Source organism: Nicotiana tabacum, chromosome 22, assembly GCF_000715075.1.
Source record: "Nicotiana tabacum cultivar K326 chromosome 22, ASM71507v2, whole genome shotgun sequence".
NCBI classification, from domain to species: domain Eukaryota; kingdom Viridiplantae; phylum Streptophyta; class Magnoliopsida; order Solanales; family Solanaceae; genus Nicotiana; species Nicotiana tabacum.
In genome coordinates, this window is record NC_134101.1 from 8,128,386 (window position 1) to 8,200,474 (window position 72,089).

Below are 72,089 nucleotides of genomic sequence, written 5' to 3' on the forward strand. Positions count from 1 at the left end.
GGTGTCGTTGGCTGAGCTTGCCCCAGAATTTTGAGGATTCTCCTTAAAATTCTACCCCAGTTTTTGATTGTGGGGAAAATGAGAATTTTATTGAATTGTGACCGAACCCACAGGGCTGCCTACGTATCTCCTCTTAAAAAGGAATCAGGTCAAGCGTAGTTCAATTACATCAGATGAAGAAATGCGAACATTCTAAACATAATATCTTTTGACTGCGTCTGAATTTATAGGCTTTGGCCAAGCCTCTCCGTCCATTTCTGTGATTCTGAGTGATCCTCCTGTTAGTACTCGGTGAATCATGTAGGGCCCTTGCCAATTGGGCAAAAATTTCCCTTTGGCTTCATCTTGATGCGGGAAGATCCGCTTCAGTACGAGCTGCCCCGGTGCGAACTGTCTAGGTTTGACCCTTTTGTTGAAAGCTCTGGACATACTATTCTGATAGAGTTGACCATGACACACTGCATTCATTCTTTTCCCATCAATGAGAGCTAATTGTTCATAGCGTCTTATTATCCATTCTGCATCACTGAGTTCAGCTTCTTGTATAATTCTTAAAGAAGGAATTTCAACCTTGGTAGGAATGACAGCTTCGGTACTGTTGACCAAAAAATAGGGAGTTGCCCCGGTTGATGTGCGGACTGTGGTCCAGTACCCTAATAAGGCAAATGGTAACCTCTCGTGCCATTGCTTGTGATTGTCTACCATCTTCCTCAGTATTTTCTTGATATTCTTGTTTGCGGCTTCCACGGCTCCATTCATTTGAGGCCCGTATGCTGTGGAATTCTTGTGCTTGATTTTGAAGGTCTCACACATAGTTTTCATTAGGTCACTGTTGATATTGGCTGCGTTGTCAATGATGACGGACTATGGAACCCCGAATCGGCAAACAATATGATCTCTGACAAAATCTGTGACGACTTTCTTTTTTACAGCTTTGTAGGATGCAACTTCGACCCATTTTGTGAAGTAGTCTATGACCACTAAAATGAACATGTGCCTGTTTGAAGCGGCAGGCTCGATTGGTCCAATGATGTCCATTCCCCAAGCGACAAAAGGCCAAGGTGCACTCGTTGCATTGAGTTCATTTGGCAGCACCCGTATCATATCTGCGTGTATTTTGCACTAATGACATTTCTGGACATACCTGATGCAGTCTATTTCCATAGTCATCCAAAAATAACCTGCCCTCAGTATCTTCTTGGCTAAAACGAAATCATTCATGTGTGGTCCGCAAGTTCCAGAGTGTATCTCTTCGAGCAGTTTGGAAGCTTCCTTGGCGTCAACACACCATAATAATCTTAAGTCTAGAGTCCTTCTGTACATGATTCCTCCACTTTGGAAGAAATGGTTGGACAATCTTCGGAGCGTACATTTTTTAGAATGATTTGCATGCTCCGGGTACTCTCCTTTTGCCAAGTACTCCTTGATATCATGGAACCATGGATTCCCGTATGCTTCTTCTTCAACATGAGCGCAGTAAATTGGCTGATTATGAATCCTTACCGGAATGGGGTCGATGAGATTCTTGTCTGAATGCTGTATCATGGAGGACAAAGTGGCCAATGCATTTGCGAACTCATTCTGGATTCTCGGGACATGTCTAAACTCTATCTTCGTGAACCTCATCATCATCTCTTGCACATGATATAGATATGGCAATATCTTGGTATTCTTTGTAGCCCATTCTCCCTGCACCTGATGTACCTGAAGATCTGAATCACCAATTACTAGTAATTCCTGGATATTCATGTCAACGGCCAAATTGAGCCCCAATATGCAAGCCTCATATTCTGCCATATTATTGGTGCACGAAAATATGAGTTTCGCGGATACCGGATAATGTTGACCTATTTCTGACACTAAAATGGCTCCAATACCCACTCCTTTGAAGTTTGTTGCTCCATCGAAAAACATTCTCCACCCGTCGTAGGCTTCGGCGATATCTTCTCCTACAAATGATACTTTTTCAACAGGAAAATACATTTTTAGTTGTTCGTATTCTCCTCCTACAGGATTTTCCGCAAGATGATCCGCTAATGCTTGTCCCTTAACCGCCTTCTGAGTCACACAGACGATGTTGAATTCACTCAACAATATCTGCCATTTTGCCAGCTTCCCTATGGGTATGGGTTTCTGGAAGATGTACTTCAGAGGATCCATCCTTGATATGAGATATGTGGTATAGGCACAGAAGTAGTGCCTCAGTTTCTGGGCTATCCAGGTCAAAGCACAGCAGGTGCATTCCAACAAAGAATACCGTGCTTCGTAGGGTGTGAACTTCTTACTCAGATAGTATATGGCATGTTCTTTCCTTCCCGTCTCGTCATGTTGTCCCAAGACACAACCGAAAGCCCCATCTAATACGAAAATATAGAGTAGCAGTGGTCTACCAGGTTCTGGCGGGACCAGGACTGGCGGTGTGGACAAATATTCTTTGATTCTGTCAAAAGCGTCCGCCGGTATATGTATGTTGGGTAACAGGAAATCATTTTTGGGACTTGCTTTGTTTAGGACCCGATAATCGACGCATACTCTGACTTTCCCATCCTTCTTCGGAAGTGGCACGATGTTAGCCAACCAAGTTGGATATTCAACGACTTTGAGAACCTTAGCTTTGATCTGCTTAGTGACTTCTTCTTTGATTTTCAAACTCATATCCGGCTTGAACCTTTTGAGCTTCTGCTTTACCGGCGGACACATTGGGTTGGTAGGTAGTTTATGAGCCACTATGGACGTGCTCAAACCGGTCATATCATCATAGGACCATGAAAAGATATCCTCATATTCCTTCAGGAAACGAGTGTATTCTTCTTTCTCTGATGGTGACAGGTGAATGCTTACACGTGTTTCTTTGACTGTTTCGGAGTCTCCTAGATTAACTATTTCAGTCTCATCCAGATTGGACTTCGGCTTGTTTTCAAAGTTTTTCACTTCTCTGACAATTTCCTCGGGTATTATATCCTCTTTCAGATCCTCTGAATCATTATCCTTATGTTGCATTATTTCATTACATGTCACAGTCGTAAGTTCATCGGGATAGGTAATAATAATGTTGTAGAGAAAAAATGTAAAGAATAATGATAAATACTAAAAAACAATGCATTTAGGTAAATCTTGAAAACGTCAAACAGGTACGACTCGATGACCCGAGCAATTATTTCAAAACAAAACATGCTTAAAACAAAATACTAAAAATGTCTTAAATGCTCATAAAAATTGATTTTAAAATAAATGATGCTAATTGCTAGGCTACCCAGGAACTCGATGGGCCCTTGATGGTACAGCAGTCCAGTTCTTGAGAACATCTCCCTTCTCCACGGTCTGGATAATGAGGCCTTCCTCCTCCTCCTCCTCAACTATCGCACTGCAATCCATGTCATCATCATCCAGAAATAGATTCCTTATACCGGCTAGAACTTCATCTTCTTTAGACTCCCACATCATGTCAGCTTGATGAAATGTCTGGCTCAAATGTGGTGTTGGTTTCTCTAGAGGGTAATAAGGACCACGCCATGGTGGCGACCAATTCTAATACTCGTGCCAGGTGTATTCATACCCAAGCCCAAAAGTTGTGCCGTGACGCTTTAGCTATATTGGTTTGGTGATCCCCTGGAGATTCTTACCGAGACCTTTGCCAGGCTTATACCCTGTCCATGCCAATATTCCTTCTATCTTACTGCTCCACCATTTGTCCTTTTCAATTGCGTTGACGCGCTGGATGTGATGGTATGTTTCTCCACCCAACTTCCTTCTATTCTCGATGACCGGAATAGTTTGACTAGTGTAAATGGGATTACTTTCGTCCCTATGGATGATCACTTCCTGATGGTTCTACTCAAACTTCACGACCTGATGTAGAGTAGAAGCTACGGCCCCAACGGCATGTATCCAAGGTCGTCCCAACAATAGGTTGTAGGTAGCAGATATGTCAAACACTTGAAACTCAATATTAAACCAGGTTGGGCCTCTCTGTAGGCTGAGGTTGGTTTCCTTAATTGTGGCCCTTTGAGACCCATCAAATGATTTCACATTCATACTTCCTGCTCGTATCTCGTGCAGGCCTTTACCCAATTTTTTAAGAGTAGTTAGTGGACATATGTTAAGACTCAAACCCCCATCTATCAGGACTCTGACAATGAACTTATCCTTAAACTGCACTGTGATATGCAGTGCCCTATTGTGACTTAGTCCTTCTGGTGGTAGCTCGTCTTTATGAAAAGTGATCTTGTGGCTTTTCAACACTTGTCCTTTTATATTGGCCATCTCTCCACTGGTAATGTTGTTGGGTACATAAGCCTCATTCAACACTTTCATCAACGCATTCCTGTGTGCCTCAGAATTCTGCAGTAGTGATAGAATGGATATCTGAGCAGGGGTTTTGTTCAAATGATCAACCACAGAATACTCCCTTGCTTGCACCTTTCTCCAAAGATCATCCGGGGCGGTTTCAATGATGGGATGCCTGGAAGCGGCTTCTTTACTTATTCCCCCCAAATGCTCGAGCGTGTAAACCCTACCAGTTCTAGTCATACCTTGTGCTGCACCAGTTTCTTCCATTTTCACTTTTCCTTTCCTTCTTGCTTCTGTAGCATAATCTCGTGGTATAACATTAGATTTATAAGACGGTGTAGGTGTTACCATCACGGTGAAGGGTGTTGTTACTTCAACCTCAAACGGAGTTGGTGCAACTACCTCAACTTCAATTGGTGCCTGAGTTTGTACCGTGATAGGTGTGAGAGTGACTGGAGATGTTTCAGGATTATCCCCTTCTCGAATGAGTCCAATTGACCCCTCTAAGTCCCATTTTTCATCGGTCTCTATCATGTTTACCCCTCTGCCCATGTGATCCGGGAGAGGATTGTTACTGACATTGGGTGCAGCCTCCTTTGTCTGTATGACTTTGGTGTCAATTAGTGTCTGAATCTTATTATTCAGAGTACGATACTCATCAATAGTATGACCTTTCATGCCTGAGTGATAGGTACATGTCTTATTTGGATTGACCCATTGAGAGGAAATTTCCATGGCGACAGTGGGAATGGGAGTGATATAACCAGCAACCTTCAGTCTCTCGTACTGTTGGTCTATAGGTTCAGCAATTAGGGTGTATTGTCTAGGTGGTCTGCGGTCAAATTTTGGTCTAGGTTTTTGGTAGTTTTGGCGGGCTGGTGGTGAGTGGTAGTATACGGGTTGGGTGTTATAGGTATGGTAAGTGGTGGCAAGTTGTTGGTATCTGGGAAGTGAAAGCTGATATATGGGTGAAGGTGTTTGGTATGTGAGAGGAGACTTCAGACCTTGGGCTACCATTATTGCACCTACTTCTTTCTTCTTGGAGATACCTCCTGACTGCAGGGACTTATTTGTGGCTTGGAGTGCTTCAAAATTTGTCACTATTCTGCTTTTGATCCCTTCTTCTATTCTCTCTCCCAACTTGATGATATTAGAAAATTTATGGTTTTCAATAACCATCAATCTTTCGTAGTATTGCGGATCCTGAGCTTTGATGAAGAACGTATTCATCTGTTCTTCTTCCAACGATGGTCTTACTTTTGCAGCTTCAGACCTCCACCAAGTAGCATACTCATGGAAAGTTTCCGTTGGCTTCTTCTTGAGATTTTGAATGTAGAAAATGTCTGGTGCATTTTCTGTGTTAAACCTGAACAACTTCATGCGGATTCTTTCATCCCTACCAACTCCTACAAGTTTGTCACAATATGTTCTCAAGTGTACCTTCGGATCACCAGTTTCGTCGAACATTTCGAACATAGGAGGTTTGTAACCCTCTGGCAGTTCTACATCTGGCTGAATACACAAATCTTCATTATTCAAACCCTCAACGCCTTTGCCCCCTTCGATATTTTGAACACTACCGGTAAGTTTCTAGAGTTCCTCTGCCATGTTCTTGATAAGCAGGTCCTTCTCGGCGGATTAGGGTATGTATAGGGTCTGTTGTGGGGTATGGGGTAAGGTTTCTACATATATGGGATTGCTTTGGTGGACTCCGGGAATCTGGGCGTAATGGTGGTCATTGGTTGAGTTTTGCGGGTCAGGAGTAGGCTGTGGTACATTCTGAGGAGTGTGGTATGTGGTAGTTTGTGGGTACTGGGTTGGATGATGATGATGTTGTGGAGGAGTTGGTGCTGGTGGAGGATTAGGATTCTGGGAAGGCGTGGCATATTGATGAGGTGCGGGAGGATTTTGCGGGTGCTGGTTTTGTGTGTTTAGAGGAGGTGTTGAGTTTTGGGTATTTTGTTGGTTGATGTCGGGAACACTCAGGGTAAGGGAAAGGTTTGCCAAATTACGGACCTGCTCAAGTTCCCCTTGTAACTCCAGTATCTTTTGCTCTAATCGCAAAACCAAGTCGTTCTGTGCCGGAGTACTCCGACCATCCGAAGTCTCAACATTCTCTGCATGTGTAACGTTGTCTTTCCTGATACCGCTCAGATCATCCATCTTAACCTTTCCTTTATTCTTAGGATCACTTGGAGGAGGAGGAGGTGGAGGACCTCTAGATCTGGTATGATATGCCGATGATGCCAGTATGCACAAACCAACCTTAAGGGATGGGAATAAACAAAGAAAATAAGAAAAACAAAAGGTAAACAAGTCAGTAAAGAGTATTAAAAGAATAATTATGATATTTAAACACGTATTGTGGAATTCGCATCCTAATTTGGGGACCTCATCGGGCCCGAGGTAGGCCTAGCGACATATAGCTTTGGAGAAAACTCAATGCCGATAACTGCATCATTTCATTAATATGATAAATAGACCAAATCTCTACTAAAACGATAATAATTATAAAGAGTCACTAGTGGCATTTGCCTTACTACAATCAAATTCTAAAACGAATCTAGAAAGCATCACCCCTAATCTACTTGGTCCCAGAGGGACCTTCTCCAAGCTTGGCTTTCTTAGCCCCGTCAATCAGATTCCCCAGGTCGCGCATGTCCAATAGCAGATACGTCCTTTCCAGATGTCCTCCTTCATTGCCCTCTGCGTTCTGATAATCCGAGACCCTTTTCCTCATCTTTCCCTTAAGTTCCATCAAACCTTGCTCCAAATACTCCAACCTTTCTATTGATTTAGTAGTGATTCCCCTCCATTCATTGATTGCTTCCATGTACACTTTATGCTATTCCAAATGCCTGGACTCAGATTCAAAGAACCTTTTGCGCAACCTCCTGTATTTGACTTGTGCTTCAGCAGCGTCATCTATGACCCTATTTCTCAAATCAACCCCTGGCTTGACCTGACCTGCTATGTCATCGACCAACCATGATGGGTAGAAGTACACATGGCCGACATGATACCTATCTGGCTCGATGGTATCTTTCTCCACAATAATCTTTTGATTCCACATGTGTTGTGCCTCGAACTTGAATGGAATGACATTCCCTTGGAAATCTGCTTTGTAATGAACCATTTTGGAAACTCGTGGTATAACCTGTTTTCTCCCAGCTTGCCTCATGACTTTGATAGGAGCATAAGGATAGATTCCCCTTAATCCGATTAGCACTAGATGAGGAACATCTCTCGACCTGATGATGAATTCACTGCTAGGGAACCACTTAAACATCCAATGTATCTTGTCATCAGTCAAATTGCTAAAGAAATGTACCCAGCTCACAGCGTTTCCCGGTTGTGCAAACCTATCTGGGATAAAAGTCATTCTTTTCGGATTGTGATAAGCTATGTGGTCATTCCATGGTCGTCGTGGAAATTCTTGATGGTATTGTCCTCTCTGAAGGTGTTCCAACAACCACATTTACAGCAATAGATTGCAACCCTCAAAATGCCTATATCCCTTTTTGCAACGGTCTAAGGCTCGATACATCTCAGCCACGATCATTGGGACAATAGTGTAAGTTTGCCCCTCAATTCCTTCTATTAGGGTCTTAGTGACCATAGCTAGGTGAGTGTGGATCCTTTCTCCTTGTATCGGGAATATCAGCATCCCTAGAAAACAGACAATGAATACAAAAACCCGGCGGTGAGTCCAACCCAAAGAAGTGATGGCAAATTCATCATGGTAAAGGTGATATGACTTGCTATGACCATAAAGCTCGTAAAGGAAGTCGAATGGTATGTAAGATTTCTTCAGACAGACTAACTCATCATTTTTCCTGAAACCCATCAATTTTAGGAAACCTCGAAAATTACGGTTTTCTGGTACCAACAAGCCAGGGCTATCCCATGGGAGCCCAGAGAAGCCTCCTATTTCCTCTAGAAGGGGAGCCATTTCTATATCACCAAAATGGAAGACGGCCCTCTTCTCATCCCAGAACATGGTGGCAACCTCAATTAACACATTGTTCGGCTGAATATCTAACAAATAAGGTAAATTCCTGAGAACTCTTTTCACATGGTTTTTGTCGCTCGGTGAGAGATTTTCCCACCAATCTAACAACAAAGGTGGGATACTTCGAACCATACCGAACCTGGGGACTTCGTGCCTCATTTCTGCAAAACAAATAAAGTTAGCCATTTCCCCTCCGGATTCGACTATTTACACATTAATGATTAGCATATCGGCACGTTTTCTCCAAATAATGTACATATCATGATCGTACCCATTGAGATTTAAGGAAATCCCGGCGGGCTTTGGACAAGGCTTGCCTTAAAGAGTTATTACGCGGACAACGTTCTAACACATACTAGGTTTAGACATGATGAATGCACAATTAATATAAGAGTGGGGGTTTCTAGAAGAGTCTAGACCGGTACCCTCAAGTACACAACTTGAGAAGGGAAGGCACAGAACCGTCAATTGCGCCGCTGATCGACTAGTTTTACCGCAAATAAGCCTTTTCAAATTTAAAAGGGTGATTTAGGAAGAGCACGGACACTCATCAAGTGCCGCTATGGTATTAATTACGCACGAGTGTAATATGATGTGGAGCATGCTTTATGTAAAGATAAAATAACACGTTGTCAAGTATTTTGCATGATGAAGACAATAAACGCAGTATTAAATAGAGCGTAAAGACATAAAAAGAAAGGAAAACAAGGAAGAAGTTAGTTCGCCCAATGTGAAAGAATTTCAATAAAGCAACAAAAGGGTAGGGATGGGGAAAGACATGATATAGCAAAATTTTAAAAAAAGATTCGGAGCAAGTGAACATAACTAGAAAATAAAGGGAAAACGCATATTGTAACCAAATTAGGCAAAGATTTGCATATTAATATGAATTCACATAAAGGGAAAATAGGAAAAAGGATGTGCATGTAGCAATAAAAGGGAAACGAGAGCGGGATATTCTTGTAACAATAAAGAACAACGAAACGCATTCATCAAAGAAGACTAATTCATATAGACCAAGTTCGCTATGGTAAGAGCCTAAAAATCTCCCCAGCAGAGTCGCCATGGTGTCGTGTCCCTTTTTCTCGTGAAATAGGGTTTCGACATGTGACAACTCTTTTAAGAAAGGGTGTTAAAAGAGAGAGTCAACACCTAACGGATTTAAGGTGCGTTAGGGCACCTATTTGCAGATAACTCTGGTTTAACCAGTTTGCGTCACCAAAGATCGGGTAAGGGCTCAAATTACCTCGAGGAGAAAGTGTTAGGCACTTCTCGAGGTCCACAATGGTGGGTCCCAACCGAACTCGAATTATATGAATTAGTCTAAGCAAAAGAGAAAAGACAAAATTGGGCAAATAAATAAAATGATTGATTTTCAAACAAAAGAGGGGTCCTAAGTTTTTTAGCCTAAAGGATCACCCCGTGAAACATAAATAATACTTCGTAACTCTCTCGAAATGGGGTGTTACTCATATTATTCAGCGAGCACAGACTATCATCTCCTGCTACCCGATTACTATTTTTAAGTTGTTTAGCTAAAGCGAACTAGTTAATTCTAAATCGTATCCTATGCGTACACTACCCGTCCCGTGCCTATGGTCCAGGAGGCATTTGGACCTCTATCTCGGGTGGTTCTAGATGTAACTTAGGTTGCTCAAAATTGAGAAAAACTAGGCGACATACAAAACAATTTGGACTTTCATGTATAAGCAAATAAGGGCTCAAGTTGGCCTCCGCATTTCGACAACAAATGCACGCAAACTAATTGCCACTGACAGTTGCATATTTTAAATAAGTTAAGGTTGCAGAATCCTATAGGCATGATCTCTATGTGATTCTGAATTTTAATAAGCAGGCAGTTCGTATATTAAAAGCCACTTCCCTTAATATGATTTCTGAAGCCTACATAGTTTCATACTGATTACAAATATAAGAGATTAAAACATATAGGCATCATGTCTAGGTGATTCACGCAGTAACTAACAATGGCAATCACAGGAATATGTTCAAAATTGCTTAATCGAGTCATATAGGCATGGTTCCTAATAATGATAATTAGCACAGTGTTGAAAACTCTTAAAAGAAACGAGCAGGACAATAATTAAGACTGATTTTAGACCCTATAGGCAGAATTTCTATAGTCATAATTGAAACTGATTTTAGATCCTATAGGCATGGCATCTAAATTTGTAGATTAGGCAGTGTGTAAACAGAATCCTATGCGCACATTGAGATATTAATCATTCAATATCCTATAGGCATTGTTTCTAACAGGTAAAAACAGAGCACATTTGAACCAAATAGAGAACCTATCGGCAGGATTACTGATACATAATAATTGAACATGTTTGAGCATAATAACACATTTAAGTAAAATAGGATACCTATAGGAAGGATTTCTAACACATAATAACTTAATATGTTTGAGCATAATGACACATTTATGAGTAAAATAGAATACCTATAGGCAGGAATTCTACCCATTTCAATGCAAATCCCCTTTCCCAATTTTACTAATACCCCAATTGTTATTACAACAATTATTAAAGACCCAAAATGAATGGAATAAATTACAGAAATAAATGACTATAGGGAGCCTACACCAGGCCCAAAGATACACCCGGCCAGGCCAGGCCTTCATTCCCATGGTTCACAATAGCCCAGAAATGACATCTTCATTGACATAAGGCAGTCAGAAATCAATTGATTCACCTACTAGGTATAAAACATATAGAACCAAGACCCTAGTGTGTCAGAGTTCCCAAGGGCTTCAAGAACCCAGGGCAGTGCTCATACTAGGGAGGTTAATGGGAGACATGCAGAGGATAACTAGGGGACCAAGTCCCGGTGTGTCAGAGTTCACAAGGATCTCAATTGGACCCTGAGCAGTGCTCACACTAAGGAGGTCAAAGAGCAAAACCTAAGTAGCCTTGGCTTTCGACTGGCTAAGGAATAAGAACTCAAAGAGACCAAGTAGTAATGGAATAGAATGAGGTTAAGGGACAACACTGAAGGACAGAATCAAATTGAGCACGTAAAAAAATAGGTTACAAAACATGATTAGATTTAAGACAGACTTAACCAAGTTTCAGAAAATGAGTTCAATCACATAATGCACATATTAACAAGACAAGTTGCAAGACAGACTTATAGTAAGAAGAAAAAGAGATTTCAGATTATCCTAAGTGCAGAAGGCTAGTGTCACAAGAAGGAATCATATCAATAGGCAATAGAACCTAACATGCTGAGAACTAATTAGGGCATTTACTGGAGAAGTCAAGACATGATAAAAACAGGATCAAAATAGGCTACATTGCAGCAATTCAGAAATAGACTTGTTATTTACTTAATGAATACACTCATACTTAATTAATTAATCCATAGAAGGAGATAGGATAGCATGTTCCAGTAGCAATTTTAAACAGTAGAGGGGTGGTTATCAATAACACATAGGCTAGGCAGAATTAAAAGAAATTAATCAACTCAAAAACGTAATGGCATTCAGATTAGCAAAGCCTAAAATTGAAGTAACACATGGAATAAAAATCTTCAGAAGTGAAAACTCATATTAATGACAGTAAATCAGAATGAAATGACAAAGGTTTGGTAACTCACCAGGAATCAATGTGCAGAACAAGATTGTTAAAGAGCAAAGAGCGCACACCTTTAATTTTTAGTAATGTTCGTAATGATTCCAGAGTCGTTTCAAAGGGGAGTGGGGGGAGGTTTATATAGTGGAGAAATCGAACACATAAACATGGAAAAACATCAGCCAAACACTTAGAAAGGAAAGCAATCGAAATCAGTGAGGAAAAGAGAAAATTTCAAAACCCTAATTTTAGGTAAAGTACACAAATCGACAGAAATTTAAAATAAATAAAAGGTAAAAATTACATGTTGCATAGAATAAGATGAACATAGACAGAAATACCTTTTTAAAATCAAAGAATCGAATCAGATTTGGTTCGATTTAAAAGAATATGAAACCCTAATTTTAGGGTGAGTAGGAATCACAGAAATACATAGAGATTCATACCATAGAAGAACAAGAATGAACATAGATGGAAATAGCGCTTAAAATCAATGAATCGAACCAGATTTGGTTCGATCTAAAAGAGATCTGAAACCCTAATTCTAGGGTAAGTAAGAATCACAGAGGTTTATAGAGATTCATACCATAAAAGAACAAGCACGAACATAGACGAAAAAGGTCAAGGAACTGAACCAGCTTTGGTTCGAAGTTGATGAGATCCGCTTGCCGTGTTTAGGCAAGTGGTATATAGAAGGTTCCGATACCAGGGGGAAGTAGAATATGGCAAGAAACAACTATGTAATCCCATGTTCGGTGGGATTAGGAGAGAAAATTGGGGGATACGGCTAGGGTTTGGGCAGAGAGATGAGAGAATCCAAAGGCGGCGGATGGTGGAGAATAGTTTAGGGTTTAGGGGAGTTTGGTTAATTAAAAGGGTATGAGTAATATGGGTCGTTAATCTCAGAGATCAACGATCACGATTAGTTGGGGGTTCTGGGTCTGGTTAGTTTAATTGGTTGGGCTGGGGGTTATTTAGTTTGGGCTCAGGGTATTGGTTGGTGTAAGGGTGTTGGGTTAAATCCGAAAATAGGGGATTTTAGGGCTAGATTTTAAATACCCACTTTCTAACAAATAAATAATTTATAAAATAATTAATAAATAAAATAAATATCATTTGTGCATGAAAATAATTAAAAATAATTACTTAACATTATAAAAATATAAAAAGTCATTTTTTGTATGAATAATATAATTATATATGCATATGGGCTATTATTGCAAAATATGCAATTTGGCCCTAAAAATACAAATGTAATTATGATAAATGCACTGAAAATATTTAAAATCTCATATTGGTATAAATGATAAGTTTAGATGATTAAATCATCATAAAAATAATTTGTAGGGTAATTATTGGATATTTATATAATAAAAATACATAAATAAATTGATTTAAAGTCTTTAAGAATTATGGAAAATTATGAAAAAATACTCGTGTTGCTTCTATTTTGTTCTTCCATTTATTCTCTTATCGACACTCCTCCTTTTGTGATGTAGCGGTTCCCTAGATGCCCGGAGCGGTTCCCGATCTCAAGAACTGGGTACGGGCTCTGGTTTCGACCTCCACATACGCCGAGCGCTCATGGTGTGATTTGTCAAAGGGTCGATGGGAGGCCAAAAATCATGGTAAGCCTCTTTCTCGTATCTTTGATAGTCCGAACGAAGTGTTTTCCATATACTTAATCAATTTTCTTGTTTGTAGGCCTGGGCAAAGATGCGGTTTTGAGGCCCCCGTCTAGCAAGGAAGAGGCTTCGACCTTTGTTCCAAAACCAGTGAAGGATAGTAAGAGAAAAAGGGTCTCTACTTCCGAAGATCCAAAACCGAAGACGAGGACGACTCATAAGCCGAGGAAGAAAACCATCCCTTTGACCGAAGAATCAGTTCGGCATCTAAGGGAGGAAGACGAGGAAGAAGAAGATGACGGGTCCGTACTGGTGGCCCGAGTGAAGAAAACCATTGATGCCTCAAAGACATTTGGATCGATGGTGGTTTATGTATCTCCGCCTCGAACTGAGGTGGTATCGGAGAAGGATTTGGGCAAAGTCCCCGAGTTAATGGAGGTCGAGGATGCCTCCCACCGAAGTCGACAACCGGTGGGTATATCCGAAAGGGCCGATCCTGAAGCTCTCTAAACCGAGGAGAACGGCCCAAGCGACTCGCTTGGGTAAATAGTAATCGGAGACTCGCCTACTCTCCCCGCCTTTTCCGAAGGGGAGATTCGAGATGCCCAAGCTTTGGGGGCCCTCGAGGTAGACGGTCCTCATGAGGGAGAGGACCCTTTTCATGATCTGTTTACCAGTATCGAGGATACTGCCATCCCTTGTGATGCATTGGGTCTTTTCCACGAAGTGCAGCAGGCTGTGAATCGGGTAAGCCTTAAGTCACATCGTTGGTACCACCTTCATGTTTGTTTTTCTTTTCTAACGTCTTTTCTTCTTTCTTCGCAGGCCGCAGTGGTTCATCGAGAAGTATGTTCTCAATCTCGAGCTGAGCTGCGCCGGTACGAAGCAGACCTCTGACGGGTCACGGAAGAGATGAACGCCCTTAGACTCCTCTTCGGTCAAAGGGAAGAAGAAATCAAGGACCTCCGAACTGAGTTGGCCAAGGCTTATCAAGACCAGACTGACCTGACCGAGCAGGTAATGATAATCTTAAAAACCCATGGGCTCGCTTATGGAACGGTGGCTAATATTTTGATCTCACAGTTGCAGCAGAAGCTTGAGCTGATTGGGAAGCTTCATGAGGAGGTCTATATGATAAGGGCGGAGACCTTAAGATGGAAAGATGTTATGGACCGTCTAGCCGCAGAAAAAGAAACTGCTCGAGCCCAATTATCATCGGCCGAATACCAACTTCAAGACATGAAGGAGAAGATCTCAGTTAAAGCAAGATAAATAGAGAAGCTCGAGGCTCGGTTGGTTTCCGAACTTGCCAACGCCAAAACTGACGCTGAAAAAGCAAAGGCCAATGCGGATGCATTCGTGGCCGTCTATCAGGCCGACGCTGAAGCCGCTCAGGTACAAGCAAGAGAGGCAGCCAAGACCACTCAAACTCGAGCACATTGGGCTGCTGAACTTGCCAAATGCCAATCTCAGAGGGAGACCCTCGAGGAGATCCATAGTCGAGGTTTTGATCTCACCGAAGAGATAAAAAGGGCTAAAGAGCTCGAAGCCGATGCTGAAGCCTTGGCTTCCGATGATGACGATGATGATGATGGGTGTAAGAGTGGGCCTGAGAGCGAGGAGGAGCCCGATGGAGAAGAGACCGCCTCCGGAGATAACCAGGAGACTTAGGGTTTTTTCTATTTTTTGTGTAGGGTCTTGTTCGGACGTTGTAAACACTCTTGAATATATATAAAGATCTTTTTCTTTCCCAACTTGTTTCTGTTTTATTTTCTACCTTGTGAAGATCTTGTTTCATTCATGCCTTATGAAAATTTTCATAAGTTTGAGGCTTTAGGAAATTTGATCAAATTCGGACCTTTATTGCCTTTATAACCGAGTGGGTGTTTGCTTAAACTTGAAGCGGTGTAGCCCGTAGGCTTTATGGTCGAGTTAGTGCTTCGCTCCAACTTGAAGTAATAGTTAGTTCGTAGGCTTTTATTGGTCGAATGAGTGCTTTGCTCAAACTCGAAGTATGGTAGCCTGGAGGCTTAATAGTCGAGTGAGTGTTTTTCTCGAACTCGGAATAATTGTTAGCCCTTAGGCTTAGTAGTCGAGTGAGTGATTGCTCGAACTCAAGATAATTGTTAGCCCTTAGGCTTAGTAGTCGAGTGAGTGATTGCTCGAACTCAAAGTAAGAGTAGTCCTTAGGCTTAATAGTCGAGTGGGTGATTGCTCGAACTCGAAGTATGAGTAGCCCTTAGACTTCTATTGGTCGAGTGAGTGCTTTGTTCGAACTCGAAGTAAGGTAGCCTGTAGGCTTAGTAATCGAGTGAGTGATTTCTCGAACTCGAAATAATAGTTAGCCCGTAGTCTTAGTAGTCGAGTAAGTGATTGCTCAAACTCGAGATAATTGTTAGCCCTTAGGCTAAGTAGTCGAGTGAGTGATTGCTCGAACTCGAAGTAAGAGTAGTCCTTAGGCTTAAATAGTCGAGTGAGTGATTGCTCGAACTCGAAGTATGAGTAGCCCTTAGGCCTCCATTGGTCGAGTGAGTGCTTTGCTCGAACTCAAAGTAAGGTAACCCATAGGCTTAGTAATCGAGTGAGTGATTGATCGAACTCGAATTATGAGTAGCCCTTAGGCTTCTATTGGTTGAGTGAGTGCTTTGCTCGAGTTCGAAGTAAGAGTAGCCCTTAGGCTTAATAGTTGAGTGAGTGATTGCTCGAACTCGAAGTATGAGTAGCCCATAGGCTTCTATTGGTCGAGTGAGTGCTTTGCTCGAACTCGAAGTAAGGTAGCCCATAGGCTTAGTAATCGAGTGAGTGATTGCCCGAACTCAAAATAATAGTTAGCCCGTAGGATTTGTAGTCGAGTAAGTGATTGCTCGAACTCGAAATAATAGTTAGCCCGTAGGCTTAGTGTGGGTCTTCGCCTCATTGATTTTTCGGTTGGCTGTCCCAATTTATAAGGTAGTGGTCGGCCCTTAAGCCTATTTGCGTAATAGATCATGAAATAGCGGATGGGTTCTGAGACGTGAGATATTGGCAAAGAAGAAATTTCTCTTTATATCGTTATACATGTGTTCATGTTTTGTACCAGGGATTGAGCAAACTACATGAGCATGGTTCGTTTTGACCATTTGGCTCTTACAAATTTTTCTATCGAAACCTGTTGTTATGAAGTAACCTACTTGTATCGAACTTGACATATGAACTAGATATATTTGAGGGTAATGCCCCCCCAGTATTCGAGGTTGATTGTAAAGAGGCCTCGGATACTGTTGAATTGCTCTAAGTTATCACGATCAATGGTTGCCTCATTAAAAACCTTGCCGAAAAACCCATCTGGGATAAAACCGGTCTAAGGGAAAAAGAGTGCAACGCGTGCTTTCGGACCTAAGGCTTTGTGCTGAATAACCCATTCCCATTCTTGGTCGAGCTCCTGCAAGGGTTAGTTTTGAAATATAAACAAACATGAGAGGGTCATACCTTAGCAATAGTATCATTTTAGGTGCGACACATTCCAATTGCTTGGTAGTTGTTTGCCGTTTATAACACCGAGCTTGTAGCATCCTTTACCGACGATTTCGAGTACCCGATACGGTCCTTCCCAGTTTGGACCCAGTTTTCCTTCATTTGAATTTTTAAATCCTTATAATCTATACACATTCTAAGTTTGTTCTCTTTTTTAGGAACTACAACTACATTGGCTAACCATTCGGGATATTTCACCTCCCGAATGGACCCTATTTTGAGAAGTTTAGTTACCTCATCCTTTATGAATGCGTGCTTTATCTCGGACTGGGTCTCCTCTTTAGCTTCACCGGTTTGAACCCGGGGTCTAAGCTCAGCCGATGTGTACTTATCTCCGGTGGGATCCCTATCATGTCTAAATGGGACCAAGCAAAACAATCTATGTTATCAATAATAAATTGGATAAGCCTTTTCTTGATTTTGTGGGTTAATCCTGTTCCCAGGTATACCTTTCGCTCGGACAGGTACTCGGTCAATATAACTTGTTCCAGGTCTTCGGCCGTTGATTTGGTGGCGTCGAAACCTTCGGTAACAATAATAGTTCGAGGGGTCAGAAAATCCTCCTCTTTTTCTTCTATCTCCTGCTTCCCCGATTTGGTCGAGGCTGATGGCTGTGATTGATATTTGACTTGCTCTTTACCTTTGATGCTCGACCTTTGCGAGGTTGATAGTGTCGATATCGGTGTTGCCTCATCGACTGCAAACATTTCCTTTGCAGCATGCTACTCCCTGTATACTGTTTTTACACCGTCCGACGTCGGGAATTTCATCACTTGGTGGAAGATCGAAGGGACTGCCCTCATACTATGGATCCAAGGCCTTACGAGCAGGGCATTGTACCTCATGTCACCCTCGATTACGTGGAACTTGGTATCTTGAATTTTTTGAGCCACGTTCACCGGTAGAATAATCTCCCCTTTAGTTGTTTCACTGGCCATATTGAAGCCGTTTAAAACCCAAGTTGTGGGCATGATTTGATTCTGTAGGCCAAGCTGTTCCATGACCCTTGATCGGATGATATTCGCCAAACTACCTGGATCCACTAAAACACGCTTAACTTAAACTTTATTTAATAAGATAGAAATTACCAGAGCGTCGTTGTGGCGCTGAGAAATGCCTTCTGCTTCTTCATTGCTGAATGACAAAGTGCCTTCGGGCACATAACCTCTTACACGTGTGCCATAAAGGGTAACGATTTAGAAGATGATGAAATCGAACCTGTGCTGTTGAAAAGATTCGGAGAGACCCTTTCGAAGGGAGCAATGATTTAGTATCACAACCTGCTACCAAATTCCATCGACTCATTCGCCATGTTAGCAAATTCTTTCGTAAAGGCACACGCAGGGGCCATAAAGGCCACAATAAGGAAATCAGACCTTTTTAAGGTAGGACAAAGGGATAATGAAATGCTGAGGGAGTTCGTGTGCCGGTTTCAAATAGAACGCATGGAATTGCCACCGGTCACAGATGGTTGGGCCATTCAAGCTTTCACCCAAGGGTTGAACAAGCGGAGTTTGATAGCATCACGTCAGTTGAAACAAAGTCTGATCGAATATCCAATCGTGACCTGGGTAGATGTGCACAATCGATATCAATCGAAGATCAAGGTCGAGGACGACCAACTAAGAGCCCCCTCCGGTTCAGTACATCCAAACAGGTCGGTAGTTAAGAACCATAGGGACATCGACAGGGATCAAAGGTCAAACAGAGACCGATATCAACCATATACCGTAGATCGAAGGAACAATGGTTCAGGATGCAATTCTGCCCGGAATAATCAAAGAAGTGATCGGGGACAGAGTTCTCAGGGACTTATGAGAAAAAGTGGTTTTGACAAGTATGCCGATCCCACAGAGGCACCTCGGTTATCGGAATATAACTTTAGTATCGATGCATCGGGCATTGTATCGGCAATCAGAAGGATCAAAGATACTAGGTGGCCCAGACCCATACAGACCGATCCTTCCCAAAGAAACCCAAATTTGATGTGCAAGTATCATGGAACGCATGGTCACAAGACCGAGGATTGTAGACAATTAATGGAGGAGGTAGCCCGTCTATTCAATGAGGGCCACCTTCGAGAGTTCCTCAGCGATCAAGCCAAGAATCATTTCAGAGAAAGGGACGCCAACAGAAAAAATGAACAGGATGAACCACAACATGTCATTCATATGATCGTCGGTGAGGTCGACATTCCACAGGGACCCATGTTCAAATACAGTAAGGTATCAACCACTAGGGAAAAACGAACCCGAGATTATGTGCCCGAAGGCACCTTGTCATTCAACAACGAAGAACCAGAAGGCATTTCTTAGCCCCACAACGACGCTCTGGTAATTTTTATCTTATTAAATAATGTTCAAGTTAAGCGTATTTTAGTGGATCTAGGTAGTTCGGAGAATATCATCCGATCAAGGGGCATGGAGCAGCTCGGCCTACAGAATCAAATCGTGCCCGCAGCTCGGGTTTTAAACGGCTTCAATATGGCCAGTGAAACAACTAAAGGGGATATTATTCTAACGGTGAACGTGGCTAGAACAATTTAAGATACCAAGTTCCACGTAATCGAGGGGGACATGAGTTACAATGCCCTGCTCGAAAGGCTTTGGATCCACAGTATGAGGGTTGTCCCTTTAACCTTCCACCAAGTGATGAAATTCCTAACGTCGGACGGTGTAAAAACAATATACGGGGAGCAGCATGCTGCAATGGAAATATTTGTAGTCGATGAGGAAACACTGATATTGATACTATCAACCTCGGAAAGGTCGAGCATCAAAGGTAAAGAGGAAGTCAAATAGCAATCACAGCCATCAACCTCGACCGAATCGGGGAAGCAGGAGATAGAAGAAGAGGAAGAAGAAGAAGAGGAGAAGGAGGAGGATTTCTCTAACTCCTCGAACTTTTATTATTCCCGAAGGTTCTGACGCCACCAAATCAACGGTCGAAGAGCTGGAACATGTTATATTGACCGAGTTCCTGCCCAAGAGAAAGGTATACCTAGGAATGGGATTAACCCCCGAACTCAGGAAAAGGCTTATCTAATTTCTTATTGATAACATAGATTGTTTTGCTTGGTCCCATTTAGACATGACTGGTATCCCACCGGAGATAACGACGCATCTGCTGAGCCTGGACCCTGGGTTCAAACTGGTGAAGCAAAAGAGGAGACCCCAGTCCGAGATAAAGCACGCATTCATAAAGGATGAGGTAATTAAACTTCTCAAAATAGGGTCCATTCGGGAGGTGAAATATCCCGAATGGTTAGCCAATGTAGTTGTAGTTCCTAAAAAGGGAACAAACTTAGAATGTGTATAGATTATAAGGATTTAAACAAGGCCTGCCCCAAAGATTCTTTTCCACTGCCTAACATCGATCGCATGATCGATGCCACGACCGGCCACGAGATCCTTACTTTTCTCGATGCCTATTCTGGGTACAACCAAATCCAAATGAACCCGGAAGACCGAGAAAAGACTTCATTTATCACCAAGTATGGAACTTATTGTTATAATGTAATACCCTTCGGGTTAAAAAATGCAGGAGCTACTCACCAACGCCTAGTAAATAAAATGTTTGAAGAACAAATAGGTAAATCAATGGAAGTTTATATTGATGACATGCTAGTTAAGTCCCTGCGTGCAGAGGACCACTTGATTCATTTGCAGGAAACGTTCGAGATTTTAAGAAAATACAACATGAAGCTCAACCCCGAGAAATGTGCTTTCGAAATTAGTTCGGGCAAGTTCCTTGGCTTCATGGTATCGAATCGGGGGATCGAGATCAACCCTGATAAAATCAAGGCTATCGAAGACATCACCGTCGTGGACAGTGTAAAAGTTGTACAGAAGCTAACCGTACCGATAACTGCCTTAGGCCAATTCATTTCGAGGTCATTGGATCGAAGCCACCGATTGTTCTCTCTACTAAAAAAGAAGGACGATTTTGCCTGGACCCCGAAATGCCAACAGGCATTAGAAGAATTGAAGCGATACCTATCGAGCCCACCATTTCTTCACACTCTGAAGGCAGATGAGAAACTTTACTTGTACTTGGAAGTATCGAAAATAGCGGTAAGTGGTGTCCTAGTTCGAGAAGAGCAAGGTACGAAATTTTCCATTTATTATATAAGTCGAACCTTAGGGGAAACAGAAACTAGGTATCCGCACTTAGAGAAATTAGCACTTGCACTGATAAGCGCCTCTAGAAAGTTAAGACCATACTTTCAATGTCACCACATATGTGTATTAACCACTTACCCACTTCAGAATATTTTGCACAAGCCCGAACTATCGGGCTGATTGGCCAAATGGGCCGTCGAACTCAGTGGGTACGATATCGAATATCAACCCCGGACGGCTATCAAGTCTCACATTTTAGCGGACATTGTAGCCGATTTCATGCCAACCCTCGTACCCGAAGTGGAAAAGGGACTCTCGTTATAATCGGGTACATCATCGGGGGTATGGACCCTCTTCATAGATGGTGCTTCGAATGTGAAGGGGTCCGGGCTAGGCATCATTTTGAAGCCGCCCACGGGTAGCACTATTAGGCAATCTATTAAAACTTCTAGGTTGACTAACAATGACGTCGAGTATGAGGCCATGATTACAGGTCTCAAACTAACCAAAAGCTTGGGAGCAAAAGTCAATGAAGCCAAGTGTGACTCTTAACTGTAGTAAACCAAGTAAACAAAACCTTCGAAGTTCGAGAGGATAGAATGCAAAGGTATTTGGACAAACTACATGTAACTTTGCATTGTTTCAAAGAATGGATTTTACAGCATGTACCTCGAGAACAAATCAATGAGGCCGATGCACTTGAGAATTTGGGGTCGTCGGTCGAGGAAGATGAGATCAGCTCGGGGACTGTCGTTCAACTCTCAAAATCCGTGATCGAGGAAGGTCATGCCGAGATAAACTTTACAAGATTAAGCAGTATGCTTAGGACCAGGAGATACCGATTACATTTTACGAGAGGTCCATGAAGGCACTTGTGGGAACCACTCCGGCACCGAATCACTGGTTCACAAAATCATTAGAGCAGAATACTACTGGGATAGCATGGAAAAAGACACTAAAGAGTTTGTTCGAAAATGTGATAAATGCCAAAGGTTTGCACCAATGATCCATCGGCCCGGAGAACAACTTCACTCAGTCCTATCCCCATGGCCATTCATGAAATGCGGGATGGACATCGTCGGCCCTTTACCGTCAGCCCCAGGTAAAGCTAAGATCATTTTATTTATGACTGACTAGTTTTCTAAATGGGTTGAAGCACAGGCGTTGGAGAAAGTGAGAGAGAAAGAGGTTATAGACTTCATCTGGGAACACATCGTATGTCGATTTGGGATACCTGCCGAAATAGTGTGTGACAATGGAAAATAATTTATCGGCAGCAAGGTGACGAAATTCCTCGAAGACCATAAAATAAAAAGGATATTAACAACGTCGTACCACCCTGTGGGAACGGACAGGCAGAATCGACGAACAAGACTATCATTCAAAACATAAAGAAAAGGTTGAACGACGCTAAGGGGAAATGGAGAGAAATTTTACCCGAAGTCCTTTGGGCATATCGAACAACATCAAAGTCCAGTACGGGGGCAACCCCATTCTCCTTAGTATATGGTTCTGAGGCCTTGATTCAAGTCGAAGTCGGGGAACCCAGTGCAAGGTTTTGACATACAATGGAAGAGTCAAATCACGAGGCTATGAATACTAGCCTCGAATTATTGGATGAAAAGCGAGAAACTGCTCTCGTCCGATTGGCCGCCCAAAACCAGCGGATCCAAAGATACTATAATCAAAGAACCAATCTTTGCCATTTTAATACTGGGTACTTAGTGCTAAGGAAAGTCACCCTAAACACCCAAAATCCAAATGAAGGAAAACTGGGTCCAAACTAGGAAGGACCGTAACGGGTACTCAAAATCGTCGGAAAAGGATCCTACAAGCTCGGTGTTATAAATGGCAAACAACTACCAAGAACGTGTCGCACCTAAAATGATACTATTGCTAAGGTATGACCCTTCCATGTTTGTTTATATTTCAAAACTAACCCTTGCAGGAGTTCGACCAAGAATGAGAATGGGTTATTCAGCACAAAGCCTTAGGCCTAAAAGCACGTGTTGCACTCTTTTTCCCTTAGACCGGTTTTATCCCAGATGGGTTTTTTGGCAAGGCTTTTAATGAGGAAACCATTGATCGTGCTAACTTAGAGCAATTTAACAGTATCCGAGGCCTCTTTACAATCAACCTCGAATACTGGGGGGCGTTACCCTTAAATATATCTAGTTCATATGTCAAGTTCGATACAAGTAAGTTACTTTATAACAACAGGGTTTCGATAGGAAAATTTGTAAGAGCCAAATGGTCAAAACAAACCATGCTCGTGTAGTTTGCTCAATCCCTGGTACAAAACATGAACACATGTATAACGACATAAAGAGAAATTTCTTCTTTGCCGATATCTCATGTCTCAGAACCCATCCGTTATTTCATGATCTATTACGCAAACGGGCTTAAGTGCCGACCACTACCCTATAAACCGGGACCGCCAACCGAAAAATCAACGAGGCCAAGCCCCACACTAAGCCTACGGGCTAACTATTATTTCAAGTTCGAGCAATCACTTACTCGACTACGAATCCTACGGGCTAACTATTATTTCGATTTCGAGCAATCACTCACTCGATTACTAAACCTACGGGCTACCTTACTTCGAGTTCGAGCAAAGCACTCACTCGACCAATAGAAGCCTAAGGGCTACTCATACTTCGAGTTCGAACAACTACTCACTCGACTATTAAGCCTAAGGGATACTCTTACTTCGAGTTCGAGCAAAGTACTCACTTGACCAATAGAAGCCTATGGTCTACTCATACTTCGAGTTCGAGCAATAACTCACTCGATTACTAAGCCTACGGGCTACCTTACTTCGAGTTCGAGCAAAGCACTCACTCGACTAATAGAAGCCTAAGGGCTACTCATACTTTGAGTTCGATCAATCACTCACTCGACTATTAAGCCTAAGGACTACTCTTACTTCGAGTTCGAGCAATCACTCACTTGACTACCAAGCCTAAGGGCTAATAATTATCTCGAGTTCGATCAATCACTTACTCGACTACTAAGCCTACGGGCTAACTATTATTTCGAGTTCGAGCAATCACTCACTCGATTACTAAGCCTACGAGCTACCTTACTTCGAGTTCGAGCAAAGCACTCACTCGACCAATAGAAGCCTAAGGGCTACTCATACTTCGAGTTCGAGCAATCACTCACTCGACTATTAAGCCTAAGGACTACTCTTACTTCGCGTTCGAGCAATCACTTACTTGACTACTAAGCCTAAGGGCTAACAATTATCTCGAGTCCGATCAATCACTTACTCGACTACTAAGCCTACGGGCTAACTATTATTTCGAGTTCGAGCAATCACTCACTCGATTACTAAGCCTACGGGCTACCTTACTTCGAGTTCGAGCAAAGCACTCACTCAACCAATAGAAGCCTAAGGGCTACTCATACTTCGAGTTTGAGCAATCACTCACTCGACTATTAAGCCTAAGGGCTACTCTTACTTCGAGTTCGAGAAATCCCTCACTCCACTACTAATCCTAAGGGCTAACAATTATCTCAAGTTCGAGCAATCACTCACTCGACTACTAAGCCTAAGGGCTAACAATTATTCCGAGTTCGAGAAAAACACTCACTCGACTATTAAGCCTACGGGCTACCATACTTCGAGTTCGAGCAAAGCACTCACTCGACCAATAAAAACCTACGGACTAACTATTACTTCAAGTTAGAGCGAAGCACTAACTCGACCATAAAGCCTACGGGCTACACCGCTTCAAGTTTAAGCAAACACCCACTCGGTTATAAAGGCTATAAAGGTCCGAATTCGATCAAATTGCCTAAAGCCTCGAACTTATGAAAACTTTCTTAAGGCATGAATGAAACAAGATCTTCATAAGGCAGAAAATAAAACAGAAACAAGTCAGGAAAGGAAAAGATCTTTATACATATTCAAGAGTGTTTACAACGTCCGAACAGGACCCTACACAAAAAATAGAAAAAACTCTAAGTCTCCTGGTTATCTCCGGAGGCGGTCTCTTCTCCATCGGGCTCCTCCCCGCTCTCAGACCCACTTTTTCTCCCATCATCATCATCGTCATCATCGGAAGCCAAGGCTTCAACATCGGCTTCGAGCTCTTTAGCCCTTTTTATCTCTTCGGTGAGATCGAAACCTCGAGCATGGATCTCCTCGAGGGTCTCCCTCCGAGATTGGCATTTGGCTATTTCAGTAGCCCAATGTGCTTGAGTTTGCGCGGTCTCGGCTACCTCTCTTGCTTGTACCTGAGCGGCTTCAGCGTCGGCCCGATAGACGGCCACGAATGCATCCGCATTGGCCTTTGCTTTTTTAGCGTCAGATTTGGCTTTGGCAAGTTCGAAGGCCAATCGAGCCTCAAGCTCTTCTCCTTCATGTCTTGAAGTTGGTTTTCGGCCGATGATAATTGGGCTTGAGCTGTTTCTTTTTCTGTGGCGAGATGGTCCATAGCATCTTTCCATCTTAAGGTCTCTGCCCTTATCATATTGACCTCCTCATGAAGCTTCCCAATCACCTCAAGCTTCTGCTGCAACTGTGAGATCGAAATATTAGCCACCGTTCCATAAGCGAGCCCATGGGTTTTTAAGATTATCATTACCTGCTAGGTCAGGTCGGTCTGGTCTTGATAAGCCTTGGCCAACTCAGCTCGGAGGTCCTTGATTTCTTCTTCCCTTTGACTGAATAGGAGTCTTAGGGCATTCCTCTCTTTCGTAACCTGTCAGAGGTCTGCTTCGTACTGGCGCAGCTCAGCTCGAGATCGAGAACATGCTTCTCGATGAACCGATGTGGCCTGCGAAGAAAGAAGAAAATACGTTAGAAAAGAAAAACAAACATGAAGGAGGTACCAACGAATTAAGGCTTACCAGATTCACAGCCTGCTGCACTTCATGGAAAAGACCCAATGCATCACTAGGGCCGGCAGCATCCTCGATACCGGTAAACAGATCACGAAAAGGGTCCTCTTCCTCGTGATGCCCATCTACCTAGAGGTCCCCCAAAGCTTGGGCCTCTCGAATCACTCCTTCGGAAAAGGCGGGGAGAGTAGGCGAGTCTCCGATTACTATTTCCCCAAGCGAGTCACTTGGGGCGTTCTCCTCGGTTCGGAGAGCTTCAGGATCGACCCTTTCGGATAAACCCACCGGTTGTCTACTTCGGTGGGAGGCATCCTTGACATCCATTAACTCGGGGACTTTGCCTGAATCCTTCTCCGATACCACCTCAGTTCGAGGCGGAGACACACAAACCACCATCGATCCAGCTGCCTTTGAGGCATCAATGGCTTTCTTCACTCGGGCCACCAGAACGGACCCGTCATCTTCTTCCTCCTCGTCTTCATCCCCTTAGATGCCAAACTGATTCTTCGGTCAAAGGGATGGTATTCTTTCTCGTCTTACGAACCGTCCACATCTTCGGTTTGGATCTTCGGAAGTAGAGACCCTTTTTCTCTTACTATCCTTCACCGGTTTTGGAACAAAGGCCGAAGCCTCTTCCTCGCCGGACGGGGGCCTCAAAACTGCATCTTTGCCCAGGCCTACACACAAAAAAATTGATTAAGTATATGGAAAACACTTCGTTCGAACTATCAAAGATACGAGAAAGAGGCTTACCATGATTTTTGGCCTCCCATCGGCCCTTTGACAAATCACGCCATGAGCGTTCAGTGTATGTAGAGGTCGAAGCTAGGTCTCGTACCCAGATCTTGAGGTCAGGAACTGTACCGGGCATCCAAGGAACCGCTGCATCACAAAAGGGGATATCGGTGAGAAAGAAATGAAGGGGCAAAATAATAAGAGGAAACAACAGAGTTACACTTACACTTCATGTTCCACTCCTCGGGAAATGGCATCTTCTCGGCCGGTATTAGGTTCAAAGTCTTCACTCGAATGAACCTACCCATCCAGCCTCGATCCTTGTCCTCGTCTATACTCGAGAACAGAACCTTGGTGGCCCGGTGCTGAAGTTTTATTAACCCGCCTCGAAAGAGGCGGGGACTGTACAATTGAATGAGGTGGTCGAAGGTGAAAGGCATCTCCTCAATTTTGTTCACAAAGAAACAGATCAAAATAACGATCCGCCAAGAAGAAGGATAGATTTAGCCTAGGGTTATTTGGTATTGACGGCAAAAATCAATAATAACAGGGTCGAGAGGACCTAACGTGAAAGGCTAAGTATATATACCTAAAAACCCTCTCACATGAGTAGTCATATCCTCTTCGGGAGACGGGATTGTCACTTCTTTGTTCTCCCAGTTGCAATCTTTCCTTATCTGTTCGAGATGCCCCTCGGTTATCGAATACATATACCTCGATATTGGCTCGCATCGGCCGGGAACCGATGAGCCTTTATCAACCTTAAAATCGGAGATAAGAACACACGCTCCGGGAACACACTCCTCAAGCCGTGGCTCCATCGGTGTTTTATCGGCGGCAAGCTGTGAAGAAGAAGCTTTTTCTTTTTGAGGAACAATTTTTGATGTCTTCACCATTTTTGTTTTGAAGATCGAGAATATAAGGAGATGACAAAGATGTGGTATTTTGAAGAAAGGTTTTGCAGTGAAAATCACAGAAGGAAGATTTTGCAATAAAAATCACAGGCTTGCAGATAAACTCAGAAGATGCAAGAAAGAGCTTAGAAAATTTAGAAATTAGAGATGTAAAAGTGATAAATGGTAAAAAGAGATGCTATTTATAGATTGGGGAATGACGGTTCAATATCAGCAGTGGCCGACCACCGTCTGACACGCATTTAATGCCTTGATAAACTGAACCGACGGGACAACTATCACGTACGTCATAGTCGGGCTCGATGCTAACGTCAGTGTATATCTGATTGAGCCATTCGAAAATCATATCGTTTCTCACCACATCCTTCACGAGAAACGAGGGGACTATCTGTATACGGTCGAAACCGATTCCGGCCTTCGTACCACTGGTCGAGATGGGAATATAATGGACCAAAGAGCGTCGAAGAGCGTCTTCATCATTTTGGGATAAGATCCGAAGCAGGGTTACCGAGATTCGAGTTTTAGGGACCGATCAATACCGAGCTCGAAATCATTATCGAGCTCGAATCCAAATCGAACCATAATGTGAAGCAACGTTATCGAGCTTGAGAGCCAAAGACCGACCAATGCTGAGCCCGAATCAATACCGGGCCCCGAGTCAAAATCGAGCTCGAATCAATATCGAGCTCGATTCAGTATCGAGCTCGAGTCAATATGGAGCCTATAGACAAGAGCTGTTACAGCCGCACTAAGGGAGAAAATCTCGGCAGGAAAAAGGGAAACGTTGATTTATCATAGTTCCCCAACATGTACTTTTAATTATATCTAAAGTAGGATCTCTTACTATAAGAGGGATGGCTATTATCTCTGTAAAGACAGAACGATTGAGGCATTAAAAATACCATAACTCAGATATTGTGCATATGTTCCATATTGAGAGATTATCATTTTGAGCTTATACGATTTCTATCAAGATATACCACGTACCATTGGAACTACGTATAAATTCAACTCTATCTGTTTTTCGGGTAAACACTCCTCTCTCACACAAAAATCTGAACAAAAATCTGAACAAGACGTACATATATGTCATCTTCTGTTTGCGTTGTCATCCTGCTTTATTTTCTGAAAAAATATACTAACATCTTTGGTTCATTAATTAGACATATCGCTGTACTGTCTTTTACTTTGCGAAGTTGCAAGTTTATGTGAACATCATTGTTCACGAATGAATAATCTATTCTTTCTAATGATTTTGCCTCGAGTATTTTGGTATTGTCATCTTAAAAACATACTAAGGTCAGTATATATATATATATATATATATATATATATATATATATATATATATATATATATATATATATATATATATATATATATATATATATAAAGAAGTAAAAATAACAGAGCTAAATGTAGACTATGTTATTTAGAAGGATGCATCATATGCATAGAGAAAGAATATAAAATAAAATTAGTAAAGAAAGATAAAGAGATAAATAATTCTACATTAGATTTTTCTACAATTAATCTAAGAATAATGACATTAGAAATGAGAATAAATGAATTAGAAAAAAGAATACAAAAATTAGAAAAAGGAAAACATAAATCTATATCAGTGAGAAAGAAACGAAGGGGCAAAATAATAGGAGATAACAACAGAGTTACACTTACGCTTCATGTTCCACTCCTCGGAAAATGACATCTTCTCGGCCGGTATTAGGTTCAAAGTCTTCACTCGAATGAACCTACCCATCCAGCCTCGATCCTTGTCCTCGTCTATACTCGAGAACAGAACCTTGGTGGCCCGGTGCTGAAGTTTTATTAACCCGCCTCGAAAGAGGCGGGGGCTGTACAATTGAATGAGGTGGTCGAAGGTGAAAGGCATCCCCTCAATTTTGTTCACAAAGAAACAGATCAAAAATAACGATCCGCCAAGAAGAAGGATGGATTTGGCCTAGGGTTATTTGGTATTGACGGCAAAAATCAATAATAACAGGGTCGAGAGGACCTAACGTGAAAGGCTAAGTATACACACCTAAAAACCCTCTCACATGAGTAGTCATATCCTCTTCGGGAGACGGGATTACCACTTCTTTGTTCTCTCAGTTGCAATCTTTCCTTATCTGTTCGAGATGCCCCTCGGTTATCGAATACATATACCTCGATATTGGCTCGCATCGGCCGGGAACCGATGAGCCTTTATCAACCTTAAAATCGGAGGTAAGAACACACCCTCCGGGAACACACTCCTCAAGCCGTGGCTCCATCGGTATTTTGTTGGCGGCAAGCTGTGAAGAAGAAGCTTTTTCTTTTTGAGGAACGGTTTTTGATGTCTTCACCATTTTTGTGTTGAAGATCGAGAATATAAGGAGATGACAAAGATGTGGTGTTTTGAAGAAAGGTTTTGCAGTGAAAATCACAGAAGGAAGATTTTGCAATAATAATCAAAGGCTTGCAGATAAACTCAGAAGATGCGAGAAAGAGCTTAGAAAATTTAGAAATTGGAGATGTAAAAGTGATAAATGGTAAAAAGAGATACTATTTATAGATTGGGGAATGACGGTTCAATATCAGCAGTGGCCGACCACCGTCTGACACGCATTTAATGCCTTGATAAACTGAACCGACGGGACAACTATCACGTACGTCATGGTCGGGCTCGATGCTAATGTCAATGTATATCTGATCGAGCCATTCGAAAATCATATCGTTTCTCGCCACATCCATCACGAGAAACGAGAGAACTATCTGTATATGGTCGAAACCGATTTCGGCCTTCGTACCACTGGTCGAGATAGGAATATAATGGACCAAAGAGCGTCGAAGAGCGTCTTCATAATTTCGGGATAAGATCCGAAGCCGGGTTACCGAGTTTCGAGTTTTAGGGACCGATCAATACCGAGCTCGAAATCATTATCGAGCTCGAATCCAAATCGAACCATAATGTGAAGCAACGTTGTCGAGCTTGAGAGCCAAAGACCGACCAATGCTGAGCCCGAATCAATACCGGACTCCGAGTCAAAATCGAGCTCGAATCAATATCGAGCTCGATTCAGTATCAAGCTCGAGTCAATATGGAGCCTATAGACAAGAGCTGTTACAGCCGCACTAAGGGAGAAAATCTCGGCAGAAAAAAGGGAAACGTTGATTTATCATGGTTCCCCACCATGTACTTTTAATTATATCTAAAGTAGGATCTCTCACTATAAGAGGGATGGCTATTATCTCTGTAAAGGCAGAACGATTAAGGCATTAAAAATACCATAACTCAGATATTGTGCATATGTTCCATATTGAGAGATTATTATTTTGAGCTTTATACATTATTTTCATCTGGCTTATTCATAAATTATCCTCCCTTAAACCTCGTTAGTATTTTCATTCTTGACAGTCAATACTCGATATTTCTGCTTATACGATTTCTATCAAGATATACCACGTACCATTGGAACTACGTATAAATTCAACTCTATCCGTTTTTCGGGTAAACACTCCTCTCTCACACAAAAATCTGAACAAAAATCTGAACAAGACGTACATATATGTCATCTTCTGTTTGCGTTGTCATCCTGCTTTATTTTCTGAAAAAATATACTAACATCTTTGGTTCATTAATTAGACATATCGCTGTACTGTCTTTTACTTTGCGAAGTTGCAAGTTTATGTGAACATCATTGTTCACGAATGAATAATCTTTTCTTTCTAATGATTTTGCCTCGAGTATTTTGGTATTGTCATCTTAAAAACATACTAAGGTCAGTATATGTATATATATATATATATATATATGTATATATATATATATATAGGCAAGAATTCAGGACTCAGAATAGATTGGATATTATATAATTTAACAATGTTTGCCTAAGTTCTCTAATTCTATCACATTTGTCATAAACAGTAAGCGTTCACTCTACCAAATTTCAAAAGACTACAACGGGGCCTTTAATGACCTTGAAAATTATTGCAACTATCTAACTAAAAACTCCTTTTCTACTGTGAAACGATATCATCCCGAAACAAAGAATAAAATAGAGGTAGGCAAAAAATAAATATAATATAACGACAAAAAATTTAGAACGACCATTTGACAGAGTATAACAAAATGAATCCGAAAAACAAAGTTAGTAATCGAATAAACTCCCTAGAGCAATTAAGAAACATCGAAATCAAAGAATTTAAGATGAAGTAAATAATTTGAGCAATCCCTTATACTGTTTCTCACTTGATTTTCCTCCTCTCAAATGACTCTTTTACTGAATACTATGTATTTCGCCACCCCTCTTTTTCCCTTTTTTTTGGATGTGATTGCCTATTTAATTTGTTGAGTTGGTGATGTGAATAATTAGATAGTAGCTAGGAGGAATTATGTAAATAAAAAATAACTTATTTTTACATTAAATTAAAAGGGCAGCCTGATGCACTAAGCTCCCGCTATGTGCGGAGTTCAAGGAAGGGTCGGACCACAAGGGTCTATTGTATGCAGCTTTACCCTACACTTCTGCAAGAGGCTGTTTCCACGGCTCGAACCCGTGACCTCCTGTTCACATGGCAGCAACTTTACCAGTTGCGCCAAAACTCCCATTCTGACATTAAATTAAGAATAAGAAAAAGCGTAATTAAAAAGGGTAACAATTTCTAAATTCCCTAAGTTAAGTAAAGATTAGGGGGCGGGAAGAGAAGGAAAGAAGAAAAAAGAAAGGAAAGAAATGAATAAAGGAAAAAGAAGGAAAAAAGAAAAGAAGAAATGTGTAGGGAGGAGAAAATATAAAATTTAAAACTAAAATAGTAAGTTATCAATTATTTAATCAAAAAATATGATCTTTGGTCAAAGCCTATATTTAGAAGAAATCGGGCTACTAATAACAAAATAATACCTGCGATGACCCAAAATGTCATCTTTAAATTTAATAAGTAATTCTGTATTCTAAGACCTCAAAAAGTACTATTTATTACTCATCGACTTACGTGCACAGTCCGTACAATTTCCTGAATAGTTTTTATGTGAAAAATAAATTAAAATGTGAAATAGAGTTTTAAAACTCAATTGAGTTGACTTTGGTCAATATTTTGGGAAAACAAACTTGTATCAGTGTTTTGACAGATCCGGTAGGTCCGTATCGTGATTTGGGACTTGGGCGTATGCCCGAAATCAAATTTCGAGGTCCCTAACCCGAGATATGGAATTTTGAGAAAAAAATTAAAAGTTTGAAAGCTTAATGATTTTTAAGAATTTTCTGATGTTGGATTTATTGACACCGGGTCCGTATTTTAGTTTTACAGTCCGATATAGGTCCACTATAATATTTATGACTTGTCTACCGAATTTGGTAAGAAACGGAGTTGATTTAACGTGATTCAGACGTCCGGTTGTAAAAATATAAGTTTTAAAGTTTTCTTAAAACTTTCATTCGATTTGGGGTTTAATTCGTAGTTTTATGTGTTATTTTGGCGATTTGATCGCGCGAGCAAGTTCGTATGATGTTTTAGGACTTGTGTGCATGTTTGGTTTGGAGCCCCAAGGGTTCGGGTGAGTTTCAGATAGGTTACGGGATGATTTTGAACTTAGAAAATCTGGTTTTTAGATTCTGCTGTCATCTGGTACATTGTGCTTCGCGATCGCGAAGCCATTCCTGCGATCGAGAAGAGGAAATTGTAAGTCGTGAGTTTTACCCTTCGCGTTCGCGAAGATAGGCACGCGATCGCGGAAGGTAAACTCCCAGTGCACTGCGAACGTGAGGGATAAGCTGCGATCGCGTAGAAGGAAGGAAGGCAGAAGCTAGGCACGTCAATTATGACATCGGAATTGGATAATTTTTGTATGGTTGAACTCGTAGCTGAACGGGTGTTTGGATTTCGCGAGTTTTTGCTGGATTTAAGACGTGGGTCCCACTGCCGAATATTTAAATAAATTTCAAATTTTTATCTGGAAAATTAGTAAATTTATATGGAATTAATTCCTATGATTCATATTGAGTATATCGAATTGTTTGTGAATAGATTTGATGCTTTTGGAGACAAATTCAAAAGGAAAAGCAGTGGTCGAATAATTTATTGGAATTTACAAAGCGAGGTAAGTGTTGTGGTTAACCTTGACTTGAGGGAATAGAACCCTTAAATTATTTATCATGTGAAAAGCATGTAAACGACGTATAGGCGAGGTGACGAGTGTCTATACGTCGTCAAATTAATTATTTGCATAATTATTTGAAAATCCTAAATGGTTTTAATACACGAATTAATTGTTACAAAAATTGTTTGTCTCCTATTCTTTGTCAAATATTAGTTCTTGAATTTCTGCAATAATTGCTACATGCTTATTTGATTTATGTGCATTAACTGCTACTTGACATTTAACATATTAAACTGTCTATTTTATCCCTGATTTCCATAATAAATTGCTATTTGTCATTGTTTGTTTCATAATTAAATCATAATTATTGTATGCTTGTTGTCTTATAATTTTATATTAATTGTTGCATTTATTGGGGCAATTTCTTCTATAAGAATTGGTAAATGAATATATTGGAGGAGTAGGTTGCACGCCGCAACAGAATTGATTGAAATGAATATATTGGGGGATTGGGTTACACGCCGCAACAAACTTATTAAAAGTTCATATTGGGGGATCGGGTTGCACGCCGCAACAAACTTCATTAAAAGTCCATATTAGTGGATCGGGTTGCACGCCGTAACAGACTTGCTTAAAAGTCGATATATATTGGTGGATCGGGTTGCACGCCGCAACAGACTTGATTAAAATAAATATATTGGAGGAGCGGGTTGCACGCCGCAACAGAAGTGAATATGAATATATTGTGGGGAGCGGGTTGCACGCTGCAACAGAAATTGATTGAAATAATAATTGGATATGATTGCTGGTTGACTTCAACTATTAAAATGAGTTACCTGATTTATTTCTATTATTGTGGTTATTACTATTATTACGTACAGGTTAATGTAAGTGACCTGCCTTAGCCTCGTCACTACTTCGTCGAGGTTAGGCTCGGCACTTACCAGTACATGGGGTCGGTTATACTGATACTACATTCTGCACTTCTTGTGCAGATTTCGGAGTTGATCCTAGCGGCGTACCATAGACTTGCTCGGATTTTAGCTACCATAGGAGACTTGAGGTATAACTGCACGGCGTACGCAGTTCTAAAGTCCTCGTCTACTTTACCTTAGCTGTGTGTTTATTTTCAGACAGCTTTATTTTATTCAGACCTTTATTTGTATTATTCTAGAAGCTCGTGCACCTATGACACCAAATTCTGGGATGGTATTTAGACACTGTTATTTTATGGATTATTCACTGCATTTCAAACTTTACTCCCGTATTTAGTTCTTTGTTATTAATAAATTTAAAAATTATTTTAAAATGGATAATATTATTCTAATGTTGTCTTGCCTAGCAAGTAAAATGTTAGAAGCCTATATTTAGAAGAAATCGGGCTACTGATAACTAAATAATACCTTACTTCCTCAACAATCCGCTTGAAAAGAAATAAAAATAGCAATGTGAATTAGTAAAAAAGAGATAAGGAATGGAATGATAATCTATCCCTCAAATTACGTAGAAGGCTTTTTTGAAGCAAGAAAATGTAAGTATATTTCAATAGTGCTCAGAACTTGTCCTTACAAGTGAGATTCTATATCCTTATATAGAAGTATCCAATTATAACGTTTTCCCTATTTATGACGAATTCATTATGAGCATTAATGGTGTTAATTGCTCGTTATGGTCATAACTGACACATTCGTAACTGTAAAGGCCTTGCAACGACTCCGATTCCCTTTTCTTATTTACTGTTGGTTCATGAATCTTCCTTCTTTATGGTCTTGATTCATTCCGCTCGTACCTCTTCAACAACTGTTTAGGCTCGGTCATTTGTTCTTTACTGTCTCGTGGGTGTTTACTCCGCATCTTCCTTGCTTCATTAATTTCATTAATAGAATACGCCAGTTGTCACTTCACCATTATTCCATGTATCATGCTTTGTCAGCTCAGTAAAGTTCCACCTGTGACACCTTTTTTTCACCAATACGGATAGTCCCCCCACTTTCTGAATATTCTTTAATTGAATATTCGGGAAGTGGTAAGTATTTATGGCGAGAATTCTTTGCCGCCGCTTTTCGAGTATCATTGCGTTTTCTTCGTATGCCACGTCTAATCAATGCATATGCCACGTGGCTCTTGACGATTGGTTCTACAAGTTTTCAGCGCTTTTTAGAGTTTTACCGCGGCTGCGTTAGTTACAGAGTGATGGTTTCATTATGACGCTTCATAATGACCTTCTTTTAATGATGATTGTATCTTCTTATAAATACTTCATTCTTCTTTGGTTTCTCGAAGTCCCTCTTCTACAGTATTCTCTATATTACTCTTCCTTCTTGCTTCTGCATCTACTCTTTGTTAGTTCTCCATATAATCATGTCTTCTTCTGCACCAGACCCTCGCAAGGTTGTTATCGTTGACGAGCTCGCTCTTTTTACTGTCCCTACTAGAAGTAGGAGTGGTGGTATACTTCGTAGTTTAGGCTCGTTGTCTAACCATGGTTCCTCTTCTCATAGAAATGCTACTAAATCTTCCTTTTCTAGGAATAGAGACTCGAGTGAACCTGTGCGTGAACCAACAATTGCAGAGATTGTTCCCCAGGAATTTTCTTTTTCATCCGATCGTGAATCTATGAGAAATCAAGTTTCATCCATAGCTTTCCTTAATCCTGCCGACCTTTATCCTACCTTGATTACCACTGGTCTTATTTCCCTGGTTCAAAGAGAATGTAATTAGAAACCAGATTTCCCAATCTTAGTTCTCGGTTCCAACTAGAGAATAACTTCATACCAAGCTGGTTATTCTTTCGTTTATACTTACCCCTTTACTTTGGGGTTTAAACCGCCTATCGATCCAGTAATCATAGAATTCTTCCGTTACTTCAATATGTGTCTTGGACAAATTGGCCCCATTGTTTGGAGGGATGTTGCATGCCTTCGTTATTTATCAGATCTGGCTTCTATGCCTTTTACTTTCTGGCACTTGCTTCATCTTTACTCTCCTAAACTATTTAGTGAAGGAGTTTTTTCCCTTGTGGCTAGAACTAAGAGGGTATTAGTTAGCCCTGAAGATGACATAGATCATGGATGGTATGCCCGTTTTGTTGCTGCTTCCACTAGTGCTCTGGTGGGTAAAGAAAATATGCCTTTTCCAAAAAAATAGAATTTTGCACGTAAGTTTTTTCTCCCTTTTTTTAAAAAAGAAACTCATGTGATCACGTGCCTACTTTTTCAGCAACCATGAAAGTTTTCGAGGAAATTCCTAACTTCCGTGCTTGGGTAGATAAGTTGCTAACTGTTGTTCCTATGGAGAAAAGATCTTGGAAATACCTTTCACAGGGATTTGGTTGGAAAGTGAAGACACACGGTACTTTTTCCGCTTACTATCTTTCCTTTCCTTTCCCTTATTGATTCAAGAGTTTCTTATCTTGTCTTTTTTCTTTGCTAGGATTTCCCATTCATGGTATTAGTCCCGCATCTGTTTCATCCATAAAGCTTTCCGTGACTCTTGCATAGGAAAGCATTTTGAGCTCTTCTTCAAAAAGAAAGATTGATGGAGCCCGTGGCTCTGATGGTGAAGAAGATATTGAAGATGGGTCTTTGGAGCGAAGGCCACGTGCCCGTAGACGCGTGATTTCTGATGATGAAAATACTCCTTCTCACGAACCTCTACCAAGTTCAATTCCCTTCAGTCTCATGGATGAGCCAGTGAGTACCCCATTGGTGATCTCTGATGAAGAAGTTAATGATCCCCCCCAAGATTCTGTTGAAAAGTTATTTGCTCGTGGCTTCAAAGATGATGAAGCTTTTGGCCCTGTTTATGAGGAATTGACCTTCACCTCCTTTCCTATATCAGTCCCCGTTAATCCTCGCATTCCCTTACCTGAAGTTACTTCTGATTCTACCCCGTGGCTGCTTCTACCTCATCTGCCATTCCCGTGGCTACTACTCTTCATGTAGGAGTTGAAACTTCCAGTAGCAAGAAGCCAATGAAAAAGGTTGTTGTTGAGGTTCCTGAAGGTGAGAACTTATTGAGGAAATCAGGTCAAGCCGATGTGTGGTTGAAACCTTTGTTAGGTCCTGCGGAGAAGTCAAAGTTGGAAAGTCATAGCTCATTGACCTTGATGAATGATATTGTTCATTCTTCTTTGAAGGTATGAGTTTAATTCTATTTCATTTTTCTCTTCTTTTTGTCTATCAATAAATCCTTCTCTTTCTTTGCAGATCAACTTGATCGGTACGGAACTCATGAAAAGGGTTGTTCATGCGGATTAACAGATTATTGATTACCGCACCGATGCTGATAATTGGAAAGGACAATTTGAGGGTCTTCAATTGGAGAAAGAAGTTTTGGCAGAGGAGAAGAATGCTTTAGAGCAACAAATGAAAATGATTGCCGCTGAATTAGCGATTGAGAAAGCTTCTTCTAGTCAAGTTGGTAAGTATAAGGATATCCTTGAGTCCTCCTTTGTTGAACAACTTTCTAAGGCAACTGAAGAAATAAGGGGTTTGAAAGAACTTCTTAATCAAAAAGAGGTTTATGCGGGAGATCTGGTTCAAACTCTTACTCAAACTCAGGAAGATCTCCACGCCTCTACTGATAAGATTCAGTTCGTAGAAAGTTCACTTTCCCCTCTGAAGACAACCTATGATGCCTCTGAAGCAGAGAAAGAAGAATTGAGAGCCGAGATTAACCAGTAGGAGAAGGATTATGAGATTCTCGAGGATAAGCTGACACTAGATGTGAGTTGCGATTTTTTGAATACATGCCTCAAGACTTTAGTTGAGGCCAACCAGGAGAGTTTTGACCTTAGTGCTGAAATGGCCAAAGCTAAAGAAGCAATTGGGAAAACTCAGCAACGTCAAAGCTTTTCCTCACCTGAAGTTGAAGATCTCAGAGGTAATGGACTCATTCCTGGTGAAGTTGATGTTCAAGCCTCCTCTTCTCAAATTAATCCCTCTTCTTCCGTTCATAATGTTCCCGTGGATGATGCCCCCTTAGATGATGCTCCTTACTGTTTTCTGTTTTTTATTTGATTGCTTTGTTCGCAACTTTTTGGTGGAAAGTTTCTGGGAAAGGTTGTTTTATTTTTTGGTTACCCCTATCTTGTTATGGGGTTTTAATGATAAACTAATACCTTTGTTTTCCCAAGGTTTAATATAAGTTTCGATTGTTTTTACCGTTTATTTTGCTCTTTGATATTTGAGCTTTTTCTTTGCACTTAAAATGCTTAAACAGTCCGTGACTTTAATAAATACGGATATTCATAAAAGAGGGCCCTTTTATATTAACGACACTGATAAAGATGACATCTCATCTTCATATTGGTGTAAATATATGAAAGACGAAGTAAACATGAAAAAGAAATAATTTGAGGAAGTTTCATGCTTTGAACTTCCAAATTTCGTACATCATTTTTCATTTATGCATATAACACTTTGTACAATATTTATGCATACAACATTTTCATAACTGCTTTCTTTGTAACAGATTTTTGAAATTCAAAATTGGGTCTATTTATCCCGTGATTAAGTTTTGGCCTAAAACTCGTAACTCATGTCCCCTTTTGCAAGCTTATTCCTTTCCAAGTTTTCTTCAAAGTTCCAGGCTTCTATATGTGTAGTTTGCCCTAGTATTGAAGCTTTAAAGTATGAAATCTCGAACACTGGATTACTCATTGCCTATGGTCCATTTCCTGAAAAGAAAAATACAAACGGGACTTAGAGACATATGTTTAGATGATGACTGCATAACCCCATTTTCCATTAGATAGGTTGTAACCTAGACCGAGAATTTATTTAGTATTTCGTGCATCTTTCGGGTCTAATATTATCATTTGGCACGGGCTAGCTTTTTGCCTATCATCTAAAATTATTGGTATAATTCAAAAGAATAAAATAAATTTATAATTGAGTGATTCCTGTCCGTGGGTACTTTCTTCATCTAAAAGTAATACTTCTTCAGATGAACAACATTCCAATTTGATGGTACTATCTTGCCATCCATGATTTCCAACTCATATGCTCCATTTCCAGCGATGCATCGAATCCTATATAGGCCTTCCCAATTTGGACTCAATTTTCCTGCATTAGCTGCTTTTGTTGATTGAAACACCTTTTTGAGGACGAAGTCCCCAATCTTGAAGTATCTCAGATTAGCTTTCCTGTTGTAGTATCGCTCAATCATTTGTTTCTGAGCTGCCATTCTTATTAATGTCGCCTCTCTCCTTTCTTCCAGTAAATCCAAATTCATTCGCATCTCTTCCTCACTTGATTCATCGGCTGTTTGTGTATATCTCGTACTTGGTTCACCTATCTCAACTTGAATTAAGGCTTCAGCACCATAAACAAGTGAAAACGGAGTCTCTCCTGTGCCTGTTTTTGATGTCTTTCGATAAGCCCATAAAACTCATGGTAGCACTTCGGGCCATTTTCCTTCTGACTCTTCTAATCTCTTCTTTAAATTATTAATAATAACTTTATTTGTTGACTCAGTTTGCCCATTGGCCACATGGTGGTAAGGTGAGGAAAATTTCACCAATGATTTTCCTCCAGCATGATTGCCACAATGTCTCTCATGTACTTCTCTTATCACATATTCCGTTTGAGAAGGTCCGAGATATCTTGCTAAAGGTCCTACAAACATATTTTTTACTTGACTCAGACAGTACCGGGTAGCTTTTCGGCGAAGTAACTAAGACTTTTTCTTGTCTTCAGGTAAAATTATGTGCTGCACAAAGTTAACAAATTCGTTTCTCCAATTCCAAGTCAAATTGTTAAAATTTACCTCATTTTTATCTTGGTCGAGCACCGAATGAAACAAATGTATTACTATAGAATTTTCTGCATTTGTTATTTCTGCAACAGACACGAGGTTAGCTAATGCATCTGCTTCTGCATTTTCCTCCTTGGGTATTTGCACGATTTTCCATGATTGAAACTGTCTGATCAATTCCCTTGCCTTTTCCAAGTATTGTTGCATTCGTGCCTCTCTTGCTATGTAAGTCCCCTGCATCGGGTTAACTACTAGTTGTGAATCACTTTTGATTATAATTTGTTCTATACCGAGTTCTCATGCTAGTTCCAAACCTATAATCACAGCCTCGTACTCCGCTTTATTGTTTGTAATGGGATAGTATTTTATTGCTTGTCTTATGATTTTCCCCGAATGTGGGATTAAAACAATACCTAAACCCACTTCTTTAACATTCGAGGAGCCATCAGTAAACAAGATCCAAGTCCCCGGATTAGATCCGGTAAATACATGTACTTTTTTTCTGCTTCAGGAACTATATTTGTGCTGAAATCTGTCACAAAATCTGCTAAAACTTGTTATTTTATTGTAGTTCATAGGATGATATATAATATCATATTCACAGAGTTTTATTGCCCATTTAGCTAACCTACTAGATAGTTCTTGTTTATGCAATATATTCCTTAGAGAAAAAGCAGCTACTAGAGAGATAGGATGGCATTGAAAATAAGGTCTAAACTTTCTAGATGCCATAATTAATGCTAAAGAAAGTTTTTCCAAGTGAGGATATAGTGTTTCATCATCCAACAAAGATTTGCTAACATAATAAATTGGAGATTGTTTACCTCTATCTTCTCGCACTAATACTGCACTTACCGCTATTTCTGATACGGCAAGATAAATGAGTAGCCTTTCTCCATCCTTCGGTTTAGCCAGTAGGGGTAGATTTGACAAATATGATTTTAGATTTTTGAGAGCTTGTTGATATTCGTCAGTCCACTCAAATTGGTTTTACTTTTTCAATACTGAAAAGAATTTAAAATGTTTCTCTGAAGATTTGGAAATAAATCTTTCCAGAGCTGTTATCCTCCCTATTAACCTCTGCACCTCTTTTTTGCTCATGAGTATGTCAGGTATCTCCTCAGTGGCTTTGATTTGTGCAGGATTCACTCAATGCCCCTGTTAGAAACAACAAAGCCTAAAAACTTACCTAAAGCCACGTCAAAAGCATATTTTTCTAGATTTAGCTTCATATTGTATTTGCGGAGAATTTCAAAAGTGCTTGAAAGGTGTTGAAAATGATCCCCTACTTGTGTTGACTTGACTAACATATCACCAATGTAGACTTCCCTAATCTTTCCCAGGTGTTCTTGAAACATTTTAGTTACCAATCTTTGATACGTGCCCCCAGCATTTTTTAAACCAAAGGGCATAACTTTGTAACAATAAGTCCCCATAAATATAGTAAATGAAGTTTTTTATTCATCTAGGGGAATTCATCTTTATTTGATTATAACCTAAATATACATCTAAAAAACTTAACAGCTCATGACCTGCGGTAGAATCAATTAATTGATCTATATGCGGTAAAGAAAATGAATATTTTGGACAAACTTTATTTAGATCAATATAATCTACGCAAACCCGCCACTTTCCATTCTTTTTTGGAACTACCACAGTATTAGCTAACCAGTTTGGGTACTTTACCTCTCGTATTGATCCGATTTTTAAAAAATTTTGTATCTCATCCTAAATCACTTGATTTTTGAAGGACCCTTGCTTCTTTTTCTTTTGCTTGACTGGGAGGGGGAGGAGGGGTACAATGGATCTTCATTCAGTTTGTGGGTCATCACCTCCGGTGGTATACCTGTCATATCTGAATGCGACCAAGAAAAGCAATATGTGTTAGCTTCTAAAAATTTGACTAATTTACCTTTTATTTCCGGGCTCAGTTTTGCTCCGATGTAAACTTTTCTGTCTGGCCAGTGCTTGAATAGTATGATAGCCTCGAGTTCTTCAATAGTTATTTTGATGTTTTCATTCTCTTCTGGTTCTTGAATAACATCGGGTCTCGAATCTATATCTGTCTGTCCTGAAACGCTTTCAGTTGAGGTTTGTATTACTATATCCTCCACTAAATTTTGTAGTTGCTATTTCTCATTTGTAACATCATTTGTTGTGCTTGAATCCGCCTCTAAATTGATACTTTTAGAAGCCTGTTGATCTTCACGAATTTGTCGAATCCCCCATTGCAAAGGAAACTTAATAACTTGATGTAATGTAGATGGTACAACGTCCATATTATGAATCCATAGCCTTCCAAGAATCATATTATAAGCCATGTCAGTGTCTATCACCTGGAATTTCGTATCCTTGATAACTTTTTCTGCAAATATGGTAAGCATTATTTTTTTCATTATAACACTTGAATTATCAGATCCAGACAAAGATCGTGCTTTTGGTACCACCTTGTCGTCAGCTTGCATTTTATTCACCACCCTTAGAAGAAGAATATTTACGGAGCTACCTGGATCAATCAAAACGCATTTTACATTAGTATCATGTACAAGTAAAGATATTACCAGCGCATCATTATGAGAAATTAACAAGCCATCCGCATTTGCATCATCAAACGTTATACTGTCTTCATCCAAAACATGGCAAACTCGCTTTCCATGAGTAATCATGACTTTCGATGTCTTTTTTGTAGCTGTATATGTCACACCATTGACCTCTTCTCCCCCGCTTATCACATTGACTCTTCTCTTTGGAGACGGAGGTTTTAGAGGCTCTTGTCTATTCTTCATATAGGATTGCTTGCCTTTCTCACTGAGCAAGTCAGTTAAATAACCCTGCTTTAATAAATGCTCAACTTCACCTTGTAATAATCTACAATCTGTTGTTTTATGGTCATGATCGTTGTTAAACTCACACCAGAAATTTGGATTTCTTTTGCTAGGGCTTGATCTCATTTCTTTAGGCCACCGTACCTTATCTCCCATACTTCTTAAAATAGCCACCAACTCGAAAGTGCTGACATTGAAACTGTAATCTCCAATCCTTGCATCTGTGTCAGAATCTACTGCCTCGGGCATCTCGTCCTTTTCTGAACCTGGATGATGAACCCGCATATTTCTGCCTTGATCAAGGGTTAGACCGTATGTTTTCATATTTAGACCGTGAATCCGATCCCGTAGGTCCCATGTAAGGTTCGTACCTGTATTTTCCGGACTTTTTTTCAGATTCTGAACATTCGAACTTGTTCTTTCATTGACCCTTGACTATGTAACCGTGTCTTCTTCTATCCGCAGCTTTGTGTTGTACCTGTTGTACACATCATTCCATGTTGTAGCAGAAAATTCTCGTAAATTTTCCTTACATCATCTCGTGACTTCTGGACTTTTTTCATTTAAATTGCTTGCAAACACCATCGCTGTCCAATTATCAGGTACTAGTGGTAGCATCATCCTTTCACATAGAAATCTATCCACAAAGTCCCTGAGTAACTCTGTATCTTCTTGTTTTACCTTAAAGATGTCTTCCGTCCTTTTTTTAACCTTCTGAGCTTCCGAATGTGCTTTTATGAGTGAATCTGCAAGCTCAGCAAAACAATTAATAGAGTTTTCAGGTAAAACAGAAAACCATGTTAATGCCCATTTCATGAGTGTTTCTCCAAAAACTTTTACCAAAACTGATTCAATTTCCTGCTTGGTTAAATCATTGACCTTTACGCCAGTTGTAAATGCAGTTAAATGATCTCGTGGGTCGGTTGTCCCATCTTACTTTGGAATATCAGGCATTTTGAACTTTTTAGAAATTGGCAGAGGAGCTGCACTTGGCTTTCAAGGTTGCTGCGAATACTTATCAATATCCACACATTTTATTACGGGAGGTACACCTGGTATTTGGTCTATGCGATCGTTCTGCTCTTTCAACTGTTTTTGCAAAGTTAGTACCAAACTTTGTATAACTAAGTTATTAGTTATACCTAACCTCCCGTCACGGGATTCATTAGGAACTCCTCCACTTCCAGAATTATCGATCCCCGAGCGTGGGTTTTCTAAAGTCGTCGTATTGGCTGGTGGAGGGGTTTTCGGCATATTAGGCAACCCCCTAACAAAGTCCAAAAGAGCATTATTAACGTGTTCCGCAATCAATTTTTATAGAACGTCTTGTTCTACGGTTTGTTCATCACCTTGTTGATCATTAGCGTGCGATGTGGATCTCTCAAGTGATCCTCCTCGGGACTGGCGAGGGAATTCTGTTGGAGAGTGATGTGGTGATGCTCCCACTTGAAGGTTAAGTTGGTTATTGTCGTTACCAGTCGACATAATTTAGTTTTGAGAAAGAAGGATTTGGAAAGTAAAGAGATTATCAGATTTCCGGTAACAGAACCAATTTGTTTAACCAAAAAATAGGATCGTTGGTCAAAGCCTATATTTAGAAGAAATCGGGTTACTGATAACCAAATAATACCTTGCTTCCTCAACAATTCGCTTGAAAAGAAATAAAAATAGCAATGTGAATTAGTAAAAAAGAGATAAGGAATGGAATGATAATCTATCCCTCCAATTACATAGAAGGCTTTTTTGAAGCAAGAAAATGTAAGTATATTTCAATAGTGCTCAGAACTTGTCCTTACAAGCGAGATTCTATATCCTTATATAGGAGTATCCAATTATAACGTTTTCCCTATTTATGACGAATTCATTATTCGTTATGGTTGATAATCATAATTGACACATTCGTAACTGTAAAGGCCTTGTAACGACTCTGATTCCCTTTCCTTATTTACTGTTGGTTTATGAATCTTCTTTATTTTTGGTCTTGATTCATTCCGCTCGTGCCTCTTCAATATTTGTTTAGGCTCTGTCATTTGTTCTTTACTGTCTCTTAGGTGTTTACTCTGCATCTTCCTTGCTCCATTAATTTCATTAATGGAATACGCCAGTTGTCACTTCACCATTATTCCATGTATCTTGCTTTGTCAGCTCAGTAAGGTTCCACGTGTGACACCTTTTTTCTACCGATACATCAACTTGACAACTGATTCTCATTGAAGACAACAATTTTCAAAGTTTTCTTCCTTTATTCTGACTAAATTTTTGTATATTTTTTTAATTTCAACAAGTGGAAAAATCATGTATTCAAGATATGTTTATATACATTTACACAAACAATAAGGAAATACTTTTAAATAAATATACAAATAACCAAATACATCACTACTAAACAAAGATAATATAACCATCATAAAGTTTCTAAAATAATTTAATGGAATTCTAAAAAATGAAATTATGTATTTTTTTCACCAGAGGTTGAAAAAATGAAATTACGTACACTAGAAGAAAATATATTGTTCAATGTAATTTCTTAGTTTTTTAAAAAAAATAAGCAAAATATTTTTTTAAAAATACAACAGAATAACCTGTTTTGCTTTAAAAATATCTGCAATTTTATTAGAAATTGATGCGAGTTAAAACAATGGGTGTCTACAAAAATTTATTTTATCTTCTTCAAATATCAAATTTTATTTTATATCTCAAAAAAGATTTTATGCTGCAAGTCTACAACTAAAATATTCATATCGATCCATAAGGTTTTTGAGAAATAGCAACATACATCGTATACTTGAAGGTTTATGCTTTTCATTTATATAGAAACAGAGAAAGCAAGACCAATATTTAGCAAGAAAGCTTACAATAGGTGATAGGAATGTCTAAAAATGTCACGACCCAAAACCTAACCCGTCGTAATGGTGCCTATCGTGATACTAAGCAAGCCGACCTTTCCAAAACACTTTCAAAATTTAACAGAAATGAACTAAGACATTTAAAACAACCGGAGTTTTTCAAAAAACAAATGAGGGTAAAACCCAAAAAAAAGAACATAAGTGCAAACATAATAGCCCGACATCGGGGTGTCACTGAGTCATGAGCATCTAGATATCTAGTCTGATAAAAACAGTGTCTAAGTATCAATACAAAAAGGAAGGAAAACATAGAAGGAGGGACAAGGTTTGCGGACGCCGACAGCTACCTCGTAGTCTCCGGTACTCGATCGCGCACGAACGCAATGACCTCCGTGATCAAATACACCTGGATCTGCACATGAAGTGTAGGGTGTAGCATGAGTACAACCAACTCAGAAAGTAACATAAATAAATAAGAAACTGAGAAGGTAGTGACGAGCTATACGAATACAGTTTATTTTTAATAATTCCAACAAAGAGTAGACATGCTTTCAAATTCGGCAGTTCAAATCAAATCAGTTTTATACAGTTAAAGTGCAGGTAAATCCGGATATAGAATCTTTCAGAAATTTTACGACAATGACAGATAGCAATTAAGTGCATTAACAAATGAAAAGGCAAGTACAGCCTCTCAGGGGCAACAATCACTCAACTCATCACAACAGCTCAATCACTCGGCTCTCAGCCCTCACTACTCGCACTCAATAGGTACATGCGCTCACTGTTTTGTGCAGACTCCGGAGGGGCTCCTTTAAGCCCAAGCACTATATCCGCACGGACAACTCACGTGCTATAGTATCAATATGTTGAACCGCACGGAAAACTCACGTACTGCACGGACAACTCACGTGCCATAGTATCAATATGTGAAACCGCACGGACAACTCACGTGTCATAGTATCAATACCTCACAGACAGGCCCTCGGCCTCACTCAGTCATCAACTTCTCTACTCTCTCGAGTTCTCGGAAAACACAAAGATCAGCACAAACAAAGATAACATAGTGTATCAACAAGAATCAAGAAGAATCTGAGATATGATACGCAAGTAAAACCATGACTGAGTACAAGACAACAATCAGCAAGTAATTCAACAAGTAAGCGACTTCTGTTGGTCCCAACAGTACCATCACATAGCCTAAGCATGATTTCTAATATGATTTGCAGCCAGATTTCTATAACACATGGAGATCATATAGTTAGCAACAAGTTATTCAACTTTACAGTATCATGGAATGGACCAAGTCTCAAATCATACGGTGCACGCCCACACGCCCGTCACCTAGCATGTGTGTCACCTCCAAAATACTCACATAATCCAATAATCCGGGGTTTCATACCCTCAGGACCAGATTTAAAACTGTTACTTACCTCAAATCGCGCAAAATCCTACTCTGCAATGCCTTTGCCCCTTGAATCAATCTCCAAACGCTTCGAATCTAGCCATAATCAGTACGATATAATTAATATAGGCTAAAAGAATCAATTTTACAAAAAAATACGAAATTATAAGCCAAAATCCGAAAGCGGCTCAAACCCGACCCCGGGCCCACATCTCGAAATCTGATAAAAGTCACAAAACCCGAAAGCTCATTCACTCACGAGTCTAACCATATTAAATTCATCAAAATACGACCTCATTTGGTCCTCCAAATCCCCAAAAATGCATTATCCAATTCTCAAGCCCTAAACCCCCAAATTTCACTTCAAAATCTCGTTAATAGGTGGAAAAATCAGTGGAGAATCAAGATTTATGATAAAAAATGAGTACAAGAAGCTTACCTCAATAATGCAAAAATCTTCTCCAAAATCGCCTAAGTCCGAGTCTCAAATGGTGAAATAAGACTAAAATCGCGAACCCTTGCTTTTAAACATTCTACCCAGACTTTTCGCATCTGCAGACCTACTGTCGCACCTGTGATGCTGTATCTGCGGTGAAAATGCCGCTTTTGCGGAAGTCACTTGTACCTCCAGGGCCCGCACCTGCGCTCCAGGTTCCGCACCTGCGAACACGCATCTGTACCTCGAGGCAATATCTCCTAGCTGCCCTCGCACCTGCGCCCACTTGTCCGCATCTGCGCCATCGTAGGTGCGGGAAATTCTTCGCATCTACGACCCCTGTCCTTCATGGCCTTGCCCGCATCTGCGATTCATGCCACGCTTCTGCATGCTTGCACCTGCGGTGCCCATTCCGCATGTGCGGTTACACCAGTAGCAGCAGCTTTTCAGCTCCTTCATAAACTCAAAAAAATCAAGTCTGTTAACCACCCGAAATCTACCCGAGACCCCAAGGACCTCAACCAAATATGCCAACAAGTCATATAACCCAATACGAACTTATTCAAACCTTCGAATCACTCAAAACAATATCAAAACAGTGATTACACCCGGATTCAAACCTAAAGAACTTCTAAACTTCTGAATTCTACGAACGATGTCGAATCATACTAAACCACACCCGATTGACCTTAAATTTTGTACACAAGTCATATTCAATATTACGGACCTACTCCAACTTCCAGAATTGAAATCCGACCCTGATATCAAAAAGTCAACCCCCCAGTCAAACTTTCAAAAATTCGACTTTCGCCATTTCAAGCCTAAATCAGCTACAGATCTCAAATTCGCAGTTCGGACATGCTCCTAAGTCCAAAATCACCCAACAGAGCTAACGGAACAGATGAAATTCCATTCCGGAGCCGTCTTCATACCATTCCAACTACGGTCAAAGTCCTAAAACTCAAGCTTCCGTTTTAGGGACTAATTGTCCCAAAGCACTCCGAAACCAAAACAAGACCTCCCGACAAGTCACATAAGCAAAAACAGATACGAAAAATGCAGTAAATAGGGGATCAGGGGCTAATACGCTCAAAATGACCGGCCGGATCATTACAAAAAAATAGTAACTATATATAATCGATTAGATGGCTCTTTAAAGTTTTTAAATTTTAACTACATGGTCTATCTCAAAATGTTAGCCGTACAAATTGTATTTCTCTTTTAGGCGGCTTTTTTTCTTTTTTATCCTTATGGTGAGGAATGCAAAATATTCATATATTTTAAGAGCTTCCAATATATATATATATTCAAGCAAAAAGAGTTAAATTCTTGAGACAAATGAGGTGGTTGGAGTTATTGAAGTACTATGACATAAACAATCTATTTAATTTTCATATCTGGAAATATTAAGTTGATAAATTGATTATTATAGGAATTTACTCATGTTTTAACAACTGTGCAAAGTGCGGTAAGTTCACTAACTAGTTCTACATAAAAGTATATGCTACTATTTTTTTTTTTCATTTTTTAGAGATGCCTACAATTTGTTGGCATCTAATACTTTTAGAAATTTAATTGATGTGAAAAAAGTTACATGTAATAAAGTAGGATTTCATCTAACAATGGTTTTATACGCGCAGAATTTAACATATCTAATTTAAAAACAAACACCGCCAAAGCAATCAAAGGAAAAATAAAAATAAATGTAGAGTGCGCGAATACCACATTAAAGTAAATTATATTTAGAGATAAATAATACTCCTTGCTGTTCATTTTATATCTCTGATGTTTAATTAGACATGAAATTAAGAAGAACAAAAATAAATTTTAGAGTTTGTGGTCTTAAACATGCGTAAGCGGATCCATGATTTGAAGTTTATGGGTTCCTACAACGATCTTAAATAAATATACAATAAGTAATAGGGTTCACTCAGTGGCGTACACATGATTTTTCGTAAGCGGTGTCATATTTATAATTTGGAGGTTGGAAAAGACATGGTTTGAAGATACGTTCTTCTTCTTGCATCATGGTTATTTGAATAATATTTTCGAGTTGTCAATCTTTCCCTAGAGTCAATCTTTAAGGAATTTAAATTAACTCCTTCACTTTGTCGATGTTACTCCAACCATTGGCCCTTTCTTCCAAGTTAGATGAATTTTGAGATTCTGAATTTAATTTTGAAAGTATGAAAGATGCTTTGGGATAATCTATTGAAATTTAAGTTGAATTATAAATTAAAATATTTAGTTGAGAAACCCCAAATAATTTTATAGAGTACACTCATAAAATAAAACAATTTTAAGAAATTCTAACAAAAAAGTAAAATAATTAAAAAAAGAAAAAGTAACAAAATAACTTAATTGATCCAAAAAAAAAAAGCCGGATTGTATATCCATCCCAAGAAATGGATTCTCCTCCGAGTAGTGGATCAAATCCGTCTCCATTTTAAAGCCAAAATCCTCAAAATAAAAATGAGGATTTAAAATCCCATAAGGTGTGTTCGATCTCCGTGACCTTGCCTAATGAAATCATGCGTTATACCAACTAACCAAGAAGAGTTTGATGACATGTGGTTTCACACTTATTGCATTTTGTAGTTATATGGTATTTTGCATATTATTTATATATACATTTAACAAAAAAATTACTACGAAGCGGTGTCCCCTTATTGCATCCGCCCCGGGTTCACTAGTAAATATTTAAGAATATTTAATAAATTCTTTAATAAATATACAAGATATATACGAAAGTTATTGTGTTCACGTGAACCAATATCGCCCTTATAAACATGACAACATACTTTAGTGATTATAAAAACATGTAATAAGTTAAAATGAAAAATTATTTGCAAAATATAAAAATATATTTTTCTTTATAAGAACAAACTAAAAAAAGAAAAGTGTCACATTAATGAGATAGAAAAAAAATATTTAATGAGAATAAAGCTTTCCACATGGTGTTTATACCAACTGAAACACCAATGGCGGCTCAATCAATTATGTGGTTTTGGTGAAAGTTTTACATATTTTATTTTGATGTTAATTCTTGTAGTTTCCTAAAATGCAAGGAAGTTAATTATATTTGGATAATCAATTTTTTTCACTTGATAGTATCCTCAGTAAGTATAATTCTCATGAGACATTGTTGATATTAAGCTAGATCTTATTAATTTTAGTTTGCAAACTTTTTCAAATTTAGGCAACCATCTGTTATAATTCGGCACATAACCTACTGCGATTCTTCTTTCAGACTATTCCTCTTTGTTGGGAGCTGGCTAAGCTACAAGCTAAGATACATACATGTTGGAAGGTAGTAAAATTGTCATGTGACCTGTTATCCGGTGCCTTCCTAAGATTCCTTAGAAGGGCGACGTAAGTCTAAGCAATCGATGTTCGTGCAGTTACTATCCGCCAACTGATCCCCATTATACGCTAGACGAGACTGTCACTGCCGTACGGGAAAACCAATATCAAGTGAGAGAACTGAAAAGAGAATTGAGAATGAAAAAAAAATTGATTGCATTAATAAAAGCTATTACGGAAAAACAACACGGTATCGAGGGAGAGAGACACACTACTACGAAAAATTGTTTGCTTGCTAGAAAGTTTGATTGCTTGATCCCCCCTAATAATGCTTAAAAAAATAAACCAAAGTTACATGACTTGACCTAACTAAGCTAGAGAGACATAATGGAAATACGGTAAGTAAAACTACTCTATATTTATAATGAAAAGGACTTAGATTCCTACATGGTAGAAGCAGGTCCGTTGGCAGCAACATTATCTTTAGCATCAGAGTCTGTGCGCGCGGCGCTATCTGTGCGCAAGGCGTTGTTGGCATCTGCTTGCGGCTGAGCGCTGGTGAGGGCTATCATTGGGGCGACATAGGCACATGCGCGCTTGTCACTTGGCGCGGCCAGGACCACGTGTAATGATCTGACCGGTCATTTTGGGCATTTATGCTCCTTTCTACTATTTGAAGTCTTGAATACCTTCATACGATATATTATGACTTGTGTGAATTATCGGTTTTGATTTTCAGGTATTTCGGAGTTAGTTTGGAAGAATGAAATCCAAGGCTTTAAAGCTTAGGTTAAAATAGTGACTGGATGTCAACTTATGTGTAAATCAACCCCGAAATAGAGTTTTGATGATTCCAATAGCTCTGTATGGTAATTTTGGACTTTGGAGCGTATCCGAAAAATTATTTGGAAGCACGTAACTAAATTAGGCTTGAAATGTCTAAAATAGAAATTTAAGTTTGAAAGTTTGACCGGAGAGTTGACTTTTTTGATATCGGGGTCGGAATTTAATTCTGGAAATTGGAATAGGTCCGTTATGTCATTTATGACTTATGTGCAAAATTTGAGGTCAATCGGACTTGATTCGTAGGTTTCGACATCGAATGTAGAAGTTAAAATTTTTTAGTTTCATTAAGCTTGAATTGGGGCATGATTCGTAGTTTTAGTGTTGTTTGATGTGATTTGAGGCTTCAACTAAGTTCGTATGATGTTTTAGGACTTGCTGGTATATTTGGTTGAGGTCCCGAGGGGCTCGGGTGAGTTTCGGGGTAGTTTCGGACCATTTCTAAGCCATTTTTAATTGCTGGTTTTTGTCTACAGAGGTGTGCATCGCGATCACGAACATTTGGTCGCGTTCGCGAAGAGCAAACAGCAGTTTGGGGCCTTGTGAATCGCGATCGCGTAGAACAAAATCTCTGCTGCACTAACCCGACTTTGGAAGCTTATATCTCGCAATCTATAAGGAATTTGGAGATGATCCAAAAATGAAGGTGTAGCCCTTGATGTCTAGTTTTCAGAAAGTCAAACCATTTGTCATTTGGAGTTTTGTACAAAACGTTATGACCATTATACCAGATGTTGTCTGGAAGAGTTGGGGAGTTTGTTTTTCGCGATCGCGAGTGATTTTCCTCAATCACGAAGGGCAAATTTTGGGCTAAAAATTTTTGTGCTTCGCGATCGCGAAACATTTTCCCTGATCGCGTAGAGTAAATGCCTAGATAGAAGCTATATTTTGAGGTTTCGGCCATTTTAACATATTTGGAGCTATGGAGCTCCGATTGAAGCGATTTATGTGGCGATTTTCACCATATGGATTGGGGTAAGTGATTCTAACTCGGTTTTGGTTAAATTATACGAATCTTTTGTTGTTTTTATCAACATATTAGTGTTTTAGGTTGAAAATAGTAGAAAATTTTATAGACTTTAATTTGAAGATTTAAGGGTCGAGTTGATGTCGGATATTGATAAAATTGGTATGGTTAGACTCGTGGTTGAATGGGCGTTCATATTTTGTAACTTTTGTCGGATCCGAGACGTGGGCCCCACGGGCAATTTTTGAGTTAATTTCGGATTTTTATTAGAAAATTAGTATTTCATTATAGAATTAATTACAATAATTGGTATTGACTGAATCGAATTAATTGTGGCTAGATTCGAGCTGTTTAGAAGTTGATACGCGCATAATGGAATTTCTAGAGCAGTGTTTAGCTTGTTCGACATTGGATTCGTCTTGTTCAAGGTAAGTAACTCTTCTAATCTTGGAGTTGAAGGTATGAACCCTGAATATACGTATTATGTGAATTGTTTGGAGGTGACGCACATGCTAGGTGACGGGCATGTGGGGGTGCACTATAGAAATTGTGACGTAATTGGTTCCGTAAAATTTTGTAATCAAATAATCTTGGCATTTTCTATGTAGTTTTATGTGTTAAATAAATTGAGCTGAGAATCATATTAAAAATCATGTTGAGTATATGTGCCAGTATTATTGAGACCCACAAAGGTCATAGTACTGTTGAATTATTTGTTTAAAATGAAATTTTCATACTCAGTCATGTTCATTCATTTCATATCATCTCTCAGTCTCTGTTGTTATTCATTGATTCATCATATCATTATTTTGGGCTAGTTTCATGACATTGTGAGCCCGGGAGACTAGAGAGATTGATGACTGAGTGAGGCCGAGGGCCTGATTGTGAAGATAATTATGGGATCGAGGTGCACGTCGCAGCATGCCAGATTGGCTTATTATAGCACGTGAGTTGTCTGTGCGGATCCAGATATTATACCATAGCACGTGAGTTGTCCGTGCGGATCCAGATATTGATACAATAGCACGTGAGTTGTCTGTGCATCACGTGAGTTGTCCGTGTAAATTATAGCGCTTGGGCTGAAGGAGCCCCTCCGGAGTCTGTACACACCCCCCCTCCCCCCTCAGTGAGCGCAGGCACCTACTGAGTGCGAGTGTCGAGCGATTGTGCGGACTGAGTGACTGGGAGGACTGAGTGACTGGGAGGACTGAGTGAGATGATACTCTGAGAGTATGCATATGGTTTTATCACTGAGTTCATCGCAATGACATGTACATATGGCATAGAGGCATAGAGATGCATTTTTCTCATGTTGTACGGTATCCACGCCATTCATGATATCTCATACATATTGGCATATGGGCATAGTGATGCATTTTTTCACTGGTTATCTGGAAAGAAAATGAAACATCTTAATTATTATTGAAAGGATTTTTGGAAAAATTACTGTTTTCAAACTTATTCATATTTTGGAAACTTCGGTAATGATTTGGGTTTTCACTGATGTACTTGGAAGGCATAACTATTTTCAGAAATCATGATTAAGCTGAGCATTTTATCTCTGAATTACTTTTTTTGTTACTTGCTTTATGCTGTTATGAACTGTTGTTGGTTATTGGTGGTGGACCTGACCTTGGTACAAGCTCGTCACTACTTTCAACCTAAGGTTAGGTTTGTTAGTTATTGAGTACATGGGGTCAGTTGTACTCATACTATACTTCTGCACCTTGCGTGTAAATATTGGATGATGATATTGCTGTGATCGACGGGAGCTGGATTTAAAGACGTTCATTCGTTCTGGTTGTAGCTGCCTCTTGTTCATGGTAGCCTTAGATTTATAAAAATCTGTTTATGTACATTTCGAACGGATGGTGTATTTATTTCATACCAGCTTTGTAATTTCTAATTTTAGAAACTCATGATTTGTACTACCAGTCCTTGGAAAGTAAATTAGAGTCAATTAAATATTAATAGAATCAGATTATTGTTATTGGGCTTACCTAGCGGGTGAGGTTAGGTGCCATCACGGCTAGTTGGATTTTGGGTCGTGACAAGGTGGTATTAAAGCTCTAGGTTCATAGGTTCTACGAGTCATGAGCAAGTATCTAGTAGAGTTTTGCGGATCGGTATGATGACGTCCATACGTATCTTGGAGAGGCTACACGGCATTTAGGATAATTTCCTATCTTTCTTTTCTTATCGTACGAAATTGATTTAGCTTGAAACATAACTCTTTGAATTCCTTCCACGTATTCGTATGCGCACATGAGCGCTCGGTATCAGGTGTGCATCATCGACTTGTGATTCTATGAACGAGGTTCGAGATGTGTATTATGTGTTTTGGTGATGGGCCAGTCTGGAGGACTTGAGGCCATGGTTGAACCGTAGCTTAAGCTCGGTAGCTTCAGTTGTAACTTGTACATTTGGACTCATATGTCCGGTAATGTCCCTACGAGTGGAATTTGTGGCTCGATGAGCGGTGAAATGGCTTTGAGATGAGTATGATGTAACTGCGGGATGTGTTAAGACGATGTGAGTGTGACGATAAGTGTTTCTTTGGAATGTAAAGAGGGCCATTGGGTGCTTGATTTTCATTTGATGTGACGTAATATCTCGAATTGTGAGTGTGTTGAAGGATTTGTCATGCAGTTTAATTGTGGAGAGAATTAGATTTTCATGTCTTGTTAATGAGTTTAGACTCAGGAAGATTAAGTTATTGCATAGTAATTGTGGATGCGAAAGGGTATAACAAGATGCCAATTTGAGGCTAAGTATGTGGGTTATCTCCTGCAGAGTAATCTACGTAGGTGTATTTCTTATAATGTTGATTGGAGAATTTCTTTTCTGCCAGCGGGGCGTATGTGTTGAGACTTGAATTTGAATCTGGTTGAGAAAGATGACTTGAGTGTTAAGGGGATGGATGCGAGCTTAGCGGACGATTGAGGTATTTTTATGGTTGGCGTGGTATGAGCTTGAGAAGAATTTTTGTTGAACTGACCACGATATTATGGCAGTAATAGAATACGGATACTGCGAATTATCGAGTGTTTTAATTGATGACTTCGAGCCAAGTGGGGGAGCCTGCTATTGACAATTTAATTCATGGTTATGTGTCAAATTTTTTTGTTTTGGTCTGAAGTATACTTGGGAATCAGTGATGACGTGCAGAGGTGGAGTTCGAGAGTGACTCGAGTAAGGAAATTTCTAGATACGGGTTATATTGCGCTTTATGAGTATATAAAAATCGTGGGATGAGTGAGTTGTTATTTGTGAATGATATAGTGCGCATGGAGTATGAATTTGATAGGTGGTATTAAAGTAGATTTACTTCTTTGAGTGTTGTTGTGCTAATGGGGCACGTGTCTTTTGGCCCATTTGGGGGATGTAATTTGGATTTGAACAAAGGGGGTGACTCTCAAGAAAGTTCTAATGGATTCAAGATTAATATGTAACAATTGAGAATTTTTGGCAGATTTGTTTATGGCTAAAATCTGAGATTTAAGTTGGATGGTGTCGAGACTTGTGACATTTTTGTATATCATTATGGATTTTATATTTCGATATCAGGAAGGTGAATGAAACGTCCTTAGAATCAAATAAGGTATTTTCAGAGTGAGTGTTTCGGTTGTGGTATTTATAGGGGTAATTATGATGTGGTGAGACTCTACAGATGTTTTGGTGGCAATATTCTTGGGTTTTGGTGACCTACGTGGTTTGGTCGAGTTAGAGGAATTTAGTTCTAATAGCTTGGTTATGTGCAGATGGATTTTAAAGTGTTCTTGATGGTTTCTACCATGGTTTGAACCGGATATTTTCTACTGGTGTGGGAAACGTGTTGTGTATTGTGATTTCCTCCTGGAAGGAAGCAATAGGAATGTTTCTAACTAACCGAGTATGTAATTTGCTGGTGACTCAGAGTTGAAAATGGGATTCTTGTGCTTGTCACATGAAGGCATAATAGATGTGATGTGTTGTGCAAGTTTAGGATTTATATGTACAAGGTGACATGTCACGACCCAAAATCCCATCCGTCGTGATGGAGCCTATCTCAATACTAGGCAAACCGACAATCTCAATAAATCACGTATTCTTTTAAATTTGAAAAGAGAATGATTAAATTCAGCGGAAGAAGTCTCACAAGTACAAATATAAATACTCCCAAAATCTGGTGTCACTGAGTACATGAGCATCTAATATGATTACAAGTCTGGAAAAGACGGTCTATGATAGTCTGAGACCAAATACAGTAAACAAGGAGATAGGAAAGGAGAAGCAAGGTCTGCAAAACACGGCAACTACCTCAAAATCTCTGGAAAAATCAACTGCGCGAAAGAATCAACACCTGCTATGTCCGGGAACACCTGGATCTGCACACGAAGTACAGGGTGTAGTATGAGTACAACCAACTCAATAAGTAACAATAATAAATAAGGAACTGAAGATAGTGACGAGCTATACAATTATTGTTCATTTTCAGTAATTCTAATAAAGAATAGACATGCTTTCAAATCCAGCATTTTAAGTCAAATCAATTCTATGCAGTTCAAGTTCATGTATTTCGGATATAAAATCTTTCAAAAAATTTTATAACAATGACAAATAGCAATTAAGTGCAACAACAAATAAAAAGCAAGTACAACCTCTAAGGATAACAATCACTCACTGGGCTCCCAGTCCTCAGCACTCACACTCAATGGGTACCCGCGCTCACTCGAGGATGTACAGACTCCGGAGGGGCTCCTACAGCCCAAGCGCCATAATTCGCACGGACAACTCACGTGCTATAATATCCTGCACGGACAACTCACGTGCCATAGTATCCTTACCTCACCGACAGGCCCTTGGCCTTACTCAGTCCTCAACCTCTCTAGTCTCCCGGCTCTCGAAAATCACAAAGATCAACCCAAACAAAGATAACATAGTGTATCAAAAAAATCAAGAAGGACTGAGGTATGATGCGCAAGTAAAATCATGGTTGAGTATAAGACAACAATTAGCAAATAATTCAACAAGTATGCGACCTCTGCGGGTCCCAACAGTACTATCACATAGCCTAAGCATGATTTCTAACATGATTTACAGTCAAATTTCTTCAATACATAGAGAGCATTTAGCTAACAACAAGTTATTCAACTTTACAGTTTCATAGGACGGACCAAGTCACAATTCCCTCGGTGCACGCTCACACGCCTGTCACCTAGTATGTGCGTCACCTCCAAAATAATCACATGATACAAAAATTCGGGGTTTCATACCCTCAGGACCAGATTTATAACTGTTACTTACCTCAAACCGTGAAATTTTTATTCCGCTAAGTTTTTTCCTCGTGAATTGTCCTCCGAACGCCTCGAATCTAGCCACAAATAATTCGATTCAATCAATAAAATTTATTGGAATTAATTCAATAAGAAAATGCTAATTTTCCATAAAAATCCGAATTTTAGCTCAAAAATCGCCCGTGGGGCCCACATCTCGAAATCCGGTGAAACTCACAAAATTCAATAACCCATTCAATTATGAGTCCAACCAATGTTTTCTCTGAAAATCTCCCAAAAATCGCCTCTCCCCAAGCTACAATTTGACAAAAATGGAAAATGGGACGAAGTCCCCTACTTTATAACTTACATTTTTGTCCAAGCCCCAAGCCCTCGGCCTTCGCTCCTCGGCCTTTGATACTCAGCCTTCGGTCCTTGGCTTTCGATCCTCGGCCTTCAATCCTCGGCCTTCGATCCTCGGCCTTCGGTTTTCCAGCAAAATAGTAATTGCAGCAGCTTTTGATCCGAAACCTCCCAATCACAAACCATATATGAATTTCAATCATAAAACAAGCTACGGACCTGCTCGCGCCCTCAAAACACTGAAAAGCGGTCATCTTGACCCGATATTAACCATGGTCAAACTCCCAAATTTCTTAACCTTACTACTCTCTCAACTAATGATCCAAAAAGAAAATACACCCAAGCCCCTTGGGACTCGTCAAATCATACAAACAAGTCCTAAAACATCATACGGACTTAGTCGAAACCTCAAATCATATCAAACAATGCTAAAACCATGAATCATACCCCAATTCAAGCTTAAGGAACTTAAAACTTTCCAACTTATATATTCGATGCCGAAACCTATCAAATCAATTCCGATTGACCTCAAATTTTGCACACAAGTCATAAATGACATAACAGAGCTATGAAAATTTTCAGAACTGAATTCTGACCCCGATATCAAAAAGTCAACCCCCGGGTCAAACTTCCCATAAATTCGACTTTTGCCATTTCAAGCCTAATTCTACTACAGACCTCCAAATAATTTTTCGGACACGCTCCTAAGTCCAAAATCACCATACGGAGCTATTGGAATTATCAGAATTCGAATCCGAGGTCATTTACACATAAGTTCACATCCGGTCAACTTTTCTAACTTAAATTTTTAATTTTGAGACTAAGTGTCTCGTTTCACTCCGAATTCCTTCCGGACCCGAACCAGCTAATCCGGTAAGTTATAAAATGAATGTAAGGCATAAATTGGGCAGTAAATGGGAGAAATGGGTTATAATACTCAAAACAACCGGTTGGATCATTATATTCTCCCCCTCTTAAACAAACGTTCGTCCTCGAACGGGTTTAGAATCATACTTGGAGTCTCAAATAGGTGTGGATATTTGCTCCGCATCTCCTGTTCAATCTCCCAAGTAACTTCTCCGACTGGCTGGCCTCTCCACTGTACCTTCACTGATGTTATGCTCTTTGGCCTCAGCTTCCAAACCTGCCGGTCTAAAATTGCCACCGGCTCCACATCATAAGTCAAATTACCGTCCAGTTGTACTGTACTGAAATCTAGAATATGAGACAGATCCCCAACGTACTTTTAGAGCATGGATACATGGAACACTGGATGAACACCTGATAGACTAAGTGGCAAAGCAAGTTCATAAGCCACCTCTCCAATCTTCTTAAGTATCTCAAAAGGCCCAATATACTTAGGGCTCAACTTGCCCTTCTTACCGAACCTCAACACAACCTTCATGTGTGAAATCTTGAGCAGAACCTTCTCCCCAACCATGTAAACCACATCACGAACCTTCCTGTCGTCATAACTCTTCTGTCTAGACTGCGTCGCGCAAATCCGTTCCTGAATCACTTTGACCTTCTCTAAAGCATCCTGAACCAAGTCAATACCCAATAGCCTAGCCTCACCCGGCTCAAACCAACCCATCGAGGACCGGGACCGGCACCGCCTCTCATACAAAGCCTCATACAGAGTCATCTGAATGCTTGATTGGTAGTTATTATTATAAGCAAACTCCGTGAGTGGCAGAAATTGGTCCCAAGAACCCCCAAAATTAATGACACAAGCGTGTATCATATCCTCTAATATCTGAATAGTGCGCTCGGACTGTCCGTCCGTCTGAGGGTCAAAGGTTGTACTCAACTGAACCTATGTGCCCAATTCTCGTTGCACTGCTCTCCAAAACTGTGATGTAAACTGTGTGCCCTGATCTGAAATGATGGACACTGGCACACCGTGTAGGCGAACAATCTCGCAAATATAAATCCCAGCCAACCGCTATGAAGAATAATTAGTACCAACTAGAATAAAATGCGCAGATTTGGTCAACCGATCTACTATCACCCAAACAGCATCAAACTTTCTCAAAGTCTGTGGAAGCCCAACTACAAAATCCATAGTAATACACTCCCATTTCCACTCCGAAATTTCAAGTCTCTGAAGCAATCCTCCCGGCTTCTGATGTTTATATTTCACCTGTTGACAATTTAAATACCGAGCTACAAATCCAACTATATCTTTCTTCATTCGCCTCCACCAATAGTGCTGCCTCAAATCCTGATACATCTTCGCGGCACCTGGATGAATGGAGTACTGCGAACTGTGAGCTTCCTGGAGAATCAACTCACACAAACCATCTACATTAGGCACACATAGCCTGCCCTGCATCCGTAATACACCATCATCTTCAATAGTGACTTCCTTGGCATCATTGTGCTGAACTGTGTCCTTAAGGACAAGCATATGTGGATCATCATACTAGCGCTCTCTAATGCGATCATATAAAGAAGACCGAGAAATCACACAAGCCAAAACTCGATTCGGCTCTGAAACATCCAATCTAACAAACTGGTTAGCCAAGCCCTGACCATCCAAGGCTAAAGGCCTCTCTGCTACCGGTAAGTATGCTAAGCTGCCTAAACTCTCCGCCGTACGACTCAGGGCATCGTCCACTACATTGGCCTTTCCGGGATGATAGAGAATGGTAATGTCATAATCCTTAAGCAACTCCAACCACCTTCGCTGCCGCAAATTAAGATCTTTCTGTTTGAACAGATGTTGTAGACTCCGGTGATCCGTATAAACCTCACAATGGACATCGTACAAATAGTACCGCCAAATCTTCAAGGCATGAACAATAGCTTCTAACTCAAGGTCGTGGACTGGATAATTCTTCTCATGTACATTTAACTGTCTGGATGCATAGGCAATCACCCTACCATCTTGCATCATCACTGCGCCGAGATCAATACGCTACGCGTCACAATACACAGTATAAGACTCTAAATATGTAGGCAACACCAATATTGGAGTTGTAGTGAAAGCTGTTTTGAGCTTCTGAAAGCTTTCTTCACATTCATTCGACCACCTGAATGGAGCACCTTTCTGGGTTAATTTAGTCATAAGCGATGCAATAAATGAGAAACCCTCTACGAAGCAACAATAATAACCGGCCAAGCCGAGAAAACTCTGAATTTAAGTAACTGAAGATGGCCTGGTCCAACTTTGAACTGCCTCTTTTTTCTTCAGATCCATCTTAATTCCTTCACTGGACACTATGTGTCCCAAAAATGCCACTGAACTAAGCTAGAACTCAGACTTAGAGAATTTGGCATAAATTCTTTCCTCTCTCAATCTTTGTAATACAATACCCAAGTGTTGTGCATGCTCCTCTTGGCTACGTGAGTACACCAGGATATCATCAATAAATACTATGATAAATGAATCAAGATATCGATGGAATACACTATTCATCAAGTGCATAAATGTTGTTGGGGCGTTGGTTAGCCCAAAAGACATCACAAGAAATTCATAGTGGCCATAACGAGTTCTGAATGTCATCTTTAGAATATCCAAATACCGAATTTTCAACCGGTGATACCCAGATCTCAAATCAATTTTGGAGAACAACCTCGCTCCCTGAAACTGGTCAAATAAGTCATCAATACGCGGCAAGGGATATTTATTCTTGATCGTAACTTTGTTCAGCTGCCTATAATCAATGCACATCCTCATAGTACCATCTTTCTTTTACACAAACAGAACTAGTGCACCCCAAGGTGACACACTAGGCCTAATAAACCCATTTTCAAGGAGTTCCTGAAGTTGCTCTTTTAATTCTTTTAACTGAGTTGGTGCCATACAATACGGAGGAATAAAAATGGACCGACTGCCCTTGCACCAAGTCAATACCGAAATCAATATCCCTGTTGGGTGTCATACCCAGCAAGTCTGCAGGAAATACATCCAAAAGGTCTCGCACGACCGGTACTGAATCAATAATAGGAGTATCAGCATCAACATCTCTCACAAAGGCCAAATATGACAAACATCCCTTTCCAACCATACGTTGGGCCTTCAAATAAGAAATTACCCTGCTAGGAACAAAATCTTGAAAACCTCTCCATTCAACCTTTGGCAACCCCGGCATCGTCAACGTCACAGTTTTTGCGTGATAGTCCAGAATAGCATGACATGGAGACAACCAATCCATACCCAAGATTACATCAAAATTAACCATACCGAGTAATAAGAGATCAACTTTAGTCTCCAGTTCCCCAATAGTTACCACACACGACTGATACACACGGTCCACAGTAATAATATCGCCTACCGGTGTAGATACACAAATAGGTGAAATTAAGAGCTCACAAGGCATATCCCGATAATGAGCAAAATACGATGATACATATGAATAAGTGGAACCAGGGTCAAATAATATAGAAGCTTCCATGTGGCACACTGAAACAATACCTGTGATCACTGCATCTAAAGCAACAACATCTGGCCTGGTAAGAAAAACATAGAATCGGGCATGACCGCCACCTGATCGGCCTTCCCCTCTAGGGCAACCCTTAGCTGCCAGACCCCTACCCCGAACTGGCTGGGCGGGTGGTGTAACTGCTGGTGCTGGTGCCGTTGGTCGAGAACTCTGCTGTAGAGCCCCACTCAATAGCCTAGGACAATCTCTCTTGAAATGACCCAATTCTCCACACTCAAAACAACCCCTCCTCTGACGGAACTGCTGCTCCTGATAACCCGAAGAATTACCTGTAGAAGCCTGAGCGGACGAGGCAAGATGAGAACTCCGTGCTGGTAGTGCACTGAATGAAGACTGGCCTGAGTGAGCACTGTAAGAACCATGGCTAGTTGATGCACCACGATGAGCTGGATGACTCGTCTGAGCGTGTATGTAAGAGCGACTCCTACCGTGGTAAAACTGACCCCTGAAGGAACACCGCTGAAATCACATAACCACGAGGCCTCTTAGCCTCTCTCTCAACCCGCTAATGGTTGTGAACCATCTCAATCTGTCAAGCAATGTCGACAACCTCGTCGAAAGTAGCACCAGACACTCTCTCTCTAGTCATGAGTAATCACAGCTGAAAAGGGAGGCCATCTATGAACCTCCTGATCCTCTCTTTGTTAGTGGGAATCAACCAGATAGCATGATGGGCCAACTCTGAAAATCTCATCTCATACTGTGTCATGGACATATCACCCTGACGAAGTTGCTCGAACAGTCTGCGCAGTTCCTCTCTGCGGGACTGAGGCACGAACTTCTCCAGGAATAGACCGGAGAACTGCTGCCAGGAAAGGGGTGTTGCGCCGACCGGCCTACGCCTCTCGTAAGCCTCCCACCATCTGAAGGCAGCCCCAGAAAACTGAAAAGTAGTAAACGGGACCCCACTAGTCTCCAGAATACTCGCTATCCGAAGCATCCGTTGACACTTATCCAGAAAACCCTGAGCATCCCCTAACTCAGCATCGCTGAATGGTGGAGGTCGAAGCCTCTCAAATCTCTCAAGTCTCCTCTGCTCATCATCTGCCATAACAGGAACTATCGGGGCCTGAGCAGCTTCAACTGGCTGGGCTGGTAGTACCCCTGGTATATGAAGTCCATGTACTACCTGGTCTGGAGTACGGGCTACAGGGGTATGAGTACCTCCCCCGGCTTGAGAAGTGGCAGGTGCGGCCTGAGCCAAAACCACCTGATCAAGACCAGTGCAAACTGTCAATATCTGGGCCAAAGTCTCCTGAAGGCCTGGAATCTCGATGGGCACAACTGGTGCCTGAGTTGGTCCGGTCGGCTCAGCTATATCTAGAATTTGCTCCTGAGCTGGAGCAACTGGCGGTACTACAGGTGCTGGTCAAACTGTGGTACAAGCTACACATCGACCTCTACCTCGGCCCCGGCCTCTACCACGAACCTGGCCTCTACCACAGCCCCGGCCTCTCGCGGCCCTAACTGGTGGCACTGGTGGCTAACCGTCTAATCCGGTAGTACGTGTCCTCACCATCTGTGAGAGAATAGAATAACAGAAATTTAGTTTCTGGAATCAACAAATTCGCACGACAAAATACAAGAAAGTGAAATATTCCTAAGGGTTCTGCAGCCTCTCGAAGATAAGTACATACGTCTCTATACTGATCTGCAAGACTCTATGAAACCTGCTCATGACTCGTGAGACCTATGTAACCTAGGCTCTGATACCGAATTGTCACGACCCAAAATCCCACCCGTCGTGATGGCGCCTATCTCAATACTAGGCAATCCGACAATCTCAATAAACCACGTATTCTTTTAAATTTGAAAATAGAATGATTAAATTTAGCTGAAAAAATCTCACAAGTATAAATATAAATACTCCCAAAACCTGGTGTCACTAAGTACATGAGCATCTAATATGATTACAAGTCTGGAAAATACGGTCTATGATAGTCTGAGACCAAATACAATAAACAAGGAGATAGGGAAGGAGAGACAAGGTCTGCGAAACACGAAAACTACCTCAAAATCTCCGAAAAAATCAACTGCGCGAAAGAATCAACACGTGCTATGTCCGGGAACACCTGGATTTGCACACGAAGTGCATGGTATAGTATGAGTACAACCAACTCAGTAAGTAACAATAATAAATAAGGAACTGAAGATAGTAACGAGCTACACAGTTATAGTTCATTTTCAGTAATTCCAGCAAAGAATAGACATGCTTTCAAATCCAGCATTTTAAGTCAAATCAATTCTATGCAGTTCAAGTTCATGTATTCCGGATATAAAACCTTTCAGAAAATTTTACAACAATGATAGATAGCAACTAAGTGCAACAATAAATGAAAAGCAAGTACAATCTCTCAGGACAACAATCACTCACTCGGCTCCCAGCCCTCAGCACTCACACTCAATGGGTACCCGCACTTACTGAGGGTGTACAGACTCCAGAGGGGTTCCTATAGCCCAAGCGCCATAATCCACACGGACAACTCACGTGTTGCACGGACAACTCACGTGCTATAATATCATGCACGGACAATTCACGTGCCATAGTATCCTTACCTCACTGACAGGTCCTCGACCTTACTGTCCTCAACCTCTCTAGTCTCCCGGCTCTCGAAAATCACAAAGATCAGCCCAAACAAAGATAACATAGCGTATCAACAAAATCAAGAAGGACTGAGGTATGATATGCAAGTAAAATCATGACTGAGTATAAGACAGCAATTAGCAAATAATTCAACAAGTACGCGACCTCTGCGGGTCCCAACAGTACGATCACATAGCCTAAGCATGATTTCTAACATGATTTATAGTAAAATTTCTTCAATACATAGAGAGCATATAGCTAACAACAAGTTATTCAACTTTACAATTTCATGGGGCAGACCAAGTCACAATACCCTCAGTGCATGCCAATACGCCCGTCACCTAGCATGTGCGTCACCTCTAAAATAATCACATGATACAAAAATCTGGGGTTTCATACCCTTAGGACCAGATTTATAACTGTTACTTACCTCAAACAGTGAAATTCTTATTTTGCTAAGATTTTGCCTCGTGAATTGGCCTTCAAACGCCTCGAATCTAGCCACAAATAATTCGATTCAGTCAATAAAATTTATAAGAATTAATTCCATAAGAAAATGCTAATTTTCCATAATAATCTGAATTTTAGCTCAAAAATCGATCATGGGGCCCACATCTTGGAATCCGGCAAAACTCACAAAATTCGATAACTCATTCAATTACGAGTCCAACCATACCAATTTTACTCAAATCCGACTCCGAATCGACACCAAAATCTCAAAAATTCGTTTCTATGATATTTCTATAATTTTACCAAATTTTAATCTCAAAACACTAATTAAATGGTGAAAATAAATGATGAATTCGGGTAATCTAACCATAATTGAGTTAAGAACACTTACCACGATGTTTTCTCTGAAAATCTCCCGAAAATTGGCTCTCTCCAAGCTCCAATTTGACAAAAATAAAAAATGGGACGAAGTCCCCTGCTTTATAACCTACAGTTCTGTCCAGGCCCTCGGCCTTCAGTTTTCCAGCAAAATAAAAATTACAGCAGCTGTTTAAGTCCAACTTTTGATCTGTTAACCATTTGAAATCTCCAGGGCACAAATCATATATGAATTTCAATCATAAAACACGATATGGACCTACTCCCACACTCAAAACACTGAAAAGAGGTCATCTTGACCCGATATTTACCATGGTCAAACTCCCAAATTTCTTAATCTTACTAGTCTCTGAACCAACGATCCAAAATAAAATTACACCCAAGCCCCTTGGAATCCGTCAAATCATACAAACAAGTCCTAAAATATCATACGGACTTAGTCGAAATCTCAAATCATATCAAACAATGCTAAAACTATGAACCATACCCCAATTCAAGTTTAAGGAACTTAAGAATTTTCAACTTCTACATTCGATGCTGAAACCTATCAAATTAGTTCCGATTGACCTCAAATTTTGCACACAAGTCATAAATGACATAACAAAGCTATAAAAAATTTCAGAACTGAATTCTGACCCCGATATCAAAAAGTCAACCTCCCGGTCAAACTTCCCATAAATTCGGCTTTTGTTATTTCAAGCCTAATTCTACTACGGACCTCCAAATAATTTTACGGACGCGCTCATAAGTCCAAAATCACCATACGGAGCTATTGGAATTATCAAAATTCGAATCTGAGGTCATTTACATATAAGTCCATATCCAGTCAACTTTTCTAGCTTAAATTTTTAATTATGAGACTAAGTGTCTCGTTTCACTCTGAATTCCTTCCAGACCCGAACCAACTAATCCAGTAAGTCATAAAAATGACTGTAAGACATAAATTGAGCAGTAAATAGGGGAACATGGTTATAATACTCAAAATGACTGGCCGAGTCGTTACATGACAGTTCAGTCTTGAAGAGAAGGTAACGAATATTGGACAGCATGGTCAGTTTCAGATATTTCGATGAATGTTATACCTACTCAATAATTCCTGAGAAGGGTGCGCATTTCAGAAGGTGCGTTGTGTTTTGACTTACGGATGTTCATCGATATTGCAATACTCACCTGGTTGATAGACTGTCGATATTCAAATTATTGTTGTGGCACGGAAGAATTATGAAAGTACTCCTCATGGGATTATCGTGAATGGAAGATGTGTTAGTCATTCTAGTGCTGGAGTTGGGATCAGTTACGGTGATTCATATGTTCGATGAACTTGGAGACTGGGAGTTCTCAGAAGTATATTGTTTCGGGTTGCGGCATGTTTGAGGTGGGTATTTTATTTTAACTTAGTGGAGGCACTAGTTGCGTTAATTATTTGTGATAGCTACACACTATAAGTGTGCATATATGTGGGGTTTGAGCCAATGTGCGGGCATTGGTGTAGGTATTTATACTCGAAAGAATGCTTAGGCTATGATATGCCTAGAGTTGACTGTTAAGCATAAAGTTATAGCGTTTCTCGTATTCTTACCTTTGTTGAGAACCATCTGGGTTACACTTGAGGTTACAAATAGGCTAATTCCCTGAATAAATAGGGTAGTTACTATTTCTACGTTAAATTACCGATTTGAAGTGTGATAGCAGACTTTGCACATGCTTACACTATGACGTGTTATTTATACCAGTCCAGGAGTATGAGGATCTTATTTCATTATCATATACAAGTGTACTTGTTTAATTGCTCCTGTATGATATGCTGGGACTGGAGGCCTATGACCATACCGGGTGATTCATATTATTGGCACGTGAGTTGTCCGTGCCGTGTGTGGAAATTTTATTTCTATGATAATTTATCTGATTCATTAATTTCTTTCCTCTACAATTGTGCACATACGCCTACGATTATCCTCTTCACGAAATTTGAGGAGTTGGTTGTACCATTGTGGTTGTGGTGGTGCTTGTTAAACTTGCAATATGGTTCTCTTCCTTGAGACATCTCCCATATTTGGGTACACGGATTGTGCAGTGGTGGCTGGAGTTATATTGATGTGGCGTGTCTGTGGGATAGTTGTGTTTAATAATATAAGGCCATTAGACCTAGAATGGGTACTATCGAGTTTGATTACAGTATATTCGGGAGTATAATATTGAAAGTCGGCTTAGGAAGTGATTATGGTTATAGTTGGGGTGAGAAAGCTCCATGACTTGTTGATCTGATAAGGGGTCATGAGATTTCCGCGTGTTTCTTTCATTATCAGCAGTGTATGAAGGTTTTGGAACGAGGTTTTATTTGATATGGGGTTTAATATCAGTACCGGGTTGGTTTTGGAGTAGTTACTATGATCGGGAATGGTGCTACGAGCATGCAAGTGGTGTAGTATGTTATGTGATTGTATCCGTGGTTATGGTTATGGCTCGATGCAGATTGTTCAGACTTATACAGTGTATAAATGTAAGATTCGGGTCTTGTAAGAAATTCAGAATGTTGGGAATTGAATTCCAAGGGTTTTACGGACTAAGGTTAAAGTAATGATCTTCAATTGTGTTGTGTTGTTAGGACTATATGGAATAAGGTGGCTTGGGATCACCCACCCGGGCATGTGCGTCGTAAGGTGGAATAGCGATTTGATGGCTTGGAAACAACTCTTGGCACGTTCGAGGACGAACGTATGTTTTAAGTGGGGGAGAATGTAATGACCCGACCTGTCGTTTTAGGCATTTATGCTCCTTTCTACTATTTGAAGTCTTGAATACCTTCATACGATGTATTATGACTTGTGTGAATTATCGGTTTTGGTTTTCAGGTATTTCGGAGTTAGTTTAGAAGAATGAAATCCAAGGCTTTAAAGCATAGGTTAAAATAGTGACCTGATATAGACTTATGTGTAAACGACCCCGGAATAGAGTTTTGATGATTCCAATAGCTCCGTATGATAATTTTGGACTTAGGAGCATGTCCGAAAAATTATTTGGAAGCCCATAGCTAAATTAGGCTTGAAATGGCTAAAATAGAAATTTAAGTTTGAAAATTTGACTGGGGAGTTGACTTTTTGATATCGGGGTCGGAATCCGATTCTGAAAATTAGAATAGGTCCGTTATGTCATTTATGACTTGTGTGTAAAATTTGAGGTCAATCGGACTTGATTCGATTGGTTTCGGCATCGAATATAGAAGTTGGAATTTCTTAGTTTCATTAAGCTTGAATTGGGGCATGATTCTTGGTTTTAGTATTGTTTGATGTGATTTGAGGCTTCGACTAAGTTCGTATGATGTTTTAGGACTTCTTGGTATATTTGGTTGAGGTCCCGAGGGGCTCCTCGGGTGAGTTTCGGGGTAGTTTTGGACCATTTCTAGGCCATTTTTAATTGCTGGTTTCTATCTACAGAGGTGCGCATCGCGATCGTGAATATTTGGTCGCGTTCGCGAAGAGCAAACAGCAGTTTGGGGCCTTGTGAATCGCGATCGCGGAAGCTCTTTCGCGATCGCGTAGAACGAAATCTCTGTTGCACTAACCCGATTTTGAAAGATTATATCTCGTAATCTATAAGGAATTTGGAGATGATCTAAAAATAAAAGTTGTAGTGCTTGATGTCTAGTTTTCAGAAAGGCAAACCATTTATTATTTGGAGTTTTGTACAAAAAGTTATGACCATTAAACTAGAGGCTATCTCAAAGAGTTGGGGAGTTTGTTCTTCGCGATCGCGAGTGATTTTCCGCGATCGCGAAGGGCAAATTTTAGGCTGAAAATTTTTGTGCTTCGCAATCGCGAAGCATTTTCCGCGATCGCGTAGAGTAAATGCCTGGACAGAAGCTATATTTTGAGGTTTCGGCCATTTTAACACATTTGGAGCTATGGAGCTCGGATTGAAGCGATTTTTGTGGCGATTTTCACCATATGGATTGGGGTAAGTGATTCTAACTCGGTTTTGGTTAAATTATACGAATCTATTATTGTTTTTATCAACATATTAGTATTTTGGGTTGAAAATAGTAGAAAATTTAATAGACTTTAATTTGAAGATTTGAGGGTCGAGTTGATGTCGGATATTGATAAAATTGGTATGGTTGGACTCGTGGTTGAATGGACGTTCATATTTTGTAACTTTTGTCGGATTCAAGACGTGGGCCCCACGGGCAATTTTTGAGTTAATTTCGGATTTTTATTAGAAAATTAGTATTTCATTATAGAATTAATTATAATAATTGGTATTGACTGAATCGAATTAATTGTGGCTAGATTCGAGCCGTTTAGAAGTTGATACGCGTAGAATGAAATTTCTGGAGCAGTGTTTTGCTTGCTCAACATTGGATTCGTCTTGTTCAAGGTAAGTAACTCTTCTAATCTTGGAGTTGAGGGTATGAACCCTGAATATACGAATTATGTGAATTGTTTGGAGGTGACGCACATGCTAGGTGACGGGCGTGTGGGCGTGCACTATAGAAATTATGACGTAATTGGTTCCGTGAAATTTTATAGTCAAATAATCTTAGAATTTTCTATGTAGTTTTATGTGTTAAAGAAATTGAGCTGAGAATCATATTAAAAATCATGTTGAGTGTATGTGCCGGTATTATTGAGACTCATAGAGGTCATATTACTGTTGAATTATTTGTTTAAAATGAAAATTTCATACTCAGTTATGTTCATTCATTTCATATCATCTCTTAGTCTCTGTTGTTATTCATTGATTCATCATATCATTATTTTGGGCTAGTTTCATGACATTGTGAGCCCGGGAGACTGGAGAGATTGATGACTGAGTGAGGCCGAGGGCCTGATTATGAGGATAATTATGGGATCGGGGTGCACGTCGCAACATGCCAGATTGGCTTATTATAGCACGTGAGTTGTCCGTGCGGATCCAGATATTATACCATAGCACGTGAGTTGTCCGTACAGCACGTGAGTTGTCCGTGCGGATTCAGATGTTGATACAATAGCACGTGAGTTGTTCGTACATCACGTGAGTTGTCCGTGCAAATTATAGCACTTGGGCTGAAGGAGCCCCTCCGGAGTCTGTACACACACCCCAGTGAGCGCAGGTACCTACTGAGTACGAGTGCCGAGTGATTGTGAGGACTGAGTGACTGGGAGGACTGAGTGAAATGATACTCTGAGAGTATGCATATAGTTTTATTACTGAGTGCATCGCATTGACATGCACATATGGCATACAGGCATAGAGATGCATTTTTCTCATGCTATACGGTATCACGTCATTCATGATTTCTCACACATATTGGTATATGGGTATAGTGATGTATTTTTTCACTGGCTATCTGGAAAGAAAATGAAACATCTTAATTATTATTGAAAGAATTTTTGGGAAAATTACTGTTTTCAAACTTATTCATATTTTGGCAACTTCGGTAACGATTTGGATTTTCACTGATGTAATTGGAAGACAGAACTATTTTCAGAAATCATGATTAAGCTGAATATTTTATCTCTGA

The 72,089-nt window shown here is 40.1% G+C and overlaps 1 protein-coding gene across 1 annotated transcript; it reads right to left on the minus strand.

The window, feature by feature from the left end:
- Positions 1-42,615: 42,615 nt before the first annotated feature.
- Positions 42,616-43,596, minus strand: LOC107761270 (uncharacterized). Its single transcript, XM_016579478.1, has 2 exons — positions 43,107-43,596; positions 42,616-42,992 (listed from the first exon to the last, which is right to left on the minus strand). Exons 1-2 carry the CDS (start codon positions 43,594-43,596, stop codon positions 42,616-42,618), a joined length of 867 nt encoding a protein of 288 aa, XP_016434964.1.
- Positions 43,597-72,089: the final 28,493 nt, after the last annotated feature.

Excerpts from the sequence above, each read along its gene's own strand:
- LOC107761270 (XM_016579478.1), bottom strand. The coding sequence starts at position 43,596 with ATGCGGGTTCATCATCCAGGTTCAGAAAAGGACGAGATGCCCGAGGCA. Across the intron at positions 42,993-43,106 it reads CCATGTTTTGGATGAAGACA|GTAGCTCCGTAAATATTCTT; the intron begins GTATAACGTTTG and ends TGATTGATCCAG.